Source organism: Amborella trichopoda, chromosome 1, assembly GCF_054954075.1.
Source record: "Amborella trichopoda isolate Santa Cruz 75 chromosome 1, AtrichopodaSantaCruz75HAP2 v2.0, whole genome shotgun sequence".
Taxonomy (NCBI): Eukaryota; Viridiplantae; Streptophyta; class Magnoliopsida; order Amborellales; family Amborellaceae; genus Amborella; species Amborella trichopoda.
This window is the reverse complement of record NC_142336.1, coordinates 2,955,100-3,026,147: the sequence shown is the minus strand read 5'-3', so window position 1 is coordinate 3,026,147 and position 71,048 is coordinate 2,955,100. Positions and strand designations below refer to the sequence as shown.

At 34.5% G+C, this 71,048-nt stretch overlaps 5 protein-coding genes and 1 pseudogene across 14 annotated transcripts; 4 read left to right on the top strand and 2 right to left on the bottom strand.

Moving 5' to 3' along the window:
* Window positions 1-973: 973 nt before the first annotated feature.
* LOC18427074 (KRR1 family protein) lies at window positions 974-7,569 on the bottom strand. Of its 4 annotated transcripts, none has more exons than XM_020662912.2 (3): window positions 7,326-7,569; window positions 6,650-6,724; window positions 974-3,082 (listed from the first exon to the last, which is right to left on the bottom strand). In XM_020662912.2, the coding sequence occupies exon 3, from the start codon at window positions 3,062-3,064 to the stop codon at window positions 1,166-1,168; it is 1,899 nt and encodes a 632-aa protein (XP_020518571.1). In that variant the 5' UTR covers window positions 3,065-3,082; window positions 6,650-6,724; window positions 7,326-7,569; the 3' UTR covers window positions 974-1,165. The 4 variants fall into 4 exon arrangements, with proteins under 4 accessions (XP_020518571.1, XP_020518572.1, XP_006836195.1 ...); XM_020662913.2 differs by having other exon boundaries at window positions 6,650-6,721; window positions 7,326-7,567; XM_006836132.4 differs by lacking the exon at window positions 6,650-6,724.
* Window positions 7,570-11,415: 3,846 nt separating this feature from the next.
* LOC18427073 (PLAC8 family protein) lies at window positions 11,416-22,876 on the top strand. 2 transcript variants are annotated; one of them, XM_088855170.1, is made up of 6 exons: window positions 11,416-11,451; window positions 12,736-12,829; window positions 13,169-13,266; window positions 14,205-14,431; window positions 21,024-21,225; window positions 22,298-22,876. In XM_088855170.1, the coding sequence occupies exons 4-6, from the start codon at window positions 14,319-14,321 to the stop codon at window positions 22,820-22,822; spliced, it is 840 nt and encodes a 279-aa protein (XP_088711296.1). In that variant the 5' UTR covers window positions 11,416-11,451; window positions 12,736-12,829; window positions 13,169-13,266; window positions 14,205-14,318; the 3' UTR covers window positions 22,823-22,876. The 2 variants fall into 2 exon arrangements, with proteins under 2 accessions (XP_088711296.1, XP_011620699.1); XM_011622397.3 differs by having other exon boundaries at window positions 13,092-13,266.
* Window positions 22,877-29,911: 7,035 nt separating this feature from the next.
* LOC18427070 (vacuolar lysine transporter YPQ1) lies at window positions 29,912-38,791 on the top strand. 4 transcript variants are annotated; one of them, XM_020662808.2, is made up of 12 exons: window positions 29,912-31,639; window positions 32,231-32,273; window positions 32,883-32,909; window positions 33,004-33,102; window positions 33,508-33,674; window positions 34,347-34,521; window positions 35,484-35,609; window positions 36,361-36,474; window positions 36,692-36,712; window positions 36,840-36,898; window positions 38,028-38,118; window positions 38,450-38,791. In XM_020662808.2, exons 1-12 carry the CDS (start codon window positions 31,404-31,406, stop codon window positions 38,528-38,530), a joined length of 1,239 nt encoding a protein of 412 aa, XP_020518467.2. In that variant the 5' UTR covers window positions 29,912-31,403; the 3' UTR covers window positions 38,531-38,791. The 4 variants fall into 4 exon arrangements, with proteins under 4 accessions (XP_020518467.2, XP_088711097.1, XP_088711236.1 ...); XM_088854971.1 differs by having other exon boundaries at window positions 29,913-31,639; window positions 33,004-33,129; XM_088855110.1 differs by lacking the exon at window positions 32,231-32,273 and having other exon boundaries at window positions 31,330-31,639.
* A 1,647-nt stretch (window positions 38,792-40,438) lies between these two features.
* On the top strand, window positions 40,439-51,945 carry LOC148783484 (vacuolar lysine transporter YPQ1-like; annotated as a pseudogene). Its single transcript, XR_016047202.1, has 13 exons — window positions 40,439-41,041; window positions 41,652-41,694; window positions 42,349-42,375; window positions 42,469-42,567; window positions 42,989-43,110; window positions 43,941-44,115; window positions 45,219-45,344; window positions 46,080-46,212; window positions 46,310-46,329; window positions 46,556-46,614; window positions 47,771-47,861; window positions 48,183-48,287; window positions 51,600-51,945. The product of XR_016047202.1 is annotated as a vacuolar lysine transporter YPQ1-like (transcript).
* Window positions 51,946-54,126: 2,181 nt separating this feature from the next.
* EMB1379 (embryo defective 1379) lies at window positions 54,127-58,888 on the bottom strand. Of its 2 annotated transcripts, none has more exons than XM_088854862.1 (6): window positions 58,692-58,888; window positions 57,925-58,121; window positions 56,113-56,193; window positions 55,189-55,503; window positions 54,933-55,010; window positions 54,127-54,639 (listed from the first exon to the last, which is right to left on the bottom strand). In XM_088854862.1, exons 1-6 carry the CDS (start codon window positions 58,804-58,806, stop codon window positions 54,418-54,420), a joined length of 1,008 nt encoding a protein of 335 aa, XP_088710988.1. In that variant the 5' UTR covers window positions 58,807-58,888; the 3' UTR covers window positions 54,127-54,417. The 2 variants fall into 2 exon arrangements, with proteins under 2 accessions (XP_088710988.1, XP_006836189.1); XM_006836126.4 differs by having other exon boundaries at window positions 55,276-55,503.
* Window positions 58,889-63,428: 4,540 nt separating this feature from the next.
* On the top strand, window positions 63,429-69,858 carry LOC18427067 (DUF309 domain protein). The gene is made up of 3 exons (XM_011622441.3): window positions 63,429-64,276; window positions 68,225-68,372; window positions 69,473-69,858. The coding sequence occupies exons 1-3, from the start codon at window positions 63,662-63,664 to the stop codon at window positions 69,700-69,702; spliced, it is 993 nt and encodes a 330-aa protein (XP_011620743.1). The 5' UTR covers window positions 63,429-63,661; the 3' UTR covers window positions 69,703-69,858.
* The last annotated feature ends 1,190 nt before the right edge of the window (window positions 69,859-71,048 follow it).

Genomic DNA, 71,048 nt, shown 5'->3' with positions numbered 1-71,048 from the left:
AGAGAGAATTGAATGTGTGTGAAGAAGAAAATAGTTAGGAGCAAAGAGAGAGAAGATTCAAGGGTGAGCATTCTTTATGTGTTTTGATGCCTTTCTGCTAGCCAAAAAGCAAAGAAATCAAATGGGATAATCAATCCTATAATCTACGAGTTTCCTAATCCTGATTGTAATCCTAAAATTACTCTTACAATGTTATGAAACATAGGACAAATTCAGTGAATGTACAAATCTTAAACAGAAGTATCTCAAATCCAAGGGGTATCACCAAATTGAAAAACAAGAAAGTCATTTAATGCCTGGTGATGACGGACAAACAAACATCCTAAGATAATTAGTATATGAATGCTGGCAGTAATCTGCTAGACAAATTGGTTCTATGACCAGCATATGGTATATGATGCTTCATTGCTTCCTGTGACAAGCAACATACACTCTTTTTAAATAAGTATCTATTAGGTAAATTGTGAGAAACCTGCTCATACAAATCCGTAAAACAATGCCCATTATAACCTGTTACAATGATTATAGACTAGTGTATAGACACAGATGCCAGGATATCCTTTTTTTCTTTTTGTGATAATGAACTTCTGAAATAAATGTAATCTCCCAGAACAGAGCGTCTCAATATGTTATCACGTCGGATACTAAAAAGAAGACCTGTCACAGGCAGCTGTACCCTATCTTTTCGGAGATCTGTGACAAAGTTAGAAATTTAAGGGTGTCTTTCTCCCATTCGGGAGAGAGACTAATGTGTAAGCTGATGTGCTGGCAGTGGAACGCGTGTTTTAAACCAGCAGTAACAAAGAATTTGTTGTAAAGAAGGGTCGTCAGTAGGTGGTGCAATTAGTGTCTGGTGTTTATAGACTTTGCTTTCTTTCTGAATAGAGAGGGTATAATCACGTGCAAATCAATTTTTCCATTAATGAGATATTGTTAGCTAACCCAAATAAAAGCAATTTTACAACACAACCCATGGCCCTGAAGACATGAATTTCTTATTTCAATCTTCGCCAGCTACTAAGAGAATTTCTTAGGATCTATAGGCATGAATAACAGGAACCATAAGAAAATGACAATTGCCAAGTTAAAGGACAATGAAATAAAATCAGCAAAAGATACCACTTCAAAGAATTAACAGTAAGTCAATTACACACTGGTTTTGGTATCATTGATTTCTTGGCTTTTTAGTTTTTGGGTTGGTCTTGGCATACAGCTGGAACCTTGAATGGGGAACTTTAAGTTCGGCATGTTTCCTTCGTTTCCTGCTTCGCTTAGACATAGAACCATCTCCACCAGATTCCGCATTTACACCAGATGGAGCTCCCTTCTCCCCGTGCTCCTTTGATTTATGCTTCTTCTGGGACTTTGGAGCATCCAAGTTCTCACCTCTGAGAACCATTTTTATTCTCATTTTTTGACTTAACCTCTTACGCTTGGAAACCTTCCATTCTTCTGTCCTATAAGGTGCAAGCTTCTTTAAAGAGACATACTGATTCAATTCTTTGTCATCAGTCATTAGAACCTCTCCAGCCTTCAGACCATAGTTATTAGCAGGAACTGATCTATACTTGAACCGTGTCTTTAGATCTCCTATTGTATCTTCATAATCCAGCTTAAAGTACTCCTCCAAGTCCTTATCTATGGAAACTTTCTCTGATAGTTTGGCTTTCTTCTTTTTTCGTTTTTTACCACTACCCTCTTCAACATCCTCATCAATGTCACTCAATTCTCCAGCAGTGCCTTCTACATCTTCATGAACACCATTTTTCTTCATGTTTAGGATTCTCCCTCTAGTTGCCAAGAACCCTTCTCCAGGTTGCAATGAATCCCAATCCTTTGGAAGGCCAAGCAATTCATCTTCTTTGTAGAAATCTGGCTTTTCTATGTCAACGTCATCGTCACTTTGGAAATCAGGATCAGCATCCTCTTCCTCATAATAGTCTTCATTGAAAATGTGCTTCATTTGTTTCTCATGCTCTTCAGGATCAAACTCACCCTCGAGATACCTCTCATTAAACGAGTATTTCCCATCCTCTTTTATGCCGGCAATGTCTCGTATCCTTGTTAGCCTATCCATTATCTCTTTCTTCTTCACATTCTTCAAATGCTTCAGCTCCTCTTTCCTCTCAAACTCCGCTAAAGCCATTCTCTCCTCTTTGCTCTTTCTTTGCAACTTTCTAGCATTTGATTTCTTCCTCACTGAGCCTTCAAAATAACGGCCATGACCCAATACTTGATCTCCTGCACCTTCCTCAAACCTAAAATTGTACTCTGATTCATACCTGTCTTGTTCATCCAATTCCTCTTCATCTTCAGAGATCCCAAAAAGTTCTTCATGGGAAGATTTGTTCTCCTTGTTCTTATCAACCCAGCCATTGTTCAAAAGATAATTCTTCAAAAACATCTCATTCTCATCCAAATCATCATCTTCTCCAAAATACTCATCTAATTTTCTAGCAATTTTGGCTTCCTCTTGCTCTAACTCTTCTTGTTGAGTGTCTTCCTTACTCCTCTTCTTCTCCTTGAAAAAACCCACATCTTCATCTTCATCATCTGAAACCCCCTTTGCAGCATGAAGAAATTCCTTTCTGAGCTCTTCTTGCTCTTCAACATAGCTTTTTGGGGCCAATCTTGCAGGCTTTTCCTGATCAAATTCAGGCCCGTTTTCAAGTAATTGCCGGGCCACAACATCTTTTAGATACAATGCCTTCTTTTTTGGTGATCTTCTTTTTTGGCCATCTACATCACTATCCTCGTCTGAATTGAAGAATTTAACATCCTTCTGATATATCAACGGGTCATTATTTTTAACTCGAACCAAGGCTTCATAAATCTCAGCATCTTTCTCAATGGGAACAATCCCGTCTTCATCTTCATCTTCATCTTCTGATGAGCTTTCTTCTGAATCACCAACGAACCCTTTCTTCTTCAACTCCTCTAACCTTTGCAAATCCTCGCGTCTCTTATTATGAGTAAATCTCCGAGCAAACTCTTCATTCACTTCTATTTTGGATATGTCCTCGATATCATCCCCATCAGAATCATCAAATAAATTTTTACCCATTCTATTGGATTACACTTTCTGTACAAACACACAAAGCCTAATGTCATGATGGAGAATAAACCAGGAAATGCAAATAAACAGGCTATAGTTTTAATATTATCTAAAACATGGTAGATGCCCACCACAATAAAGAAAGGAAGGAAAAAAGGGTGAGAAGAAACAAATGGAACTGAACCAGTGGACCAAAACTCGGCAAGTCAAACTCGTACTTGCCCAATTTAACACAGCAAGCTGCAGAATAAGGAACCAAAACCATTTGAAGTTCCCAATCTTTTATTAATTAATTTCTTTAGTACTCAACCGAGTCTCTGACAAACTCAGCCAGTCTCTGACAGACTCGGCTGAGTCCGATTTTCCAGGCTTGGCCTCGAATCCCTAGTGAGTCTCAAGCGTGGCCTCCTTTTAAAGGACTGAATCAAATATCATACTGGATCATCTAAAACAAATATTAGAAGACAGGAAACAATAGTGATAAAATAACAGAGGGGTTTGAACTGATTTCAGTTGGTTCCTGGTTTCCCAGTGATTCAGACAAAAAAAAAAAACAGAAACAAAAATCCAAAAAACCAAGAGAGAGAGAGAGAGAGAGGCAAGCTTCTAATTTGGGGATAAACAAAAGCAAAAACCGCAGACGCCATAGTGATGAATTATGAATTAAAAACATTAAGGAGACAACAAGATGATTTGGGAACTTTCATATTTTTCAATTTTTAACTTTTCTAAAATATTCAAGGAATAAGATTTAAATCTTTTAATAATACGTCTTTCATATATTTCTTCATCTTCTTTAATCTTCTATCACCTACTTCAATTTTTTTTACAGTTTCTTTACTTTTTTTTCTCCTTGACCTTTTAATATTTAGGGGGTGTAAACTCTGCCCAGTTCGAGTGAGTTACCCACCTCAGCCAAGGGCGAAGTACCTTGGCCAAGGCAAGCTTTAAAACCTTGAATATATGTGACACAATTTACTCTTTAGATCGAGAGATATCAATTCAAGCAGGTATAGATGAATAATGCTACATCTAAATTTGCTATAAATTAAGAACCAAAGTGGCTCAGTATCTAAAAATCGAAACATCAAGAAAGAGAGAAAGTACGAAAACCAATTCGATAAGTGAGGTTTCTGCAAATTACTGATAATTACCTTGAATTCAATGGATTATTACGGTAATAGTTAGATTCCGTAAACTCACAGGGCCCTCTGAAAATATCAGTTTTCTGAAAATCCAGAAATATAAATTCCTCAAAAGACCCATCAAAAAAATAGAATAAAGCAAACAAATTCCAATAAAAACAACTAGAAATTGACCACAACAAGATATTAAATATCAAAGAGAGCACAAATACTAAAATTTCTTAAGCGTTCCAATAAAAAAATTGAAGAAAAAAATGGGTGACCCCAAAGTAATTCAATTAAAGTTACAGAAATAAGTATTGGAAAAGTTGGGAACACCAGAATGCAAATCCGAAGAGAAAAAGAATGCAGAAGAAAACCCATCTCACATTAAAGAAACTCTATAATAATCAAAATCGAACAATTATAATCAACTGAAAATAAACCCTAAAAAAATACAATCAGAAAGTATGGGCTCAACTGCTATCAAATAAATAAGCCATGGTAAACAACAAAAATTTAACCTAACATTCCTCTACTGATAAGGAGAAAGGTGGAGGGGAGTTGTTAGAATAGAGAGAGAGAGAGACAGAGAAAGAGCGTGCTCCTTGTCTGTCTTCCGCGAAGCGGGATGATGGAGAGAGAGGGGCGGGGGTAACCGGAGAAACGAAGGGACATGAAATAGAGAGAGAGAAAGAGAGAGTTGATGTGATATTGAGAGAGACACAGACCTGCGTTTATGGTTCTAGTGAGAAACCACGAGCTCGGTTCAACAAAAAATAGTGAAGGGAAGGAGAGTGGGATCTCCTACGGTGGTGTTTGTTAACTTTCGCTACAGTCTCCCTAGGAATCACCCCTGCTGCTAACTTTCCTAGATTCTGGGATGCAGGTGAAAATTGGTAGGGTGAAAGCTGCAAACCCTATTTGATAAAACTGTAGTGTTGATAATTTCACCTATTTGACAATGGGAAAGCTGGAAACTGCTTGTAATAATGCTAATTATGTATTTCATTGATATAATGTGCGAAATTCACTTTTTTAATAACATTTGGTAATTAAATAAGGTTCCTTCCATTCATCCAATATAATACTAAACATGTAAATAGATTCAAATAATACTTTTGTGCCTGGAGATTTCATAAAAGTGTGCACCCCCTCTGATGCTACCAATATTTACATAGATAAGAAACAAATTTGATTTTCTTAATAGCAAAATTTCATTCAATGCACAGGCAGCCTTCAAGAGAAAACATATGCCAGTTATTTAAGAAATAGATATTTAAAAGTTTCAAAGCTAATCAAAATTTTAGTATACTATTAACAATATATTATTAGTTTCATACGGTTACTCGTAATTAATTATCAAAAGCTTGTACATCTACTTGTGAAAATGGCTTCTTCAACACATATTTATAGGATATTAAAAGAGGACATGATATTACGAAATAAAAATAAAATTATATGAATATAGCATTTGGAGCCTACACCATTCCTAAATACTATGTTGGCTTACTCAAAAAAAAAAATTTACTCACTCAAAAATAATAATATGTTGGCTCCCTTACCCATGAACAAAGAAAGAATACTAACAAACTCATTCTTCATAAATTGATGCAGTATAAGCTTGTCAACCCATGGCATTGTTGTGACATACCATTGATTTATAACATGGCCAAATGACATAATTCAAATAACTCTAGCCATAATATCAAATACACTCAAAGCTTCTAAGCTCTCATGGATCTAATGAACATAAGTGAAGCAACGACCATATGCTGCGACCTGGATGAACTCTAGGCAAACAATGGGCTTTCAAGTTGATTTGAAGCAAGCTATCTAGCAATTTCAGCCATTCAAACCCAACTTCAAGCAAAATAATGATCCAGATTTCATAAAAGATATCAAAGGACAGTATGGATACATCCAAGTAGTGATGAGCATACAACAATGCAATACAGGAACATTCTCTAAACGTTTTTGGAGAGGGAGATTGTTCACAGTGAGAAAGAGATCCTCCATTAGTGAGCAAGAAGAGAAGCCGACAGAATGCCTCCTTTGCCTCTTAACGTTTTCTCTCTTTTCTCTTTTTTCTTTTTTTTTTCTTTGACAACCTTACAAAGAGAAAAGCAACCTCTAAGCTATCAATTTCAAATTCGCGAATCAACCATAGTCTTTCTAAACTCCAACATTCTTCTCTTCAATAATCGATTTAAAAGGTCCTGAATTTCTGTCTAACCTTTCCCTACAACAACGGTTCTCTTCAATTGTCAAAGTAAACAAGTCATTGAATTTCTCTCTCTACTGCAACAAAATCACACATCAATCTACAATCAACTAAGTCCTGGAGAGAAAAAACATATTACTATTGATAAGCACAGTCTTTCTCACTGTAACCAACTCTTCAATCAATCTAAAACACCCATAAAATCAAAATTCATCCCAATTCTTTATCTCTATGAAAAGTTCAGACCTTTACTCTCTGTAATTGCTCTTTTTGCAGACTTTGCCCTTGCTTAGCTTTTTTTCTCTCAATCTCTCACTGCTGCTGCAAATGAAGAAAAGGTTTGAGAGAGAACTGGAAATAGGAAAGCTGTTAAGAGTAGGTGAAGGTAGGTAAGGTAGACACAGAGAGAGGATGGAAGAAAAAGGACAGAGGAGAGAGAAAGGGAAAGCATATTTTCATCCACTCCAATTTTAAGAATAAACTTCAATCCATTCCATTATGAATCAAGGTAATAAATCAGATTATACAGAAACGCTCTCAGCTTTGTTACCGAACATCACCAAAAACCACCAAATAAACAAAGAAAATCCAATACACAATAATAAAAAAAAAAAACTTTATGGAGGGACAGTAGCAAGCGATGGAAATTCCACACTGTAGACTGAAATTTCGTGGCTCCCATTTCAAACCACGAAATAAATAACTAATGTAGCTCTCTAGAATCAGTAAACTAGAATCACCAATACAAAATTATATGAATCGAGGTTGCTGATTTTTTACATGCATTTGGGGCATCAAATGCTACGAATCAATAAAATAAATCAGATTATCTTGTCCACTTGTGTATGAAAATAAATGAAGCAATAAACCAGAAAACAGAAAAAAGTCCAGGAGATTTACAAAATAAAAAAATATAACTCACTGATTGAGAAGTTGGTGCTCTTGCTCGCTAGGGTTTGCTCTTGCTCGCACAGGTTCCTCTAGCTCTTGTTCGCAGAGGGTGAGAGAGAACGGACGGAAGGGAGGCTCGAAGAAGGGGGAGATTCCGGAGAGGGGAAAGAAGAGTGCCTCGCTAGGGTTTTTTACGGGGTGAAAACTCCCGCACCCACGAGAGGAACAATAAAAACCGGGAAATGGGTGTTCCGACTTTCACCCTTCCTACCCAGTTAACAAACGCCATCTTATTTGATTTCTCGCAGTGTTTAAAATTTTGGATCGGTGCGGTGAACGACTCATTCTCGGTTCCGAATTGAACCGGCATTGAAATGCAATAAAAAATCTAAAAAATTATGAAATTACTCATAATGTAATTTAATAAGTTTTATAATTACAATAAATATATATGGTCTTGGAATAGTTTTAAATATGCAAATTTAAAAAATAAAATATGTATCTTGAGCCGAGACTCTAAACAATCAAATTAGAGCCCACGTCAAAAATTTCACTATAAGATGTTGTTTTGATGCCCAATTATCTTCAAATTTATCATCTCAACATCAAGATACATGGGCATGAGAAAAAATAGATTTCAAGTTTTAGAAATAGTGTGTCTCGTAATGTATTTTTTGATCGTCAATTTACAATATTTTTAAGTTTTTATGGATTTGCTCAATCTGTATTATTTTTTAAACTTTAAATTTTACAATTAAAAATAAAAATATATTTCAAGGCTATCATAAATATTTCCAATCTTGACATCACATTTCTTTACACGATTTGAATGTACATTTTACTTTGATTGTTTAGAGCCTCAGCTCTATAGAAATTGCACCCAACTTTAAATGGTTCACTTTTTATATAAAATAGTATTTTAAAACCCCAATGATTTTCGATTCGGGTTACCAATCTAAATGTGAAATCGGTCGGGACACAAACCGGTTCCAAAATGGTTTGGGTCTAGGCCCAATTCCCCTCTAAAACCCCCTTTTCTATTTTTAGTTTTGTTTTTATTTTAGCATATCTAATTTGTCATTGGTCCTCCCATAAATCCCCACCCTGTAAACCTTTATTTATATTTATATTTTATTTTATTTACTTGTTATTTTTATTAGATGATCAATCCAAACAAATCGATAATGATTCGGACCGCCGATCCAAATCGGTTTGGGGGTGGACGATTAGGCATTTTGATGAATTTCTCTAAAAAATGCAAGTGAAAACTTTTAATTTTGGTTATTTAAAAATTTAGACAAATGTTTAAAAATCTCAAATTACTCTAGGAATAATACTATTGATGAAAGAGAAATGACCTTATGAGACCCTCCCACACCTATGTGTGTAGGACCCCAAATGATCACCATTAAATTTGACACATATCTCTATAAAAGTTATCACATGGGTGTAGGACTTAACTTTTATAGAGATCCATGCCAAATTTAATAGTGATATTTTGGGGTCCTACACATATAGGTGTGGGAGGGTGTCATAGGATCATTACTCTTTATGAAAATATCGATTGCTCTTGCGTGAGCATATTGCGTATTTCTTCCCTCTGGATGAAACTTGTATTAGAAATTTTTTTGGACCCAAAATTTGATGATATAAATATTATGACCTAATAACCAACTTTAAAGATAAATAAATAAATACAATTTGCTATGGGAAAATTTAGCATCCCAATAATAAAACAATAACCACTCAAGGGAGATATGATCTAGTCAATCTAGAACTTAAAATCCATTTATTTTAATGAAAATAATAATTTGAGATAGACCTTGATCCTGTGTACCATCAGATGATACTAGGAGTGTGGTGTATCAAGTCTAGTTGAGGTACTTGGAGTGGGGTGTATCAAGTCTAGTTGAGATAATCTTCTAACAAGTCCAGTTGATATAATCTTCTAGCACTTTATTTTTATGTTAGTTTGTGTATCTTGTTCCTTACTGAGTGTGTAATTTTTTGTTATTGAATTATAGGAGTTTTATTTAATGGCAACAAGTGAAAACTTTTTTCTTTGTTCATCTTTGTTTATTTTAAGTTTTTTTTTTGTATTTATTTGGATATATGTAAGTATTTTAGCCGGTAAAATAGATAAAAATCATAAACCGTTTATACTGTGTCAATTCACCATGTCAAACTTTCATTAGTGTCAGAGATTGGGTTTCGTGCTGCTATTAGTTAGTTTTTTTTTTTTTTTTTTGTTATTTGAGTCATTTTATTTATTCACGATAATAACATATTGCTGCACCAAGTTTATTGTCGAGATTTTGAAAACCGAAATGTTTGATGACATGAATTATACCTCATGGCAGCGCAAACTAGGCTATGTGTTATATGAGGAGGGTTTGTATAATGTCCTCACAAAGGCTCTTAAGTTTTATTGTCGACATTTTGAAGACCACAAGGTTTGATTATACGAACTATACACCTCATGGAAGCGCAAGCTAGGTTATGTGCTTCGGAGGGTGTATATAATGTCCTCACAAAGGCTCCTCCATCTCAGGCTAGAGGAGATGTATCTCATGCTACGAGCCTATGATGGATGCATATGCCGAGTGCAGCGTAATAGTATGCTCACAAGACAAATCTTGCTCATGACTACGAGGTCTGATCACGTGCTGACACTTGGATGACACTGAAACACGTGTTAATATTTGTAAAAATGGATACGACACATTCCTTTACTTGTCTAATAGTATAACTATTTATTGGAACATGTTTCATTGTTATAATAAATCATATATTTGTCTAGAAGCATGATTGCACATGAAGAATATTTTATTTTGAAAATATAAAATATTTAGAATAAAATAATATATTAATTTACACCGCCCAATTTTGAAACTCCATTTTTCAAATTTGAAAATATTTAGAATAAAATAATATATTTTGTTATTTTTATTTTTAAAATATAAAATTTGTAACCCATCTTCACTTTTTAAACAAGAACAATTGATTGTGTGTTTACATAAGTCAAATTTGAAGCGCCTAATTCATTAAAGTAAAATTAAAAAAATTGTCTATATTTACGATGAAATTTGTCTGTATACACATAAGTCAATTTTGAAAATACCTGTCAATTTTTAAATAAAAAAGTTAAAATAAAACGAAACTTTGTTTTTTATTTGGAATTAATAATCAGAGTAGTAGTTTGTAGCTTTTTCATATTGTTACGAACTTATGATACAACCTGCAATTGGACTTAACAAAATACTTTATGAATAAAATTCAGATTTACAAAATAACAAATTTTAATTTATTAATTAACTTATTTTTCTGTTATACTTTACTATTGTTATAACATATAAATTGTAGTATATCAAGTAAATATAATAATTAGTGTAAAAAAGTGATGACTTTAAATTTTTTTTAAACCCGTCTCACGCTCGGCTAAAAGAGGTGAGTTGTATTAGGTAAGCAGTAAATATAAAATTTTATTAATTTTTTGATGTATATTGAATCTATATTAAATATAGGGACTTGTGATTTACAGTGCGGTTTATATAGACCCGAGGCTGTAACGATCAAATTAGAGCACACCTTCAAATAGTATCGAGAAATGTGGTTTTAATATCGAAAATATTTGTGATAGCTTTAAAATATATTATCATCTATAATTATAAATTTTAAATTTTTAAAAATAGTGTAGATTGAACAGATATATAAAAACTTGAAAATATTAAAAATTTACAATAAAAAAATTCATTACAAGATACACTATTTTCAAAACTTGAAATCTATTTTTTTACCTTGTTAATGCATCGTGATGTGGAGATGATCAATTTGAAGATATTTGAGCATCAAAACAATCTCTTCTAGTGAAATTTTTGAGGTGGGCTTTTATTGTTTAGAGCCTCGACTCTATATAAATTTTTCCTATGATTTAACGGGCCATATTTCACTTATATGGGCCTCAGTCCATGTTACCCGCCAAATAGCTTGCATTCAGACGAGCTCATGACATTTTTCGGCCTCTAATAAATTCGCGCCATAAATTTCAGACAACTGACACGTGGCAGGCATTAGGAGCCCATGGAGGACTATAAATAGTTTCGGATTGCAAGTATTTTTTCAGCTGGCATGTTTTTAGCCCAGGAAAACCAGAGACGGTATGTGTTTACATCCATTTTTTCCAGCCATTTTTTCTGTCGTTTATTTTATTTTTTTGGATTATTGTTTAATTTTTAGTTTATATTTATTTTTTATGAGGTTTCTATTCGGTATAAGTGGAATCTAGTGACTTCTTTCTGTGTTTGTTTACGTGGGGGTTTTTATGCAAATTAGGGTTAGGGTTTACTGTAATGGGAGTGGTTTCAGTCGAATAATACACAAACATATGGAATTAAACCTTTCGTTTTTGGTTAACTGAGGTAAAATTTTCAGAATTAAGAGAAGTGGGTGACGCTGGTTTTAAGAAATCGTCGGAGCATTACTGGTTTTGACCGTTTCAGCTGTAATGTTGAGATTATTGTGTCTTGTTTAAGAACTCATTTGTTGTGTCTTGTTTAAGAACTCATTTGATAATGGGATTTGTCTCCTCTTTGCTACTGTGGAGTTGAGGTACACCCCATTGTTGCACTTATGGAAGCTTTATGTTATTCTATTTCTGGGTGAGAAGTTACGGAAACAGCAAATGTTGGTCTGTTATTTAAGGGAATGCAAGAAACATTCACTGTAGGGTAAGTAAACTGGTGAATGGAAAATTGGCAAGCCAGATTCAGACTCGCCAAGTCACTCGACTACCGAGTCAGGTACTGAAGCCATGACTGGTGGAGCCTCGCCGTTTCCCAATATTTTATTATTATTACTTTTAGGACTCAGCCCAGTCTTTGCAGACTCGTCGGAGTCTGAGTTTCCTAACTCGGGCTTGTGACCCTGGCGAGTCCTGATCCAAGTCCTTGTTTTAAACCACTGAAGGAAACATGTAGCGAACGACAATGTGAAGAAATTTTCACATGAACTTGAAATTGTGGAGTTTTATTATTAGGGGTGATGTCCATCAGTCCATGGCATAGGAAGTCATTAAGTGTGTGTTTTTATGGAAGCCGTGGTTGGTTTCTCCATAAGATTTAAGGAAGCTATACAAACTTGATGAATGAGTGTCTAAGGAAACCCTAATTCTTGGTGGATACACTTAAGGTATCTGTGTGGCATGATAGGAGCTCGTTTAAGTAAATGGTAGGTTTTCAGTAATGAACTTACGGAAGAATCTAGCCAAAAAAGAGAAAAAAAGCCCATCCTTTAGTGATGTTTATTCAAGTGAAAATCCTTAATGCTGTGCAATAGGCCCAGGGAATCTCATGCGCTTGCTAAATGCCAGTTTAAAAGAAAAATATGCTAAAATCCAGTGAAATTTTGTTTTTTCAGTTGTGCATTCAATGTATTTTTTGTAGGCAATCTAATTGAAGCAAAATTCAGCAAGAGAAGGAAGAAGAGTGATCCTGTCAAGTTGTTTTGACTTGTTAGAGCCATCTTGCTTCAAAGCAGGTAATTGGTAGTTGATTCCCATTTCAATCAATTGAATCTGAGTGCTTTTGTTGTTTATTTGATTTTGATAGACTACAAACTTAATGTAAGCCTGCGTTTAGGTTTCCTTGCATAAGTTTGCATCTGAAGAAAACTTTGGGCAGTTTAAAACAAAACCATGGCTTGAATTTCAACTTGTTTCTATGAGACAAAGAACTAAGGGTTTTTTTATTTTTATTTTTATTTTTTATTTTTTTTATTATTTATTTATATATATCTCCAGAGAAGTATGAAAGAGCAAGAAAGTTATGTTCCACCACAATACATTCCTCTGCAACAATCTGATCTTGATGATGGCAGTGTTCGAGGAGATGAAACTGTTTCTTCTAAGTTGCACGAGCCAAACACAACACAATGGTCATCAGGAATCTGTGCATGCTGTGATGATATACAGAGTTGTATGTTGGTTTTTAATTCTTATGGTTTATTTCAATAGATAGAATACAATTTATGTCTGTTTGCATATTCATCTTCCATTTTTTCATGTATCCTTCATGATATAAAGTCCTGCTTGTCTTGCTATAGATAGTGATCCAGCTTACCAAAAAAACGATAGTAGGATCGGAAAACAGATTATCAAGAGGAGTTTCTATGATCTCTTTTAAAAAATTATTATGCTAATTTTGTTATTATGTTCCATTCTAAAAAAAAAAAAATGAAATGAAAAAAAAATCTCATGCTATTTGTATGAAGTTGATGCCTCTTCCAAGCCTCTACGGATCCAAATTTCTGAGCAAGTGCACACCATTTTCTATCACTGTAATTTTTTATTTATTTTTTAGTAGGTGATGTGGGTATCTGAATATTGATAGACGACCAAAATGCGAACTTGGTCAAGACAATTGAAGTGTCATAAAACTTAGTACTTTCACTGATTGTTCAGATATTGCGTCCTGGATTTAATATTTTGCATCAAACTTTTTAGTGCCACTAGAAGTAGATGGAGATGCTTAAATCTCATTTGAGGATCAATTATATGTTTGTTTGAGAAAAACTTGTCCCCATGAAGACAAGTCTTAAATGGCAATAGCTTCCAACATTATAAAACTTTGTTGTTTTACATCTTGTAGCATTGATATTTTCATATATTTCGCATTTAGGTTACACATCATTGAAAATGAGACTCGTGAGTTGAGTTTCTCATTGTTGTCAAATAGTTTTTGCTTGAGGGTACTGAATTATTTCTATGACATGGCAGGTTATATGAAAGGTTCTTGCATACATTAAGTATTCATTTCTGTCATTTATGCTGTTTCAATACCGATCAATACCCAGTTTGAAACCAAATTTCTTGCATAATTTATATCTCTGATTTATCTCGCACTTGCCACTGCAGGTTGTATGGGTTTCATGTGTCCATGTTACGTGTTTGGAAAGAATGCAGAATTTTTGGGCTCTGGAAGCTGGATAGGGCCATGCATGATCCATTTTGTAATGTGGGGTCTTTTCAATGGGCTTTGTTGTTTGCTCACTGAAGGTCTCTATTTGGGATTTCCACTTTCCCCAGCCTCTTTTTACACTTATAGCTATCGAAAAGCCATTCGGGAAAAATATAATCTACCGGTACGTTATTGAATAGTGTTTCTCATCTAATATGAGGTGTTTGCCTATGTAGTATCACTAGAAAATGCCTATGTAATGATTCAGCATTCACCAATTGAGAGAAAGAAAAGAATACACATGATTTGCATGCTGAACTATGTGTCGGTCCACACTCAAAGATGGATTGCAGAGATAAACTGTTTATTGGTGATGATGGATGTTTTGCATTTTTATTTTATATATGAATAAGTTAACTTGGGACCTTGGTAGGGATGGAACTTTATATGTCAGAATGTGGAACCCTGCCACCCTGACCACCCAGGCTAGATGCCATTTGTAATGTTATACAGTTCATTTCGATGCTGCCTTGAGAACTGGTGGTGGACTCCCCTCTGCGTATCATTTATTGTACACATCATGTTATGCTCTAGTGTGGCAGGTCATATTGTTTGTAGCACTTGGGAGCGTACCCTTCCCGAACCCCGGTTCAAATCTCGACAATGGAAATTTGGATGCTTCTTTTTGCTCTGGCTCTACTCACTGGCAACTTAATTTCATGAGACTGAGGCAACTTAATTTCATGAGACTGATCCCCATCATGTCTAGGCTGTAGCTTCAAGAATGACTCTTTCTTGCTCTTTCATGGCTATGTCTGTATCTTATACTTATGTTATTTATGTTATTGGTCGTGGTGGTAATTTCGAGTTTATTGCAAAGCAATCCTGGCAAAGTATAATCTTATTAGTACCATATTGAACTTCTTTACTATTTTATGGTTCCTCATCCATCATTGAGTGCTGATGGGATGTTGGAGGTACTTATGTAGGGCATTACCAATGTTCAATAAGGCGGAGGCAGTCACCTAGGCGGGCGCCCAGACCAAAAAAACAGGTTTTTTTTTATTTTTTTATTTTTTTATTTTTTTTTAAATTTAGATCCCCCCACCTTCCCCCATTTTGTGATATATAAAATTGTCTATTTTATTATTTAATAAGTAAGTTTTGTATGTAATATATTGTTAAGTTGCCAGAAGCACAGATCAAACCTAAACATCTACAACTTTAGATTGTAAATGAAATAATTATAACTCAAAATGAGCATTATGTCATTTAAATTTCGCAAATCAAAAGTCACTCACAAGTCACAAAAGTTTCAAAATTCCTTAGCAAAAACTCATATGAACGCATATCTGACCAACAAAGGCCACAAACTACAAAAAGTCTTCTTCAACAGACAAATATGATAAACTCAATTATGAGCTTGAGTTTTATCTTCACTATGAACACGACGTTGTTGTCTAGCATGCAGTCCACCTGAATCTGATGAGTCATCCTCCTCCACATAAAAACCTTCTTCCCTTGTCTCCTCTGAGTCTACATCCTCCTCTTCCTTCAAGATCGTCATTCTTCTCCTCGTCTGAGCCTTCTTCTTCCCCTTCCCCTGTCCCTTTTCCTGGGCCACTTCCTTCCCCTTCCTTTGTGTTTGGGATCTTGTAGCTCTCACCGGGGTCGATGCGAAACCAGCCACCTCTTGCACTTGGGCATGTCAAGCTCTCTCCCTCGAATACATGCTCATCCTTGGCATTGGGCTTGACCAACCACTCGCTCGTTTGATCTAGATCTTCCACAATTATGGGGTCTTCAATTTGAAAGCGCTCTTGATGGCGATCCTTCAGCCTTTGATTGTACTGAACAAAAACAAGGTCATTCAGTCTCTTCTGCTCGAGTCTATTTCTCTTCTTCATATGTATCTGTTTCATAGCATACCATTTCCATATTACAATTTTTTACTTTAAAAAATAGTATCAATAAAATTATTGTCGTAAATTGATAGGAGATGAGGCTAAGGTAAATAGAATATTCCGCATCTTGAAGGTGCTGAAGTTCGCTCACAGTCGGATGATGTACAAGTCAAGTTCAATACCCTTTGCGCCATCTTTTACAAGTTGGGGGCACTTTGTGCATGGTTGGCCCACCAAGAGGCTATATTACATTTAACAATAAAAAATAAGTAGCGAACATATATATGTAAATTTAAAATTTAAATAATTGAAATGACAAATACATCTTCAACTTACATGGATATATCTTTGTCCTTTGCCTGACAGCGATGTCCGACCCAAGTGTCCCCATTGAATAACAATAGAAGTCAAGTTCTATGGACACTTTGTCTTGGACATCTACATCGGGGTGGAGCCTCACCTTGCACTTGTTGAATGCGATCATGATATAATCTTTTCTCTCAATCTCAGGATCAAAATAGAAATAAGTAGGGTTAAGAAAATACCTTGCTAAGTGTAGCGGTATCTCCAACTGCAGATCCCACTTGCTATCAATAATTTTCAAGATGGGGCCATTTCTTTTGTCATCTGGATTCAAGTTATGCTTGATCTCTTCTCGAGCAACCTCCATTGCTTTGAAAATATGCCCCATTGCCGGTTCCCTTTCGCTATCAACAAGGCGAAGCACTTTCATAAATGGCTCAAAAATATGAAGGTAAAACTTAACCCCACTCCAAAACCTAGTTGACATGATAATGTCATAGACTTTTTTCCCCTTGGCCTCCTTAGACCACTTGCTTCCTTTCCATTCGTCAAATACAAACATGGTTCGCTGCTTGTCCTTCAATTCATTCAAAGAATGTAGAGACAAGAATGAGGTGGCAAACCTGGTGACCCCCGGCCTTACCAAGTCAGTCCCACCTGTAAATTCCCTCATCATCGCCAAAACATGGATGTGGCTATAAATGAAAACAATAATGACTTAGCTTTTTCAAGTATCTCATGCACCGATTTCCTTGGAACCAATATTTTCAAGCATGAGATCTATACAGTGAGTCGCGCAAGGAGTCCAAAAAATGTTCGGCTTCGAGGTTTCCAACATTCTAGCAGCTGCCATATTGGCCTTATCCATATATGTGACAACCTGCACAACATAATCCGCCCCTACCTCTTCAATACACTGATTCACAACACCATATATGAAGGGTGCATCATGAATCTTGTTGGATGCATCAATGAACTTTAAAAAGACCATTCCCATGGGGCAATTAACTATTAAGTTCATGACACTCCTAGACCTCCTATCGGTCCACATATCTGTCATAATAGTCACCCCAAATCTGCCCCAAGGATCCTTGTGTGGATCAGTTTGTCTACTTGAAGCTGAGGAAGACATTTCACCTCCAACTTTTATCTGTCAATTACCAACTTAAAACTTAACACCTAAGCCTGAAAAACACCTAAGCCTGAAAAATAGACAAAAAAACAAGGTCAAACTTGAAAAAATTAGAAATGGTTATCTAAAAAATTGCAATGATATCTAAAAAATTACAAATAGGATGTAACATTCACCCTTTAATATATTGCTTTCTTATTAAGCCAACAAATAAATAGGTAAAACATACACATCAAAATTCCAATGATATAACACAAAGTCAGAAAAGAATATCACACATGCAATTATTTAATAAGCTATAAACATTAACAAAATATTAAACTAATGAATAAAATAATTATGCTTTATGAATCATACATCAAGAAAACACATTGCACATACAATTATTTAATAAGCAATTATTAAACTAACTAATAAAATAATAATCCAAGATTCCAAATAGAGGATAACATGTCAAATATCTATCACAAAGCATCAAAGAAAAAATACAAATAGGAAAAAATAACATCATTAGACATTAAGGGAAAAAAATACAAAACCTAATGAAAACTATTGAAATATACCATCTTTCTTGAAGTGGACTCTATTTCGGGCCAAACCGAAATGTTTGGGATCCCAAATCTCCTCTTTTGCAACCCCTATAAGCCTCAAAAAGATTGGGATTGAATGACCCCCAAAACCCTTATCCCCTTTTTTAAGGAGGTAAAATATCCTTTTTTGCTCCCACCCGGAAAAACGTGTGAAATAGCTCCTTATGTGGAACCTGCAAAAGCGTGCGTGAGGTTAGGGCTCTTCTTATGAAGGGAGGTGATGATGACACTACTCGACTCTCAGCTGATGTTTGATTCGTATCACCTGAGAAATGAAAATTTTCCACCAAAGCCTTGCGGGTTAACTAGGCGAGCGCCTAGTTCCGCCTTATTGACTGCCTAATCGGCTGCCCGACCACCTAGGTGGCCGCCTAGTTTTGGTGCCTAATTAGTCCCGCCTTGAGAACGCCTAGGCGATCAGATGGCTGACTTTTTGAACATTGGGCATTACTTCACTGGAATGTATACTATATGGTCCAATAGACTGTGGAAAAGCCATAGTCATCGCTGCCTATTGGAATGATGAATGGTTAAAGAGAGGAGGACCCACCAACAAAAGACGTGACCCCAATGGTGTGTCTCACTCTCCATCACTGTTCATGATTCATTGGACAGTGATGGCCAGGCATTGTGTCCTGATCTCCATCATTCTCCATGATTCATTGGATAGTAATGACCTGATGGAAGGCCGTTTTTCCATATTGCATTGGATTATAGTGTTACTTATGTAATGGCCTGGTTTTTGTGATTTATAATTGCTGAGTTATCTTTTTGGACTTGTCTAATCTGTATAGTTATTTGATCCAATTATAGACACATTTCACTTCGCCAAAGTCTTTGGCCTCAGGCTTCGAACTAAAACAAAAAAATTGCCATTTGATGATTTGAATATTGGCGGTAGTGCGAGTTATTTCAAGTGGAAGGATTGAAAAAGGCAAGGGGTAGGCCCAAAAGGTCGTGGTTAGAAGTACTCCAAAAAGATATGGGGACTTATAGCCTCACTGAGGGTATGGCCTTTAATAGAGCAGAATGGTGGACCAGGATTCGTGTAGCCGACTCCAATTAGTTGGATAAAGGCTATAATGATGTGTATGTGTATGTGTATGTGTATGTGTGTGTGTGTGTGTGCGTATGCGTGTGCGTGTGTGTGTGTGCGTGTGTGTGTGTACGTATGTATATGTATATGTATGTATGTATGCGAATGAAAAACACTTTAAAACACCTATAAGCATATCTCTATAGTACTTCACTCATGGCGCATCACCTTAAATTTTGGGGTATTTGGTCATTTTTATTAATTTTATTATTTCTTTATAGTTTTTAGGTGTGCCTTACTGAGGTGTTTACGCCTTCAAAATTTGAGCCATGAACAAAGTACTGTAGAAATTCAGTCATGCGTTTTGAAGTGTTTTCCTATGTGAGTGTGTGTATTGAATTTTTAATTATTTTAGAAAAACCTAGGTCTTCACCTTAACTGATTTATGCACTACAAGAAAACTGGCAACACAAAATGCAGAATGTTATGGACATCTAGAATATTCCCCAACTAGTCCATTCACCTACAAATGTAGGGTTCTTGTTTGCACATGTTGCGGTAGTTGCTTACCTTATGCAAGGGAACATGAAATAATACTGCGTTTACCTCACTAAACTTGTTTTTGGGAAAAATGAAAAACACTGGTAACTTTGTTGTCTCATTCAGCACTTAAGCTGACCTCTATTTTGTTGCCTTCTGAATTCCTTTTACCTTAGGTTCTTGCTTCTTAACCTAACTAGCTGAGAGGTTTGGATCCTCTTTTAGTTCTAGGCTTACAGAATTTTAAGGTCCTGTAATCTCATATTGCATCAGATTTATAAAACCTAGACTTGGTCTAGGTGTATCTCCAGGCTCCAAGTAGGGTATGGTTGAAACCTTGTAGGTTGTAAATATCTGATGATATATCATAGATTTCAGAGCTAAGGGATCTCAAGATCTGAGAGCATAAGCAGGATTTCTCATGGAAGTAAATTTTCCTTTTCTTTGGGGCCAAATTAGTTTTGTTGTTCATTAAAAATAGTTGCCAAGTTGAAAGCTTGATGAGTTTTGGATGTTTCTTTTGAGCCACGCTAGCATTCACTTTGATATCAATCAACCATTTGTCGAGTGAAATAGCAGAACATGTGTCACCCTGATTAGTGAATTTTTTATTTATTTTTAAATATACGATAGAGAAATGATAACTTGAGATGTCTCAACTAGGTACTTCTCAAGTAAGGTTGTTAATTAACACTCTAGCCATTGACCAACATGGTTCATTGGCACGAATCCCTCATTGTATTATATTATTTTCAGAATGAAGGGAATCATCAGATTATATGTTTATTTGTTTTGTTATGTTCTGCGACATTTGAGGAAAATTTTCATTCTAGGAAAGGAACCCTTAAACCTTGAGGTGAAATTTTCCTTCAGTTCTATTTTCGTCCATGCCGTTACTTTTTATACCCTCCCCAAACACCCAATTGAGTGAATGCATATATTTATGTGTTTGTGCATTTTTCCTAATGTTGTTTATATGCCTTTTTGTCATTGAAGTTGGTGTGTTCTAAATCTCCATACTGTAGATAGAAAAAATAAAATGATCCAATAGGGTATGCAATTTGGCACTCTAGGGACACCCACCATGTTCACAATGATGGATGGTGGGGATTGACTGTACCTGGGTTAGGCTCCAGTGGGTCGGAACAGTTAATCTCTGCTAGTTATCATCAGGAATATTGTGCATGCACTTTGGAATACCACACGGCATACTCCATGGGATTATGGTACGCTCCATTTGTCAGGGGACTTACATTTCATGTTGGTCTCAGGAAGCGCCATGCAATGACACTACAACACATGTATTCTGCCAACTTTGTGCCATTTGTCAAGAGTACCGAGAAATTCGGGAAAGGTCGGAAGGCTTCAGTCTATCTGACCTCAATCTCACTACTGTCTCTGCTCCGCCTGTTCAGAAAATGGAATCAGACACACAAAACTAATATCAATACAAATGTGGGTCCCGAGACCAATGTAAGCTTCACACTATCTTGTCTTCAATCTTGTGTGTTTTTGCTAATCATCTGGGTTTTATTGTGATTGTTTTTGCTGAGGTTTTCTGCTGGCAATATGTTTAATGAGCCAAAGCAACTATTATATTTGGGGCTCGCCAGGATGCTGAGGTGGCAACGCACATTTTGGCATTGTTGGCATGGTGTTTTGGGTGTCATCCAAAATGTGCTTCGTCGGCATCTTTGGATGCTGCATTAAAACACCGTTTAGGTGTGAGTGCACACCTAAATTGCTGCTTTGTTAGTGACAAAAAAAATCAAATAAAGAAAAGCAGTGCTTTTTGATGAAACTCAAAATGGAAAGTGATACAAACAAGTGCGGCAGAAAAACAAGCGATTAATTGTTGAAATTGACTGAATTTTGAACCAGTTTATGGTCAAAATTCGACTTGATTTGGAGTATTTTCTAAAATGGCGAAATTTCAGGCAGTTTTCCAAATTTTTGGGTAACTTACTTTGCCTAACACAACTGTTGTTTCAAATCCTGGTCCATATTGATTTTTTTCTAAATTTGGGACTGTTCTCTGAAATAACAGAAAATTTCTCCATTCTTTCTTGGAGAATGACAGCCTGAAAATCCTCTTTTGAACTGTAACAAATTTAATAAAGTTGGGCAGGTGTAGAAGGTCAGGTTGACCCCAAATTGACGGTTTTGGGGCCTGACATTGACCTAGACCCAACCTGCCAGATGAGGTCAACCCCAAACGTGACCGGGATAGGTCCAAGCTGGACTTGGTTGGTTTCAGTTCTGTTGGAGCTAGACCTGACTTGCTGGGTCCACTTCTGGAGTCCTGACCCAGACGCTTGTCGGGTTGACTCAGCTGGTTGTTTTGCAGCCCTACTTTTTTAAAATGAACTTAACACCCAAAAATGCTATTTGATTGGCCCATTGGGCCTGTTTTTTCCCATCTTTTCAAACTTCCCTATAAAAAGTCCCATCTGGTTGGATTGGCAGTCAAAACCATATAAAAGGGAGATTTGCCTTTTTTGGTTCAATGAGCAATCAGATTTTGATGACATTCGTGTTAACTCAGGTGTACCATCACCAGTGGTGTATGCATATTGTACATAAAACAGTTTACCGTCCATTCCCAAACGACAGATGGTGGAGATCAGGTTTTGCAGGGCTATCAGAACATACACCTGGGAATGTTACATTCGATCTCGAACACTTGTCATCAGGAAAAGATGGGGATGCTTCTCTGGTATTCCATGATGCCATGATTCATTGTTATATGGTATACATATTCGAAATCAAAGGAAGAGCACACTGGTATGACCTCCTTGCAAATCTTTCACAATGGTCTTGGCACTGGCCAAAACCATTTCAAAATAAAATGTTTTCTGAGTTTCAGTTAGGACATTGTGTAGCAGTTACTGAAATGATCCCTCAGATTCTCTCAAAGCTTGCTTGTCTCCCTCGTGTAGACTGTTCAGTCCAGGCCGTTCATCTGAATGACCTGCTAATCATGAAACATTTATTGACCAGGTTGGAATCTTTAGCTCTCGTACCGATTCCGGCTGGTTCTATAAACCCCATCTTGGATTTTTATCAGTAGTGGTTTTGCTTTGAACATTTTTAAGGGGAAAATCTACATTGCTTTCTAAAGAAATGATTAACATAAACATAATTGTGGGAAGTTTAGGAAAGATAAATATGAGAGATAATCTATGAGAGAATTCAATACTCTTTGCTTAGACAGTGATTTTTGTCAAATTTTTATTTTAATAAATTTTGTTATGGCAGTTGATTATGGTTTAATGGTGAGAATTCCTTTGTCAACAGTATTCTGTTTGGGGGACCCCCGAGCTAAAAGTAAACCTAAACCTCACATGAAATTTTGTAGAAATTCCCTCAAAATATAATACGCATGTAGTGTTACAATATAGTTCCCAACTACCATCATCATCATCACCAGAGCTTTATCTTTAGTATCTTAGGATATTGTGCCCAACCAAATCCCTTGAAATTAAATTGGAATTGTACATTATGAGACTATTTACTCTTGTTATAAAGATGTCACAATTACTTCCAGTTATTAGATTTCAAATTGGACAGTTTGGGTTGTGTTATAAAGTTGAGTTTATTTTATTTTATTTTTTTGAACTTTGAGTCGAGTCAATGATATTTTTTTAACAAGCCGATTTAAATCTAACAGCTACCTTTTTATACTAAAAGTAAATGGTATTACAAAATTGCCACCTTTTTATACTAAAAGTAAATGGTATTACAAAAGTATATAGAAGTACTTTTCCAATTAAATCTAACAGCACGGTTTTAATTACCCTGTAGTGACTCGAAGATTCCCTAGTTAAACAAGCTACATTTAGGTGTGTTTGTATTTTTGAAAGATATCTTATGAAAAATTGAATCTTTTTAAATCTTCTAGAAAGTTAATGTTTTATTACGAAATGTTTAAATAAGTTATAGGTATTGTGTTTGATAACATATACATATTAACCATATAAATATATAACGTAATATAATTTACAATATAATATAAGATATTTATATATTATATAATCTAATAAATATATAATATATATCGTATAATATAAAATAGTTTTATATTATGTATATAATATTTATTTGAGTAATGATCTTATGAGACTCTTTTGCACCTATTGATATTATATATAATAAAATATATAATATAATATAAGATATTTATATATTATATATAAGAGTAATAATCTTATAAGACCCTCCTACACCTATGTGTCACATATGGGTGTGGGAGGGTCTCATAAGATCATTACTCTATATATAATATAATAATATAAATGTTATATATAATAGAATAAATATAAATTATATTTATATAAAATATAATGATCCTAGAAACACAAAGTTTTTGAGGTGGTTGAATGTCATATAATAATGTTCCTAGAAACACAGTTTTCAATATTTTGTTCGAGCATGGCTAATAGTCAAAAGCTCTTAAAAAAGGGTATGGTTTGCATAAGGTGTAAACCTCAAGTAATTACTGGACATCTTCGATCTTTGCTGAGAGATGTAATTTTGATGTTGAAAATTTTTCAATGACATGAAAATCTATTTTGGTCTCTAATTATGAGATTTAACGCTTGAAAAATGTGGTGAATTGAGTAGATTTATAAACTGAAAATTTTGAAAATAGATTATCCAAATAATACAGTTCATGATGTACTATTTTTAAGGCGTAGAAATCTTTTTGTATCCGTATCCGTATAACTTGAGGGTGAGATGGTCTATTCGAGGATTTTCTAATATGGAAAAGCTTTTATTGATCTATTCTTGGAATGCAACTTAATTTGGCGGTCAAACTTTTCCCAAAAACAAGGGCAATATGCGTTCCATCTATTGTCAGGGTTAGTGTCTCAAAAACCAGTCGGCCGGGTGAACCACGGCTCTAGATATCCGGTCAACGAATGAATCCGATTCTTCTGTGTGTGAACCAGTCCATAACAATTAAGAAAGAAGTGATAAAAAATAAAAATAAGAAAAATGATAAAAAAAATATAGGTGGGAAGAAGATGAGTCATCCAATTTGGATTATATGGTTCTTGACAGATTTATCCGGTTCCTTAATGGAACGAGTCCATCCAAGTGGGTTTGATACCCAGAGGAACTGGGTCATAGGGTCTGATTCCTAGTTCGGACCAGCACTTTTTTTAACACCAGTTGGGGTGATTTGATCCTCTACATCGTAAATGAGACCGTCTTCACATGATGGAAATTGAAACCGGGGTTCTAAAAAATGCCTAGCCACAAATCTGAATCGCCTGTGTGATCCGGATCTATGGACCCAATCATGGGTGGGTGATCCGGGTCTATAGACCCTGGAATCGTTCAACTCCTATTTATTTTTATTTATTTTTTTATTTTTTTTGCATGATTTGCACCAATGTGGATATCCAATTAATAGAACTAAGTGCATGGGAATGTGGCTTATGCTGAATCTTAGCTTCTCTATTTGATGAATTTGATGTTAGTTTTAATAAAGAAAAATAAAATAATTAGATAAATAAAATCGAAATCGATACACAACTTACTTGGATATGTTCTTAGATCACACGAGTGACTTAAAGTTTCATACCACAACTTATATACCAAATCATCTTGTGACATGTTACCTTGAGAGTTTTCTAGGTAAATTTTTTTTTTTTCCATATCTATTTTTCTATCATTTTCTCTCTTTCTATTCGAGGGGTTAACTTCTTTTTATAGAGAACCATATTTTGTACCTCTCACATTCATAGTCATAAGAGTTGAAATCTAAGTATAACTTTTGTCTTAATTTCTCTAAGTGCAATCAATTAGGATTCATAAGTTGTCACTAAACTGTTATTCGCAATGAGCTAAATTTGTCATTAGTGCACTAATGATTCTCATAATAGGAAGTCATCCAAGCATTCCTACAACTTATAAAAGATATGTAAAAATTAAATAATTTTGTATATTTATAATATAAAAATAATAATTTTTACAAAGAATCTAAACACATCACTAGGTTTTCCATCCAGTGCAACATCTTATAAAATCTTCAAAATTGATTATAGTTTATGGCATTGTTTCATGTCAACCACATATAATTTCACATATATTATACAATATGACTTTTGTACCATTATTAAAAAATAAATTTTTTGAATAAAAAGGCTTGATATGCCATATTTCCAATATTTGAGACATTAAGAGGGTGAAAGAGCAAAACATGTGATGAACAAGCAAAAGTTATTTTTGGCTCAAAAGAAAACAAACACGGACCAATTTTTTTTTTTTAAAAAAAAGAAAAAGAAAAAACAGGGACCCCATACCTAGTTTATTGGAGCTCACACACCAAAACCCCATCGTGATGAAACTTAAAAAAAAAATTTGAAAGGGATGAATGTAAAAGTCATAAAACCCGTATCCTCCCTCATGCAAAGATCCTGCATTCTGAAATCCAAACAGGTCAATGATTCCACCAATAAATAAACTTATCCTCTGATCCTTTCCTGTTTTGAATGCCTCAGGTTAACCACTCCCCACTTTTCCAGTTTAGGGCCTGTGAGTTTGAGCAAAATGGATTCAGGGGTAGCAACAGATCAGGTCGGGATCCGGACCCGAAAAAATAGTAATTGACCCAACTTGACCCGAATTCATTGAACCCGGACTTAGATATGAAAATATAGTATGGGACCCAAACTCAAACTCGGACCCAATCAGACCAAACTCAAAATTAAAATATCTATGTATTTAACTACATTTAAATCTATTTTATATATTGGGACCTGAAAAATATTACTAATTTTTTTGACCCATACCTGGACCTAGATCTAATTACGCCTTGGGTCCCAGGTCCATTGCCACCCCTAGATGAACCTTCCCAATAAAAGCAAAAAGCCATAGACACCCATTCTTCTATCATTTAATGAGGAATTATTTGAGAGGAAAAAAATAGTAATTTTTGTGATTACAATAGCATATGGTCAGAAAAAGCTGGACCGTCCAATCCTCATGGACATTCATAGTTGTAAGGATTTTAGTAAGGCTCACATGGTGCACAAGTGCTCTTCAACATATCATCCTATAAGGAAATAGTACTTTGATTTTATCTTTATTTCCCGCATGGAACTTTGAATGTGTGAGTACCACACTTAAAACGCACTTAGAAACATAAAAAAAATTCAGAAAAAAAAAATGACATTCAAAAGTATTTTGGTTAATTTACTTTTTATTAATTATTTGCTTCATTTTTTGAAGCAGTTAAAAATTCAAACTAAATGGATATTATTGGACAAGTTTTTATGACTTAGCCAACCTACCTATTGGTACGAGGCCTCCCCCAAAATCCATTTTAGAATTGGATTTTGGATTCAAAATTACAATCTATACCATAAGAAACATGAATATAAAAAAATCAATTTTAAAAATAAAAAATGATATATATATATATATATATATATATATATATATATATATATATATATATATATATATATATATATATATATATATATATTAGAGCGTTGATATATCCATCTGGATGTTAGGTGCGTCAGGGAACATGCATACAACGTTGTATCCCTCAACGCACATTACTCTTTTCTGCAAAATTTATAAAAACCCTATTTAATATTATATATATTTATAACTATTTCAAACTCATAGTCATAATCATGTATATGTACTTTGAAATAAAATCCAACAATACAAGAAAAATATTAAATAGGTCACATAAGTTATTTAAAAAAAAACAGATCGATGACCCAAATCAAGCATCACAAAAACTTGTTTGAATCAGTGAATCAACGATCTAGATCACTTTTTTACTGTACAGATTAAATAAGGCAAATAAACATGTGCAAAAATAATGAACTAGCAAAAATACCTATATGAATTGGTGAGTTGGTATTTTTACTGTAGCAAACTGCTGGTTTTCTTCTAGACCTAGATGATTTTTTATATATCGATGGAATCGACACGAAATGGTCGATTCCTGATCCAATCGAGCACGAAATGGTCGATTCCCGATCGAATCGAGCGATTATATGTTGATCTTATTTAAATCATTGGTTCATATGAAATAAGTATTTTGATAAAATTATCTTTTCATATTTAAAATTATTAATACTGATTTTCTGTCATTTCAAATGCCATAGATGCTTTTCTATTTCAAATGACATTTTGTTTCCTGGATTAAAGTGGGACCCACTAACCCATAGGCAAAATGAATTTGCTGATGTGGAATATTGTCATTGGCCAGAGACACGGTGCTTCGATGGCTCCACACGCGGCATTCATATTGCCACTTGTTGCATTCTCCCCCCCTTCTCATATGTCTTCCGGTTAGGAACTAAAAATTAATGGCAATATGGTCCATGCCCCTGCAAACTTTTATAATACGCTCATGCCCTTTTTTTTTTTTTTAAAGTTTTATGAGATTTTTTCCGGGGATTTCTAACCCTACATTTTGTACGTAACTGCAAAAATTCTAATTATATAATTTGAATGGATTGCTGATATAGCATTTAGTCATAGTGTCATAAGCTATTCTTTGAGCATTTAATATTGAACAAATATCTTAGAATATTTAAACTTTAATTATGTTTTACAGATTATTTTGTTGATTAAATTTTGTAGAGTCAAGTTCTCATACATTATTATTTAATGGAAATAAGAAAATAACAATTTTCATAATAAAATAGTCAAAATCCTACCTAATTTATAGTGGTATGTTAGTCATTTTATCATTATAAATGTTTTTAATTGTTTTTGTTAGGTGCACTCTTGTGAGAAAAATGGATGTCCCAAATTTTATTAGATTTAAAAAATAAAAAAATAAAATTGTATTATGCTGACATTGTGACTAAAGCTATCACACGCATCCTTTTATACCATAGAGCTTAGAATAGGAGCCACATATATTTTATATTTGAGTGATTCTACATAAAATTTTCCCTACTATCTTTTTAGCACAAAGATACAAGCACACCAAGCCGTTACATCGTATAACGGGGTAGCTGTGGGGTATCACTTTCGTAGTAAAAAATATTATTTTAAACTTTGATCATGATCAATGATACATTTAGCTATCATGTACCAAAAAGCAAGTTCTATAGTCCAATTCAATTTCCAATATTTTCATGGGTAAATCAGTAAAAGGGTCAAATTATTTTAAAAAAAACCAAGAAAGGGCTCAAAAGATTGTATTGTCCCAATACAAGTGCAAAGTTTGTTCATTTAAAAAGGGTTGTTTTTCTTAAATAAATCATTGTTTAAGGTTGAGAACCCTGAATAATTTGGGCTATTTGGATAATTAATCTCACTCATAACTAAATGACAAAATGTCCTCCATTGCTCAAATTTGGAAACATAGAACTAGAAAATGACAAAAAATTATAGGGCTTTGTATTTCTAATCATATTCAATCGGTGTTATTTTAGGCTATTTGGGAGTTATATTTTTGTAACTCTGAACAACGATGAGTATTTTTGTAATTTAGCTCGAGTTACTCAAGTTGGCGAAATCGGGCAATTTATGATAATGCGTTTGTTTCTCTAGTATTCCATATCCTTGGAGAAAGGTAACCTAGAAATTTTGAAAAAAAATTGTTGCAAGTTTTTTTTTTAAGTAAATAATATTTTGTTGAAGTGCCTTTTATGAAAAGATGGTGTTTCTATGAGTCAGCCGACTCATATGTACACATGAGCCCCCTCTAAAATTCACCTTAAAGATGGATTTTCGATCCAAATTTTAGAGATTCATCATCTAAGCCCATAAATATAAAAAAATAAACTACTGAAATTTGAAATGTGCTTTTTTGGGATATTTTTAGCACCATCCATACTTGATTTGACCCATGCATTTTACACAATTTCCATCTTGCATAAGTCAGCGGGCTCTTGCACCTGCTGACCCATGGAACAATTTTCCTTTATGACCCACGGAACAATTTATGAGATGATATATAAAAGTTTAAACCTTGGGTGATAAATGGAGTACTTTGAACCCTTAATGATTTGTTGAGATAATTTAAATTTTTAAGTCATATTTTTTAAAATTTAATTATAAACAAAACTTAACAAAAAAAATATTTTCGATAAGGGATTTTCTACAAAGAGACCACTTATTTTTTTGTACATGAAAGCCACAATCATTTCTGTCCGTTAAATTTGAAAATAGGTAGACACAAAGTTCCAAAAAAAACAATCAAAAGAAATGGCATCTTTATAAACAATCTCTTTTGATAAATATCGTTCTTATATTGAAAATTATTACTTTACATTAACTTAATCTCTTCTCCTTAATTAATGAATTTACTTATGGAATAATATTATACGTAAAGAACGTGCTTCTCGCCTGTGCTTTTCAGATAAATTCAAGGAAAATAAATCTCTCTTTTGAAGATGCAATGAAAGAAGTATCTAATTTGACATTTATTTGAACCTTCATTTTGAAGCAACAAACGAGAAACAAGATGTCAAAAGTAAGATACATGTTTTAAAGCAAATTATATAGTAAATTAAAGCAAATCATAGAGCAAATTAATTCTCCCTTTGAACTTAGCCCACTGCTCATAATATTGTTTTTTTTGTCATCATTTATCACCATCAAAATAAGGTGATATTTTATAAAAAAATTTAAAACAGTGATTTAAAAATCGATAGGCCAACTTTGAATCACAATTTCAATTCGAGGAACCCCAAAATCATCCCGAACTTTTGACATCGAATGAATCGGATGGGCAAATGGACTCGAGTGAGTTGGGCCCAATTTCAAATTTTGAAACACTGCAATATTTGAAAGTTAAAAAAAGTTTCAAATTTCCAACTATTAAGTACTAAGCATTCTGTAAAAAAAAAAAAAAGGTTCATCATCATCATCAAAACCTTTTTTTAACTATTTGAGGTTGGTTATACGAATTTTAGTCCGTCATTCTATTCTATCAAGAACAATGCTCTCAGTAAGTTAAAAAAAGAGATCTTGGTATAAAATGAAAATATTGAGTTTATTTTTAAAATTTGGAAATAAATAGTAATTTCATTTTAAATATGCTTGTTTATAAATTACAAGTCTTATTTGGACCTCATTACTAAGACGTAAATGTATGGAACATATAATACGCATCCAAACCTTTAGTTGTGTACAGGGTATATTGGAATTCTCAGGTTTAGTAGGGATATAGAAAATCAATAAACCCGTCACGAAAGCCGTTAGACGAATCCTCTGGTTTTTTATTTTTTTATTTGTTCTTCTTTTTTGAGCTGTACATTCTACTAAATTTTCAATAAAATCCTTATTCGCAATCGAATTTGCAGAATGGTCCTTGAAACCCTAGAATTATTTGAAGAAGTTGCAGTTCAATAAGTGTTCCAGCTCATTCAGCACGAACTCCGCGTTCTTAAAACCTAAACCCCTCCCTCTCTCTCATTCTATTTAGTTTTTCTTCATGGGTTTTTGATATTTACCTTGGTGTTTTTCTACATATGTCTGGATCATTTTCTGGGTAATTTATACTATTATTGTGTTACTTTTATAGCTCTCTCTCTCTAACAGGAAAGTTCATGGGTCATCTCTGTACGTTTCAGAGTTAAAATATAAAGCATTCAAAACACTCGTTTAAATTTTTCAGTGAAGAGTTTTTTCTTTTTTGTCTTTCTGGGCCTTACGCCATGGAATTGATTAATGAGTCTTTGCCTGCTTGCCCTATAAACAAGCATTGTTGGGAATGGGCCAGAGTGTATATGAAGTATTGTATCTGTGATGTGAAGGATTGGTTATCTTTAATACTAGGCTTGATCAGTGTCATTAGCTGGGGAGTTGCAGAGATCCCTCAAATAATCTCAAATTATAAGGAAAAGACCTCTGAAAGTCTCTCAATGGCTTTTCTATTGACATGGGTTCTTGGGTAAGTTCTATTTCCTCTCATTCAACCATTCATAATATGCATTAGTGTAATTTCTCTGGTTTCTTCTTCTGTGTTTGTATAATTTGGTTTTCTTGGTCACCATGTCTTTGCCTTTTTATATAATTTTTTTCATATTTATTCATTGGCGTTAAATTCTCTCTGCTGCATATGTATCTATTCTTGGTCACCATGTCTTTGCTTTTTTATACCATGTTTTTCATATTTCTTCATTGGCGTTAGACTCTTTCTGCTGCATATGTACCTCTAATTGCTAATTGCTCTTTGAGTTTAATGCTAGTTTTCTTTTTTTCCCTTTGTATTGGTATTTTGTTTTCTCTGTACTGTCGATGTTATCCTGTGTTCTTGATAGTATTGCACTCTCAAACTACTATCTCATTTTTCAGAGTTCCCTTGTATTTTTTTATACTCTTTAGGCATATATCCAAATATAACTGTAGCATTAGAAGAGGACTTCATTTAAACTCGAATTGAAGTCTAATTGGTTATTTACTTTGCATCATTCATTGTACTGAACTTGCTTCATGGGTTACAGTTATGCACCATCTCATTGCTTTGGTTTATTTTTTGCAGAGATTTCTTTAACCTTTTTGGTTGCTTGCTGGAGCCAGCTACTGTAAGTTTCTCTAGCTATTAATTATGCTTTTCATAGTGTTTGCCTCCCAATTTTATTTAAAGTGTATATTATAATGAGAGAGATATACAGTATAATACGATAGACTATAAAACGACCATAGTTCATCAGATTATTGATGTCCGAGGAAATGGACTGAGAGTGGAGTCTATCCTATGTTGGTGTCCTCACATCTTCCTCATTGCCATCAAATGTTTCAATGGACAATGGTGTTACAATGGAGTATGGACTTTTGTAGACCATTGGATTGTAATGTTAGTTTAACTGCTGAATTTGTCCATAAGATGTATTTATGCTCTTCTTTTTATCTAAAGTTTCTGCTAAATTACTTCTGGCATGCTTAGTTTGGTCAAGGGTCTTCCACTTGTGCAGAATCTCATAAAGGAAGTGGTTGGAATCCAATTCATTCTGTATTCCTTGTCATTTTGTTTTATGCACTGGAAAGATTGGAGATGTGATATATTAATCCAAAAGTTGTCCTAGAATAACTTTGTTTTCCCCAAAATAACATTTATGTTTTGCAAGTTTCTTTCCTGATTTAAATTATAGGGTGTTGCAGAGTAACTTAGTGCTTATGTTCTACTTTTGCAGTTACCAACACAATTTTATACGGCTGTGGTAAGAATTTAACCTCAAGAAGTTCTCTTAAAACTTTTGAAATCTAATTCTTTATCTATGATTCTGATTTGCCTCGTGGTTCCTTTACTTGCAGTTGTATGCTGTAACTACATTGATTCTTACATTGCAATCGATTTACTATTGTCACATCTATCCTCGAGTCAAAGCAAGCGGACCTTACCTTTCTCCAAACGTATGCTTCTCGATGCTAGACCAATTTGTAATTTTATAGACATTATGCAGTTTATACCCTCTCAAATATTTTATCAATGATATTCACTTTTATTTTAAAAAATATAGGAGCAACAAAAGATCTCTCTCTCTCTCTCTCTCTCTCTCTCTCTCTCTCTCTCTCTCACACACACACACACACACACACACACACACATATTAGCACTGTCCTCTAATGTCAAGGAGTTCAACCATATTGGCTCATTTTACTAGACTTGCATTTAAGAACCAATATGCCAATTGATTGTTCCTCTCTTCTGATACTTGAATTGCTTCCCTAGTTATTGGTTAATTTATTCATAAACTGTTTTATTTAAAGTGTTTTTGGATAGTTGATTATTTTGGTCTCTATTGGTACTTTATGCAGAAGAGTAAAAGAGATGCCACTAGTGAGAAGAAAACAAAGAGAGAGTACATTCAAACCTATGACTCGAGACCTTCAATGGATGACCACTATGTTTCGACCTCCCCCATTCCTGTGGCAGATACTGTACTTCCACGTTTCAGCTCCACTGGAAGAGACTTATACTTCACGTAATGCAACTATGATTTTACAAGCGACTATAATTGTCCAAAAACCAGTAGATTTTGAATAATTTTATGGGAAACAGGTTGCATATCAGTAGTTTTCTTATCCCTCTAAAATGCATTTGTTTAATGCTGCAATTTGCTTTACTTTTTACATACAACTTTAGCCCTGACGATGATGGTTTCATTTATGGGAAAGAGCCTCTAAAATGCATTTGTTTAATGCTGCAATTTGTTTTACTTTTTACATGCAACTTTAGCCTTGAAGATGATGTTTTCATTTAAATTAACAGATTGGTCTTTTTCTTATTTTATCCACAAACATCTCCATCACTGTAACTTCTCTTTAAAATGTGATCATAAACTTCAATCAAGAAGACGTTCTATTTGTGTTGTAAATTGCCCGTGCCATTTTAATAATTTGATTATTTGACAGCCTGTATAAGTAGTTTTCCCTCTACAAAATTATTGTGTAAACTCATTTTTTATTGGGTAACTGTATTTACACTGCAACTTAGTCCAAAAAATGATCTTTCTACTGGGTTATTGTCAAACTCTTATTTCTCTAAGTAGCTTATATTGATCTGTTTATCTTAACACCATCTTCTAAATTAAGTAATTGTGAATCTTAGTCCCGTTTGAGGGGGAATAAATGCATCATAGATATTGCTTTTCCAGGTCTGCAAGATCTCTAGCCAGTAGCGCCACACCTACAGCTGGGTCTTATTTAGCTCATTCAAGGGCGAGTCCAATTACCCTTCTTCAGCAACATTCAGTTGAGGAGCCTTTGCTTGGAGCCTTCGTTTCAACCCAATCTGCCCCACCATTGAACACAAAAAATATGCTCTGCTCTGTAAGTCAGGCATCTGCCCTTTTGGACAATCGCAACATTAATCAGATGATCTCTCTCTCTTTGCATGTCTGCCATTACGTTCATGTGCACTGTAATTTTCTCTATCTTTTTTTTATATCTCCTATACTTTATGGGAATAACTTTATGCCTAAACATAAGGGTAATGATCCTATGAATCCTGTATGAGAATGTGTAAAACCCTGATGTCCACCATTGATGTCCTCCGACCGAAAGTGGAGATATTCCGTAACTTGCCATAAGCCCACATTGGTGGAGATCAGGGTAACTTTTTCCTGTAGGTTCAGGTGCCATAGGATCATTTTGCTTATTGTAGAAGATAGAACTTTGAACTTTGCCAGGAATAAGAATAGAACAAAAGGAAATGCATGTTTTAGCACTTGTTTACTTCATGCACGGATGTACACTAGTTCCTCAACCATGCAAAATAAAAACTGATGGTTGTTCTAGTTTTTTTTTTTTTTCTGTGTGTGTTTGTGGGGGTTAGGGGGTGGGAGTGTGCGTAGATATTGGTCGTTGCTCCACTCACAAGTCCTTAAAAAAAATATGATGAACTTTTGAGCAGAGGAACGACGACCACCAAATGTCCGTTGTTGAGATGTTGGACCTGTTTATATATGTAAACAGTTACTATATTAATATTCCGACCCTAGGAAAAATTCAGGTTTTGAAAACCTTAATTCAGGAATATAAAGGAAAGTTACATTTTACGTTACTGTTTTTCTTTTTTTCCTTGAAGTTCCCAATTTTTTTTTTTTGTTCATCTATAATATATCCTGATATTTTCATTGGAAAAGTCAAAATTTGAGAGCCTACTAAAGTAATTTCATTGCTTTGGGATTTCAAGGTCTGTTTTGTCAGTTAGAAGTTACATAAATTTGAATTATTGAAAAAAAAAATACAGAATTGGGGTTTTAATCTATGCCTTTGGTGCATTTTTCCAGTTCTCTGCAATCATTCTCTTTCTCGGAAGTTTCAATCTCCACCGTTCAGCTAATAGCCAGTATAATGAAGCGATGCATGAGACCTCTCAGGGAGTTGTCATACAATTGGGGAGAAAGCTTTTACAGGTAAATAACTTCCGTTTTCTCTGCTTTTACAGGTACAACAAAGTTTGTTTTACAGCTAAATATCATCTTCATTACTAAAAGATCATTTTCAGTACTAAAAGATCATTTTGATGGAAGCTTTTATCCTTCATTGTTTATCTGAATATTTCAAAAATATATATTCCTTTGTCTGTGTATATATACACATGTGGGCTTAAATATTCTGTTAACAGAACACTTGCAATGTTTTCGTGCCTTTGTGTATTGTTTTCTTGTATGTAGTCTCAATAAGTTCCACGGTGATAAACACGTCACTGGGGCTGTCACATTGACGGAGCTCCAAGTTTAAAAGAAAAACTTTCTAACTTCATGACACAGACCAAGCTGTCAGATTTTACATCTAACAACTAAGGATAATAGTGACCTCCTTGTATCAACGATAAGTCTTTATTTTATTCAGCTGTAACCTAATGACCACTTGCTAACAAAGACTACTACCATACATAACAAGCTTGTGTTCATACTTTATGTGAGTGACAAGTTGGTTAATTTGTTCCCTCCCTCTCTCTCTCCCCATTTTCTCTTTATGGTTAGGTTTTCATATTTTAATCATTTTTCTATACTGTTAAAAGTTGACCCGCTCTTGATGCTTTCAGGTTCGGATTCTTGTCTTCTATTTTTTCTTGCTTCACATTAATTGCCATGGCAATGAGCCTATTGCACATACTTATTGCTTTTTAACAAAATTCTCCTTCGTTTGGTTTGTTCCCAGAATGTGGGGGAGTCGTCATCATTGGGAGAAGGGCACAGTATGGTTGGGAATTTCATGGGTTGGGCCATGACAGCTATATACATGGGAGGGCGCCTTCCTCAGATTTGCCTTAATGTGAGCTCAAGCAATTACTATAAAACTTTTTTTTTTTTCCCCCTCTCAGTGTGTGTGTGTGTAAAAACCATGCTTGAGAGATTTTGTTCTCTTTTAAGATTCTTTGTGAATAGTTTTTGGATAATTACTTTCTTGCTCTTGTTGATTAGAAACCGTTTGAACTTTGTATATGACTGATCATTTCCCAACTTACTGTTCTTTTATGTACCCCTTGCAGATGAAAAGGGGAAGTGTCGAGGTAATTCTCTCTCAATAACTCGTTTATTTTAAAAACTTAGTATTTTAGTAGCTTTTGGAATATTTTCATTGAAGTGACCATTATGGGCAAAAGGTGTATGTAGTAATGTTGATTATGTTTCTTGCAGGGATTAAACCCTCTAATGTTCATCTTTGCTTTGATTGGAAATTCAACATATGTGGGCAGGTAAATCATGGGTTATGGTCTTAGAAAAATGGGACCCGAGAGGATCCGAGCTTCTTTCATTTTCTTTTTCTTTCTTTTGCAAGTCTAGTGGAAATCCAGTCTCCTTGAGTTATTCCATTGGAAAGTATCAATAAAATGGTCAAACCACTTCAAAATATCCAAGGTGAGGTATATACATGGTGCACACTTATACTGGACAAGTAAGGTGCACCTTTAAATTTTTGCCTGAAGATGTAGTTTTGATTTTGGAAACCTTATGATAGCATGAAAATCTTTGTTCAACTCTAATTATGAAATTTAGTGCAGATTGCGCTGATCTATAAACACTTGAAAATCTTGGTCAAGTTACAAGATTTACTATTTTTAAGACATTCTTTTCATACATCTCAAGGTTCGAGATGATCAATCGAGAGGTTTTCCAACTTAAGAAAACTCTTTTGTAGTACATTTTAAGGTGCACCTTACTGCTAACCTTATACGTCGACTAATTTGCCAACAACATGTTTACTTTTTAATATGTACCTCCTCAATTATTTTGTTTGAAAATGCTCGAAATGCCCCCATGTTCGGGGTTTAGAATCCTAAACAAGTTGGGCATTTTTGCAATTTGGTCACTTAAATTACTTGAGCCACATGACTTAAATATATTCCGTATTCTAGGATTCAGACCTGCATTATGATTATTTTTATTAAGAGATCTTGTTCCGGGTTTGGAAACCGGAACAAGTAGGATAGATATAGATACCTTTTTATTCTTGGTTCTAAAGCAAAACAAGATTCTTTTGTTAAGACATGTTCCAGGTTTGGAGAGCAAAACAATCAATGGAATTTAGATCATTCGGTTCGATCAAGTGGTCAAATTATAAAAATGTTGTCACTTATTCTGGGTTCCAAACCTTAGAAAGGCAATTTGGGCATTTTCTAACAAAAATATTTGAGGTACCTAGTGAAAAGGTTTTTTGAAAGTAGCTTTGTCGGTAAATTAGTTGATTTTCTCACCTTATCATTTTTAAATTATTTGATTTAATCACCTGATTGCTTTTTTTGAGATGGTTTGACTATTTTTTTGATATTTTCCCATATTTCATTTGTGCATACTTAACTTTCAATAATTGTTCTTGTGTTGCAGTATCCTTGTGCGCAGCATAGAGTGGAGTAAAATACATCCAAATTTGCCATGGCTAGTGGATGCAGGAGCTTGTGTTCTCTTAGATTCCTTTGTATCCTTTTGTTTTCAGAATTTTTAGATTAGCAATATTTTTTATCAAATCTAAATGTTTTTTATCCATTTACATAGGAACACATTTAATGTTTGTCACAAAATTACCACTGCTGAAGAAGATGGGACGAGGCAATTTGACAAAAAAAAAGAAAAAAGAAAAAAACACGCACACGTGCACATGCACGCGCGCATACATTCATACGCCGTGTGATACTTCAACATTCTTCTGGAAGATTACTCTTTCCATTCTTTTTTTGTTCCTTTTAAACCTTAGGTGAAAAAACGAAAATGGTTGTGAAATGATTCAAATTCTTTAACCACCATGGTAGATATTACTTCAATTCTGCTACTTCAGAAGTCGAAAAGAGGACAAGGAAGGTGATAGCAATGAAGATTATGTTGTAAATTAAGGATCTTTCTTCAAAAATTTTAAGGTAGTAAGATTAATTCATCTTTGTCCTTTTTAAATTTCATATTTTCTCTGGTCCATTTACCTCGTGTACAAGGAGGTCACAACTCTTCCTACTCCTTAGATGTCAAATTGGATGACTTGGGGCGAGTCACGAAGTACAAATATTTTTTTTTGTGAAACTTTGTGTCTAATTAATGACACTCTTTCAACTACTCATTTTGAAATTTAAGGGAAGAGAATGATTGTGACTTTTACAAAAGGTAAAATGTGTGGTTTGTATAAGGTTGCAACCTTAAATAATCCAATTAAGGCACACGTTTAAATTTTATCATTAATGTAATTCTGATATCAAAAATTTTTAGGATGGATTGAGAATCTATTTTCGTCTCTGATAATAAAATTTTGAACTCTAAAATTTTTCAAATCAAGTATATCTATAAACACATGAAAATCTTGAAAATGGATTGTTTAGATAATGTGTTGTAAGATACACTATTTTGCAGACTCAAAATCTTTTTTCTTCTTTTTTATTTTCATATATCAAGATGATCAATTAGAGGATTTTCTAACATCCAAACAATCTTTTATGGCGGCTTTTTAAGGTGCATCTTTAATTCTACATTTTAAGGTTTCAACCTTTATATAAACTTTTTCAAAAGGTAAGTGGTCTATCTATGGATAATCCCTATTATCAAAAGGGTTATATACAATGAGACCGTTAACCTTTCATTTTCAAAAATTACAAATACCCGAAGGCATTAGAGATAAAATCTAACAATAGCATCTTGACACTTCTCTACACAATTTAAGAAAAATTTTCTCATACAATTTTACATTTACTTTTGATGGCAAGGGGTAATGATGAAAAGAACTTGCCTCTTGCCTGTGCTTTTCAAATAAATTCAAGGAAAATAAATATCTCTTTTGAAGATGCAATGAAAGGAGTATTTGATTTGACATCTACTTGAACCATCATTTTGAAGCAACAAACGAGAAACAAGATGTCAAAAGTAAGATACATGTTTTAAAGCAGATTATGGAGTAAATTAAAGCAAATCATAGAGTAAATTAATTCTCCCTTTGAACTTAACCCACTGCTCGTAATATTGTTTTTTTTTCATCATTTATGACCATCAAAATAAGGTGATATTTTTTAATTAAAAAAATTTAAAACGGTGATTTAAAAATCGATAGGCCAACTCTAAATCACAATTTCAATTCGAGGAACCCCAAAATCATCCCGAACTTTGACAACGAATGAATCAGATGGGCAAATGGACCCGAGTGAGTTGGGCCCAATTTTTAATTTTGAAACACTGCAATATTTGAAAGTTGAACAAGTTTTCTTATTTCCAACTATTAAGTACTAAGCATTATGTGAAAAAAAAAAAAAAAAAAGTTCCTAATCATCATCATCAAGGCCTTTTTGTCAACTATTTGAGGTTGGTTATACGAATTCTAGTCCGTCATCCTGTTCTATCAGCTATACGAATTCTAGTCCGTCATCCTGTTATATCAAGTGCAATACTTTCAGTAAGTTAAAAAAAGAGATCTTCATATAAAATGAAAATATTGAGTTAATTTTTAAAATTTGGAAATAAATAATAACTTCTTGTTAAATACGCTTGTTTATAAATTGCAAGTCTCATTTCGACCTCATTACATGGACGTAAATGTATGGAACATAGTATACGCGTCCAAACCTTTAGTTGTGTACAGGGTATATTGGAATTCTCAAATTTAGTAGGAATGTAGAAAATCAATAAACCCGCCACAAAGGCCGTTAAACGAATCCTCTGGTCTTGAATTTTCATCTTTTTATTTTTTTATTTGTTCTTCTTTTTTGCGCTGTACATTCCACTAAATTTTCAATAAAATCCTTATTTTCAATTGAATTTACAGGGTGGAGGTTTCAAAATGGTCCTTGAAACCGTAGAATTATTTGAAGAAGTTGCTGTTCAATAACTGTTCCAGCTCATTCAGCACAAACTCCGCGTTCGTAAAACCTAAACCCCTCCCTCTCTCTCATTCTATTTAGTTTATCTTTCTGGGTTTTTGGTATTTATCTTGGTGTTTTTCTACATATGTCTGGATCATTTTCTGGGTAATTTATACTATTATTGTGTTACGTTTATAGCTCTCTCTCTCTAACAGGAAAGTTCATGGGTCTTCTCTATACGTTCCAGAGTTACCATAAAATATAAAGCATTCAAAAACACTGGCTTAATTTTTTCAGTTAAGAGTTTTTTTTTTGTCTTTCTGGGCATTTCGCCATGGAAATTATTAATGAGTCTTTGCCGGCTTGTCCTATAAACAAGCATTGTTGGGAATGGGCCAGAGTTTATATGAAGTATTGTATCTGTGATGTGAAGGATTGGTTATCTTTAATACTAGGCTTGATCAGTGTTATTAGCTGGGGAGTTGCAGAGATCCCTCAAATAATCTCAAATTATAAGGAAAAGACCTCTGAAAGTCTCTCAATGGCTTTTCTATTGACATGGGTTCTTGGGTAAGTTCTACTTCCTCTCATTCAACCATTCATAGTATGCATTAGTGTAATTTCTCTGGTTTCGTCTTCTGTGTTTGTATAATTTGGTTTTCTTTGTCACCATGTCTTTGCCTTTTTATATAATTTTTTTCATATTTCTTCATTGGCGTTAAATTCTCTCTGCTGCATATGTACCTATTCCCTGTCACCATGTCTTTGCTTTTTTATACCATGTTTTTCATATTTCTTCATTGGTGTTAGACTCTTTCTGCTGCATATGTACCTCTAATTGCTAATTGCTTTTTGAGTTTATTGCTAGTTTTCTTTTTTTTCTTTGTATTGGTATTTTGTTTTCTCTGTACTGTCTGTGTTATCCTGTGTTCCTGATAGTATTGCACTCTCAAACTACTATCTCATTTCTCAGAGTTCCCCTTGTATTTGTTTATACTCTTTAGGCATATATCCAAATATGTTATCTCCATTTGTCAATAACTGTAGCATTAGAAGAGGACTTCATTTGAACTCGAATTGAAGTCTAATTGGCTATTTACTTTGCATCGTTCATTGTACTGAACTTGCTTCATGGGTTACAGTTATGCACCATCTCATTGCTTTGGTTTCTCTTTTGGAGAGATTTCTTTAACCTTTTTGGTTGTTTGCTGGAGCCAGCTACTGTAAGTTTCTCTTGCTATTAATTATGCTTTTCATAGTGTTTGCCTCCCAATTTTATTTGAAGTGTATATTATAATGAGAGAGATGTACAGTATAATACGATAGACTATAAAACGACCATAGTCCATCGGATTATTGATGTCTGAGGAAATGGACTGAGAGTGGAGTCTATCCTATGTTGGTGTCCTCACATCTTCCTCATTGCCATCAAATGTTTCAATGGACAATGGTGTTACAATGGAGTATGGACTTTTGTAGACCATTGGAGTTAATGTTTCTCCAAAAAAAAAGACTTTTGTTGACCATTGGATTGTAATGTTAGTTTAACTGCTGAATTTGTCCATAAGATGTATTTATGCTCTTCTTTTTATCTAAAGTTTCTGCTAAATTGCTTCTGGCATGCTTAGTTCGGTCAAGGGTCTTCCACTTGTGCAGAATCTCATAAAGGAAGTGGTCGGAATCCAAATTCATTCTGTATTCCTTGTCATTTTGTTTTATGCACTGGAAAGATTGGAGATGTGATATATTAATCCAAAAGTTGTCCTAGAATTTCTTTGTTTTCCCCAAAATAAAATTTATGTTTTGCAAGTTTCTTTCCTGATTTAAATTATTGGGTGTTGTAGAGTAACTTATGTGCTTATGTTCTACTTTTGCAGTTACCAGCACAATTTTATACGGCTGTGGTGAGCATGTAACCTCAAGAAGTTCTCTTAAAACTTTGAAGTCTAATTCTTTATCTATGATTCTGATTTTCCTCGTGGTTCCTTTACTTGCAGTTGTATGCTGTAATTACATTGATCCTTACATTGCAAGCGATTTACTTTGGTCACATCTATCCTCAAGTCAAAGCAAGTGGAGCTTAGCTTTCTCCAAAGGTATGCTTCTCGATGCTAGACCAATTTGTAATTTTATAGACATTATGCAGTTTATAGCCTCTCAAATATTCTATCAATGATATATACTTTTATTTTAAAAAATATAGGAGCAACAAAAGGTCTCTCTCTCTCTCTCTCTCTCTCTCTCTCTCTCTCTCTCTCTCTCTCTCTCTCTCACACACACACACACACACACACACACACACACACATACTAGCATTAGCCTCTAATGTCAAGGAGTTCAACGATATTGGCTCATTTTACTAGACTTGCATTTAAGAACCAATATGCCAATTGATTGTTCCTCTCTTCTGATACTTGAATTGCTTCCCTAGTTATTGGTTAATTTTTTCATAAACTGTTTTATTTAAAGTGTTTTTGGATAGTTGATTATTTTGGTCACTATTGGTACTTTATGCAGAAGAGTAAAAGAGATGCCACTAGTGAGAAGAAAACAAAGAGAGGGTACATTCAAACCAATGACTCGAGACCCCAATGGATGACCACTATGTTTCCACCTCCCCCATTCCTGTGGCAGATAATGTACTTCCATGTTTCAGCTCCACTGGAAGAGACTTATACTTCACGCAATGCAACAATGATTTTACAAGCCACTATAATTGTCCAAAAACCAGTAGATTTTGAATAATTTTATGGGAAACAGGTTGCATATGAGTAGTTTTCTTGTCCCTCTAAAATGCATTTGTTTAATGCAGCAATTTGCTTTACTTTTTACATGCAACTTTAGCCCTGACGATGATGTTTTCATTTAAATAAACAGATTGGTCTTTTTCTTGTTTTGTCGACAAACATCTCCATCACTGTAACTTTTCTTTAAAATGTTGTCATAAACTGCAATTATGGGAAACAGGTTGCATATCAGTAGTTTTCATATCCCTCTAAAATGCATTTGTTTAATGCTGCAATTTGTTTTACTTTTTACATGCAACTTTAGCCCTGCAGATGATGTTTTCATTTAAATTAACAGATTGGTCTATTTCTTATTTTGTCCATAAATGTCTCCATCACTGTAACTTCTCTTTAAAATGTGATCATAAACTTCAATTAAGAAGACGTTCTATTTGAGTTGTAAATTGCTTGTGCCATTTTAATTATTTGATTATTTGACATCCTGTATAAATAGTTTTCCCTCTACAAAATTATTGTCTAAACTCATTTTTTATTGGGTAACTGTATTTACACTGCAACTTAGTCCAAAAAATCATCTTTCTACCGGGTTATTGTCAAACTCTTATTTCTCCAAGTAGCTTTTATGGACCTGTTTATCTTAACACCATCTTCTAAATTAAGTAATTGTGAATCTTAGTCCCTTTTGAGGGGGAATAAATGCATCATAGATATTGCTTTTCCAGGTTTGCCAGATCTCTAGCAAGTATCGCCACACCTACTGCTGGGTCTTATTTAGCTCATTCAAGGGCGAGTCCAATTACCCTTCTCCAGCAGCATTCAGTTGAGGAGCCTTTGCTTGGAGCCTTCGTTTCAACCCAATCTGCCCCACCATTGAACACAAAAAATATGCTCTACTCTGTAAGTCAGGCATCTCCCCTTTTGGACAATAGCAACATTAATCAGATGATCTCTCTCTCTCTCTCTCTCTCTCTCTCTCTCTCTTACTCTCTCTCTCTCTCTCTCTCTCTCTCTTACTCTCTCTCTCTCTCTCTAACTAACTCTCTCTCTCTCTCTTACTTTCTCTCTCTCTCTCTCTCTCTCTCTCTCTCTCTCTCTCTCTCTGCATGTGTGCCATTACGCTCACGTGCACTGTAATTTTCTCTTTCTTATTTTTCTATCTCCTATACTTTATGGGAATGACTTTATGCCTAAACATAAGGGTAATGATCCTATGAATCCTGTATGAGAATGTGTAAAACCCTGATGTCCACCATTGACGTCCTCCGACCGAAAGTGGAGATATTCCGTAACTTGCCATAGGCCCACATTGGTGGAGATCAGGGTAGCTCGTTCCTGTAGGTTCAGGTGCCATAGGATCATTTTGCTTACTGTAGAAGATAGAACTTTGAACTTTGCCAGGAATAAGAATAGAAGAAAAGGAAATGCATGTTTTAGCACTTGTTTACTTCATGCACGGATGTACACAAGTTCTTCAACCATGCAAAATAAAAACTGATGGTTGTTCTAGTTTTTTTTTTTTGTGTGCGTGTGTTTGTGGGGGTTAGGGGGTGGGAGTGTGCGTAGATATTGGTCGTTCCTCCACTCACAAGTTTTAAAAAAAATATGATGAACTTTTGAGTAGAGGAACGACGACCACCAAATGTCCATTGTTGAGATGTTAGATCTGTTTATATATGCAAACAGTTACTATATTAATATTCTGACCCTAGGACAAATTCAGGTTTTGAAAACCTTAATTCAGGAATATAAAGGAAAGTTACATTTTACGTTATTGTTTTTCTTTTTTTCCTTGAAGTTCCCAATTTTTTTTTTTTTGTTCATCTATAATATATCCTGATATTTTCCTTGGAAAAGTCAAAATTTGAGAGCCTACTAAAGTAATTTCATTGCTTTGGATTTCAAGGTCTGTTTAGGTTAGTTAGAAGTTACATAAATTTGAATTATTCCCAAAAAAATACAGAATTGGGGTTTTAATCTATGCCTTTGGTGCATATTTCCAGTTCTCTGCAATCATTCTCTTTCTCGGAAGTTTCAATCTCCACCGTTCAGCTAATAGCCAGTGTAACGAAGCGATACATGAGACCTCTCAGGGAGTTGTCATACAATTGGGGAGAAAGCTTTTACAGGTAAATAACTTCCGTTTTCTCTGCTTTTACAGGTACAACAAAGTTTGTTTTACAGCTAAATATCATCTTCATTACTAAAAAATCATTTTCAGTACTAAAAGATCATTTTGATGGAAGCTTTTATCCTTCATTGTTTATCTCAATATTTCACAAATATGTTCCTTTGTTTGTGTATATATACACATGTAGGCTTAATAATTCTGTTAACAGAACACTTGCAATGTTTTCGTACCTTTGTGTATTGTTTTCTTGTATGTAGTCTCAATAAGTTCCACGGTGATAAACACGTCACTGGGGTTGTCACACTGACGAAGCTCCAAGTTTAAAAGAAAAACTTTCGAACTTCATGACACAGACTAAGCTGTCAGATTTCACATCTAACAACTAAGGATAATAGTGACCTCCTTGTACCAAAGATAAGTCTTTATTTTATTGAGCTGTAACTTAATGACCACTTGCTAACAAAGACTACTACTATATTCATACTTTATGTGAGTGACAAGTTGGTTAATTTGTTCTCTCCCTCTCTCTCTCCCCATTTCTCTTTATGGTTAGGTTTTCGTATTTTTAATCATTTTTCTATACTGTTAAAAGTTGACCCGCTTTTGATGCTTTCAGGTTCAGATTTCTTGTCTTCGATTTTTTCTTGCTTCACATTAATTGCCATAGCAATGAGCCTATTGCACATACTTATTGCTTTTTAACAAACTTCTCCTTCGTTTGGTTTGTTCCCAGAATTTGGGGGAGTCGTCATCATTGGGAGAAGGGCACAGTTTGGTTGGGAATTTCATGGGTTGGGCCATGGCAGCTATATACATGGGAGGGCGCCTTCGTCAGATTTGCCTTAATGTGAGCTCAAGCAATTACTGTAAAACTTCTTTTTTTTTCCCCCTCTCAGTGTGTGTGTAAAAACCATGCTTGAGAGATTTTGTTCTCTTTTAAGATTCTTTGTGAATAATTTTTAGATAATTACTTTCTTGCTCTTGTTGATTAGAAACCGTTTGAACTTTGTCTATGATTGATCATTTCCCAACTTACGGTTCTTTTATGTACCCCTTACAGATGAAATAGGGAAGTGTCGAGGTAAATCTCTCTCAATAACTCGTTTATTTTTAAAACTTAGTATTTTAGTAGTTTTTGGAAATATTTTCATCGAAGTAACCATTATGGGCAAAAGGTCTATATAGTAATGTTGATTATGTTTCTTGCAGGAATTAAACCCTCTAATGTTCATCTTTGCATTGATTGGAAATTCAACATATGTGGGCAGGTAAATCATGGGTTATGGTCTTAGAAAAATGGGACCCGAAAGGATCCGAGCTTCTTTCATTTTCTTTTTCTTTCTTTTGCAAGTCTAGTGGAAATCCAGTCTCCTTGAGTTATTCCATTGGAAAGTATCAATAAAATGGTCAAACCACTTCAAAATATCCAGGGTGAGGTATATACATGGTGCACACTTATACTGTACAAGTAAGGTGCACCTTTAAATTTTTGCCTGAAGATGTAGTTTTGATTTTGGAAACCTTATGATAGCTTGAAAATCTATGTTCAAGTCTAATTATGAAATTTAATATTTCAAAAATAGTGCAGATTGCGCTGATCTATAAACACTTGAAAATCTTGAAAATAGATGGTCCAGTTACAAGATTTACTATTTTTAAGACATTCTTTTCATACATCTCGAGGTTCAAGATGATCAATCGAGAGGTTTTCCAACTTAAGAAAACTCCTTTGTAGTACATTTTAAGGTGCACCTTACTGCTAACCTTATAAGTTCGACTAATTTGCCAACAACATGTTTACTTTTTAATATGTACCTCCTCAATTATTTTTTTAGAAAATGCTTGAAATGCCCCATGTTCGGGGTTTAGAATCCTAAACAAGTGGGGCATTTTTGTAATTTGGTCACTTAAATTACTTGAGCCACATGACTTTAATATATTCTTTATTCTAAGATTCAGACCTCCATTATGATTATTTTTATTAAAAGATCTTGTTCCGGGTTTGGAAACCGGAATAAGTAGGGGTAGATATAGATACCTTTTTATTCTTGGTTCCAAAGCAAAACAAGATTCTTTTGTTAAGACATGTTCCGGGTTTGGAGAGCAAAACAATCAATCGGATTTAAATCGTTCGGTTCGATCAAGTGGTCAAAAATTATAAAAAAGTTGTCAATTATTCAGGGTTCCAAACCTTAGAAAGGCAATTTGGGCATTTTCTAACAAAAATATTTGAGGTACCTAGTGAAATGGTGTTTTGAAAGTAGCTTTGTCGGTAAATTAGTTGATTTTCTCACCTTATCATTTTTAAATTATTTGATTTAATCACCTGATTGCTTTTTTTGAGATGGTTTGAGTATTTTAGTGATATTTTCTCATATTTCATTTGTGCATGCTGAACTTTAAATAATTGTTCTTGTGTTGCAGTATCCTTGTGTGCAGCATAGAGTGGAGTAAAATACATCCAAATTTGCCATGGCTAGTGGATGCAGGAGCTTGTGTTCTCTTAGATTCCTTTGTATCCTTTTGTTTTCAGAATTTTTAGATTAGCAATATTTTTTATCACATCTAAATGTTTTTTATCCATTTACATAGGAACACATTTAATGTTTGTCACAAAATTATCACTGCTGAAAGAAGATGGGACAAGGCAATTTGACAAAAAAAAGAAAAAAACAAGCACACGTGCACATGCACGCACGCATACATTCATACGCTATGATACTTCAACATTCTTCTGGAAGAATACTCTTTCCATTCTTTTTTGTCCCTTTTAAACCTAAGGTGGAAAAAAAAAAATGGTTGTGAAAGGATTCAAATTCTTTAACCACCATGATAGATATTACTTCAATTCTGCTACTTCAGTTGTCGAAAAGAGGACAGGGAAGGTGATAGCAATTAAGATTATGTTGCAAATTAAGGATCTTTCATCAAAAATTTTAAGGTAGTAAGATTAATTCATATTTGTCCTTTTTTAATTTCATCATTTCTCTTGTCCATTTACCTTGTGTACAAGGAGGTCACAACTCTTTCCACTCTTTAGATGTCAAATTGGATGACTTGGGGCGAGTCACGAAGTACAAATATTTTTTTTTGTGAAACTTTGTGTCTAATTAATGACATTCTTTCAACTACTCATTTTGAAATCTAAAGGAAGAGATTGATTGTGACTTGTACAAAAGGTAAAGGGTGTGGTTTGCATAAGGTTGCAACCTTAAATAATCCAATTAAGGCACACCTCTAAATTTCATCATTAATGTAATTCTGATATCAAAAATTTTTAGGATGGATTGAGAATCTATTTTCATCTCTAATAATAAAATTTTGAATTCTAAAATGTTTCAAATCAAGTATATCTATAAACACGTGAAAATCTTTAAAATTGATGGTCTAGATAATGTGTTGCAAGATACATTATTTCGCAAACTCAAAATCTTTTTTATTTTTTATTTTCATATATCAAGATGATCAATTAGAGGATTTTCTAACATCCAAACAATTTTTTATGGCGGCTTTTTAAGGTGCATCTTTAATTCTACATTTTAAGGGTTCAACTTTTATATAAACATTTTCAAAAGGTAAATGGTCTATCAATGGATAATCCCTATTATCAAAAGGGTTATATACAATGAGACCGTTACTTTTCATTTTCAAAAATTACAAATACCCCAAGCCATTAGAGATAAAATCTAGCAATAGCATGTTGACATTTCTCTACACAATTTGAGAATAATTTTCTCATGCAATTTTACATTTGATGGCAAGGGATAATGTCACACCCTAAGAATTTACAATACTATTATTCTTGAGATGTGACGGACAAAACATATATATATCTATTGATAGGACAAATTTACAGTGGCGAGGTCTTACATAGTAAATAAAGAAAGCTAGCACAACAACAGTATCTTCCAAGGTTGATCTTGACTAGCACTCAAAATGAATCCGTAGTTATCCTGAAAAAAATGTTTACCATAGTTTGATGAGTTTGGCTACTCAGTAAGTGATCATCATAATCCTAAAAATAATCATGATTGAAAGATATCAATATCTTTCAAAGTGAGATCTATTAACAGAAATGCATCAACAGTTTCACTTTCAATAAATGCATAATTAAGTATAATCCGAGTAATTGAAATGCTTATAACATTTTTAACGGCAGTACATATTTCAAAGGATTTCACAAAATACCCTACTGGCGTTCCAAGTAGGTCACCTATATACCCCATCAGCGTCCTGATGGGTCCACTTAATCCCTATCGGCGTCCCAGATAGGTCCACTTAATCCCTGCAGGTCCACTTATACCTCACCGACGTACCGAATGAGTCCACTTAATCCCTACCGGCGTCCCAGATAGGTCCACTTATACCTCACCGGCGAACCGGATGAGTCCACTTGCATACTTAAATTATTTCTAAATCTCTTTAAACATTCGAAAGTAGCAATATCATGTACTCAACATATCACTGAAACCATTAATATGGATTTCACTTAAACCATTAATAACAGTCACTCTCTATAATATTTCAAAAATAACCAATCAAATATTTTGGGCTCAAATTTAGAAAGGTAACAGTTTGTAAAGGCATTCTAACATAATTGTCAATTTAATATGTATAGAAAAAAAAAAACTCTTATAAAAATTCAAGAATACGGAATTATCACAATTTATGGAATATCAATTCACAAATAAACATTTCACAACAATACTATAATCAATTGCAAAAATGTCAATTTTTAGATAATAAAGCAGTCATTTGCACATGAATTTTACAATGTCTAAATATTCAAAACAGTAGAAAGAAATATCACAATTTTACTAAAAGCAGAAATATCACATTTATTTCTAACAATAGACAAGAAAAATAATTAAATTTATTTTTCTAATTTACAGCATTCAAAATTTCTAACATAGATAAAATATCACAATTTTTATTAAAAAGATTATTTTTCAAGATAATGAGGTCACATGTGCATAAAATTTATCGCGCCTAAAATTCATGATAATAAGCAGAAATAATTATTTCATTTTATTTTTAAAAAGAATGGATTATTTTTCGAGACAATGAGGTCACTTACACACAAAACTGATAAAATAAAGATCCTAGACGGAAATATCACTATTTATTAAAAATAGACTATTTTTCAGAAAGACGATGTCACTTACCCATAATTATTTGAGAGGGAGCTTCCGATAAAAAAATTCGGTTCGAGAGAGAAGTTCACTGTGTTTCGACCAGAGAGAGAGATCTTAAAATTTTGTTTTAGGGTGGGAGTGCTCACATCCCCTATTTAAATTCTTATAACGTATTATTATATTGTTTTATTACGCTTTACCTCATACCTGAGGTGTCGCGTTAAAAGCAGACTTTTATCGTACGAAAACTACGTCCGCTAAAGGACGTTGCCAGCTGCAAGCAGCAGGAGGCAAAAGCAGGCAAAAGAAAAAAGTAAAGGCAAAAGGTAAATCTTTTGAAAATAGTGATGGTCCTCAAGGATCATCATATTCAAACAGAACATCACCTATTTAAAAGCATATTTTCTCCTTTTTTTTTTTTTTTTTGAAATTTTAGGATTGTTACAGATAATGATGATTGTCAAGAGTTATACTCAATCCATGATTTGAATTTGATAGCTAGGGATAATTGTGACCTTTAAATACCAAAGATCGAGGATCATATTCGATACGATCTATTATATTCTTAATCCGTGGACAAGTAGTTGTCTTATTAGGAGTATGATATTTGCATTAATTGCACAAGAACATCTCTCTCTCTAGCATGGAAATGTATAAGTATGAATAAGTATAGGAAAATTGTTTCATGCGGGTTGGATCGCATTTCTACAAATGTTGTCTAGAAAGTGTAAAGCATCCATCTTAAAGATGAATGCAAGTAGGTGTTCCATCTGAAAACAATGGAAACTAATGGTCCAAATGTTTTCTTACTAGAATTATTACTTTTAGTTTTTGAAATTTGTTTATTTTTTCATATTCATGATCTCCTTGCTAGAGATTACATATCCTTAAAAATTAAGTACAAAAATCCATCGCAAAAATAGATTTTTTAAGAGATTTCTATATATGCAGGCTGGACCGAATAGAAATCAGGTCCATAGGTATATAGCCGACTCTAATTAATTGGGAAAAAGCTTTGATTATAATGAGACAATAATAGTTGCATTAACTAGAGAACGTCCCTCTCTTTAGGGTGGAATATATAAGCATTGACAAAAGTATATGTATGGATGGTGCAGGTTGCTTTGCTTTTGCACTGAATCGATGGTGCAGGTTCCTTCGCTTTTGCATTGAATCGAGGCGGCAATCCAATTGTGGTAGAGAGAAGAATTTTGAGAATTTCCAGCTTTTTTTTGGTTGATTTCTGCCATAATGTGGTATGATGATGGAGAATATGTTGATTACTTCTGTCCCGGCCCAATAAGATTTTCTGGTTTTGTTGCTTAATAATGTTTTGCAGTGTGTACAACCGAGTTAGAATCGGTTCGGATATTCATTGTTTACATGGTTAGGTTTAGTTGGTAGTATACGCAGAACTTGCTGTGATCTTCTAGAAAACTAATTGAGAGAGTAAGCTTATGAGAAGTTGCCTCCCTCTCTTCCTCTCTCTTTAGGGCTGAGAATTGACTCGGTTTAAATCCAAAACTTGAAATTTGGACTCTATTTGGATCCGGGTATAGATCTAGGGATCCGACAGGTCAATTTCATATTCAAAATTTGGATCTGAATAGTAATTAAATTGGATCTAAATACAAGCAGATTCGATTCTGGTCTGACCTAGTTAAAATACTATATTTTATTGTATAGATATGTAAATATGTTTGTTTATTTTTATTTTTATTTTGTTAGATATTATTTTATGTTATTTTATAGATATAAAATAATTTTTTAGATTTGATCAGATTCAAATCTTGATCTTGATCCCATATGTACTTTTTTTTTCCGAAATTAAATATTAGTGGATCCGAACCCAATCCTACCCAGCTCTCTCCCTCTATGTGGGTGCTGGAATTTTATGCAAAATTTGTTCGACCCCAAATTCATCAAGGCATGTTGTTTTAGACTTCATGGTAGTGCAAATACACGTGGATATGAGAAGAGGGTATTGTGAGCATTTGCTTTAGTGCAGGAGGATCTACTGGTTTGGACTCCTATCCCCATGACACACGACAAATTTTCATTAAATAAAAAAGTTTATGTAGTTTTTCTTATCATTTAGGTGATCGTTGCCTTCAAAACAGATTATCGATTAATACACCACTATTTATTAAAGGTTGCAGTTGGGTGCATCCGTAGGTGTAGATGTGAGGTGCACCTTCAAATTTTATCATGCTATATAATTTTGATGTTAAATATTTTTAGGATTATTTCAAAATCTATTTTTATATCTAATTATAAAATTTAAAATTTTAAAAATGGTTAAAATCAAATAGATCTATAAACATATGAAAATCTTGAAAATAGTCGGTATAGATAGCATATTGTAAAATGCACTATTTTTGAGACTTAAAAACTTTTTATTTTTCATAATCATACATCTTGAATGATCAATCAAAGGGTTTTTCAACAATAAAACAACTTTTTCTGATGGATTTTTGAGATGTATCTGTACCTCTACATTATAAAGTTGCATCTTTACATAAACTTTTTCCTTCATAAAAATCCCATGGAAATTTTGCCAAGCTCATTTTGTTTGGTGTAGCTGAGGATAGGAGATGTGATTAAACAGCCCACGTATTATTTGTCAATTATCACATTAATTTTTTTTGCTTATGGCTATTCCTTCTTTTTTAAAAAAAAGTTTATATACAAAGTTTGCAACCTTAAAATGTAGAACTAAAATGCACCTCAAAAATCCATCATAAAAAGTTGTTTCGATGTTAGAAAACTCTCTAATTGATCATCTAAATATCTAGATATTTGACAATGAAAGGAAAAAAAGATGGTGAATCCTAAAAATGTGTTGCAACACATTATCTAGACTGTCCATTTTCAAGATTTAAGTATTTATAAATCTACTTGATTTGAACCTTTTTTAGAGCTTAAAATTTTATAATTAAAGATAAAAATAGATTTTCAACCCACTCTTAAAAATTTTTTACACAAAAATTATATTTATGATAAAATTTGGAGGTGTTCGAGGTTGCAACCTTTCACAAACCACACTCTTCCTTTTAAATCGGGTAATTATTATTTTAAGTTACATTGTCGAAGTTCTATCCAAATAATTTTTTTATCTTAGTGTGATACAAAAGTGGATACAACTCTGAATTTCATGTCAAGATAAAGTTATGAAATAATGTACTTTGAGCTATCTGATAAAAGATCATTTCAGACCTTCAGATACTTAAACTTATGAAAAAATAGCCGAAACCAACAGTTGAGAACGGTCAGGTTTTATGCGTGTGGGACCACATGCAAAAGTACTCCATATTCATTTCCAAACCCTCTCATCATTCATTGTCTAACCCCCTTAACTCTCTCTGTCTAACTGCAGATTATGCAACGGATGCTCTTCAGTTCCCATCATCAGTCATCCTGAAAAGTAGGACAACACAAACACCACCAACCTAACCTAACCAGTTAATTCTAAACAAAGATGAGCAATTTCCGATCTAGGTCACCGATTCAAAGGAAAAAAATCCATCCATTAATCTCTCACCATCTAGAAACCCCCCTTATCATTTTTTTCCTTCTTTCTTTAAACTTATCCAATGTTTTATGTGGTCCCCACCTAAATCCCCATCACATAAACCTCTATTTTAATTTTTATTTTGTTTTATATATTTCTTAAAAACCTTTGGATCACTTATTCAAATGATTTGAGAACAATCTGGATCACCATTCCAGCTGATCCATACCAGTACTGGGAGTGGACGATTCGGTCCACTGATCTTTTTAAAGATTGCTAAATACATTAGTCCCTCGCAAATAAGCATGCCGGTAAAAACTGAACCGATTCTTTGCAAATCTCCGTAATAACAGGCATCATAGGTCAAATCTTACTGGCCCAAACCACAAAGCTTAGAGAGAGAGGTGGAGTGGGGGGTCACTGGTTCACCTAAGGTGTTGAGAACTTCGGGTCACCCTCCGGGTGACGGGCTGAGAGAGCTGAGATGGGCCTGCTTCAAAGTTGTTGACTGATTCGGCTTTGCAGGTCCTAAGCTTCTTTCTTGATGATCGTGGAGGATCAACATGTCCAATTTCTTCTCCTACTTCCTCATCCCTTGTTTCCACAACCGGCCATGCAGTTTCACAGCTCGGGCAAACCATAGCTGCCTGGAAATTTTTAAGAAGAAAACACTTGAAAGGCGTATCATGAGAGAGAGCAAAAATTGTAAAGGACATGCTTTAAAATCCGCTGTCAGAGAGAGAGAGAGTAGGGCAAATGGATAACCACTAACAAATGTGACAAATGCCCATGTGATACTTTTATCGTATCCATGGAAAAAGGAAAGCGCAATAAAAAGGAAAAGGAAAAAGGAAAAACCACAGATTTGGTAAAACAAAATGAATAAGACCTAAGAAAACATGAAGGGAAAATAAAGACATTGATAGAGTCGGATGCAAACCTTTTTTGTTGAGAATTTCTTCCTTAAGCAGTAATCATGGATCCGGACACTGCAGCGTCCATTAGGGCATGATTCTGCCTGTTCATTTAAAGAAATTTACACGGCTAAGACATCAATTACGGATAAGCATGTGTGTGTTAAGAAAGAGAGGAAAAAGAAACAAATAGCTCATGGGAAAAAGGCAGAACCAGTGAAAATAATGAAAGTGGTTGGAGAAAAAATAATCAATTTCTCAATGGGTATCCAAATTACTTACAATTGAAATGTAGATATCGAAAAAGCTAAAAAGGCATAATGCTAGGGACCCTTTCAAAAATAAATGTCTATTCAAGTTAAGGAGGACCTTGATCCCAGCTTCATTGCAGACATCACAGGATGGAATGCTCATGTTCCTAAACCAGCTTCTTAGATCAAGAAAGGAACGGACACCAAGGCCAATCCTCCTATCCCCAGTGAAACAGAGCCATTGGTTCTGCACAAGATCATCGAGAGTTTTCTCTTTCTGAGACATGGTGAATTGTTTAAATGCGGCAGGCACTTGAGAGTCGCTACTCCGAGAGTCCTGTCCGATCTGCATCCAAACCCGCACCGAAACAAGATAGCCAAATAGTCAATCTCTCTCTCTCTCTCTCTCTCTCTCTCTCTCTCTCTCTCTCTCTCTCTCTCTCTCTCTCTCTCTCTCTCTCTCTCTCTCTCTCTCTCTAAAAATCACACAAACACTCTTTGGAAGAAAGAGACACGTACAACACACACGACATCTCTCTCAAAATCACACAAACAGTCTCCGAATAACACAAACACAGACACAGACACAGACACAACAAACAACATCCATGTCAAACACGATAGCAAATATCCTTTTACTCTCAGTGCAAATGAAGTTGGTGGATTTTCTTAAATTAGCTACCTGCCCATGGAACAGACTAACTAATTTTTTAAAATCCAGATGGTTCAGCCATTTATGCTTTCCATATTTTAATCCAGTCGATTCAGCCATTTATTTGTTTTTCAACTTTAGGATGATTTCCTTCATCACAGGAAAGATAAATTATGCAACACAAGGACAGAATCCTAACCAGTGTTATAAAGCATAATCACTTTCTTTTAACGGCATAAACTTATGCATACTTTTGGTAATTCTTTTAATGGCATAAACATTAGCAAATCTGAGGCTACAAACCTGGTCTTCGAGACGGATATTTAAAGCGTCAATGTTGGATATACTCCCCTGGCCCGAAGCATCTTGTACAATAGCTTCTATCTGAGATCAACATATAAACCAACAGAATTTGAATACATTATAAACAACACATCCTTGACCAAATAGAAATTTTTTTTGACATTTTCATAGCTTTAATAACATACAATAACTGACTTCAAAATCTACTATGCTGCAATCTGTGAGAGAACGAGAGGGAGAGACAGAGAGAGTGTGAGTGTGTGTGCGCATGTGTGTGTATGTCTGAGAGAGAGAGAGAGAGAGAGAGAGAGAGAGAGAGAATGCTGTAATATGTGGCAAGTGTCAAAGGGGTGCTTTCTTGCCCTGCCTATGACTACATGTTCTGTACATATACAACTGTTGTAAAGACGGTTGAGAAAGGAAGGATAGATTATTTAAGGGCCCATCCTCAATTTAAATCTACGATAACGTCAGAACTCTCGGAGGCGCTAATTCTGGCAAGAAATTTCGAGTTAACAAGATCCTAAAACTCAAAGCCCGCCAGATTTGCAGTGAGAGGAGCAGAAGTCTTAATTTTAGCAAGGAGGCAACCAAATTTAGTAGCAATAACCAACAACCACCAACTTTTGCCAAGAAACAACTCTTATTCCTAATTACCTTTGGCCTAACAGAGAGCCATTACCTCAAAAGAACATGGACCATGGTTTCCTCTCACAAATCAAAGGATCTTTTTTGTGCCTAGTGAGGTTCACCAGAATATAGTCATGCAAGGTGCTAATCATCTCCATCCAAGGAGGTGTCCACACTCTAATCATCTCCATCAAAGGAAGTGTCCACACAAGTAGGTGTTACAAATCCGGCTTCTGCACCTTCAGTTCACCATAAAGAACCTACACAGAGGTTGCTTGCAAGTCCCCACAAAAAAAAAAAAGTTTCAAAAATCTATTGGCAAAACCATGCTTCCCCAACCACGGACCAAAATCAAAATCCAGAAGTATCTCAACCACATATGTTTCTCACATTTTCTCACAGACAATAACAAATATGTCCGACCAAAAAGAATCATGTTGAACCTTAAACCGCCATCTCCATAATTTAAGTAGGCTCACATTCATGACAAACATTAGTCTACAGAATCTTTTTTTAAAATGGTTAACTGTTAAGTCTACAGAATCATCCTAGAAGAATTGAAGTTTCCTTTCAAAATGCACTGCAAGCAAGAAAAAGAATAAATAACAAAAAAAAGGTAAAACTATAACAAGTAATGAAATGATTATTGCAAACTACATAAAAGCACAACATCATTTTTATTTAAATATGTCAGCTGTAGGAATCAAACTTGACACGTAGGCTAGAAAAACTACGTAGAATAATGGAATAAAACCATAGCGTTGAATACAGTGGGATGATTGTTGATCGTCCCTTCATTCAGAAGTTTCTCATCATCAAACTCAGGCTTAACAACTGACTTCCTAAAAGGGTCCATTATTAAGCTAGAAAAGAAAGTTCAAGAGCTTTAAGCTCTTAAGGCTTTAAGGAAGATGCAAAGGCAGAGAAGGCTTTGATGAAAGAAACATAGCCACAAGACCATTTCATGGACCAGAATCAAAGAATACAAAATTTAAAACGAATCAAGAAAAACTTGTGATTTCGAAACTTGCATCACGTAGATCCACAACAAAAGTCTAGTAGAAATTCAGGAAGCTTGACCACAATAAAAGATAATCAAAATTCTGTTTTAAGATGCCCGCAATTGAATAATCAATTGGAATAGAAAAATGCAGTGCATATAGGGAGGGTAATGAGACATACAATAGCCTTAAAGTACACAATCTGTGGATTGGAAAACTTGGTTCCAAATTTTGCTTGTTCATCAGCTACACTATTAACTACGCCATAATAAACATCACCATCATACTGATTTCGGCATGCACGTAGCTCGAATTGCACATAGGACAGCTGCTTGTTTATTTTAAGTAGGTATTCGTTAAATTTCCCCTGATTACCACCTACAAAAACATCAAGTGCACAAAGAATCATAACATGGTCAAAATAGATACTACTTCCAAAAAGATGGCAACAAAAAAGTAAAGTCAATTTGCTGTAAGAAATACAAGGCATTGCATCACAAAAGTTAAGTACGGTAAAAAAAAAAAACTGTGATACAGGCCCCAGCAAAATCCAGTGTAAGATATAAAGTTTTAGAATTACTGATCCTGAACTGACCCCCAAAATTACACAAGATATCGTAAAATCACATTATCAAGCCCCGATATTATGAGAAAATGCATTAACTAAAACATCAGATACAAGGAAAGACTGCATGAAATTGACTTAAATAAAGGGTCTAGCCAAGGTATCAAAATATGAAAGTTTTTATAGAAACCCTAATTAAACCCCTGATTCTAGACTAAAACATGGGCCTGCATCCTATAATTACACATAGAAACGTCCAATACCATATGTCAAAATGTGAAAGTGCTGAGAAACAAAACCTACTCCATGGAATCATAGAGTAATATTTCGCAAACACTCCTTGCAAATCAATGTCAAACGGAATTAGGATAAATGAAACTAACCAGCAGGCTTTCCAGTAAGGTCAGTAAACATCAAATGAAAGTCTTTTTCTTTCAAAGGTCCCCGCGATAGCAGAGCTTGGATCAATGTGTGGTGCTTGTGGTTTAATTCCGCCATTTTCAAATAGTAAAATCAGAAAAACACCATGGATAAACCCTAGTTCCCAGCTTAGTTTGAAGCTCTGGAACAGAGAACACAACTAGGGTTGAATTGAGACAGGTTCCATGCAGAAACCATAACTTAAAGCTCCATCAATAAGAACAAAACCGGGGTTTGAATTAAGAGAGAAACGACGCCTAAACCCTAGTTAGAACTTTGAAGCCCCGCCAATGGAAATATATATGAAGTTGCAGAGGTAAAACAGACGAAAATCAGACCGGAAAGTGGTGGGAAACTATCAGAAGCCGCCGGGAATTGATCGGAAGATGGCCCGGAATTAGCGCAATAAGATGGCGACTGGTATGGGAATTTCGAAACTAGGATTCGATTTGGGCGCGCAAAAATGAATTATTAGCGCTTCTTGGCTTTATATAGACAAGGAAATGACTAAAATGTCCTCGTTCTTTTTGTTCCGTTGGACTGAAATAGCGCTGGTTTGAGGTTTGCTTGGACGGCTGAGATCTGATGGTTTAGGTGTTGAAAGTGCGGCGTGAGATGTGAACCGTTTATTTGGTTGGTATTCTAGAAAATAAAGAAGCGTGTTGCAGCCGCACACTAATATTTGTTTATAGATGTTTAAGTGTTTGTGATCGTTTGAAAATTTTATTTTATCCCTAGCTATAAAATTTAAAAAAAAAAATTTGTTTCATGAGCAAGGGTACGCGTATCTACATTTGTTGATTTTTTTTCTTTTAAGTAGACATCACTTCAATAGTATAAGATAGCAATCTTATATAACTCAAATAAAAAAGAAAAGTGCTATATGTGTCAGCCGATGCATGCGATCGCTTGACCATCCAACATTGAGAAAAGGGCACTTAAAATATGCAGTGCATAAAATATATATATAATGTTAATTTGACAATGAAAAGTTTATTTATTTTTTCATATTTAAGATTAATGTTCTACATCATAAATATTTTAAAATTTTAGAGGGGGATGCACATGTGCATATGATCCCCATCCTCAATATATATATATATTTCTTCAAATTTTGAGTGCACATTATTTACTTTCGTTTTATTTATTTGCCCAAAACTCTCTCCTTCACAGACTTATTATGCCTATGATAGTTTCAAGTGGGTCTAGCAGACATCCAACTAGATGCTTCAAGTTTTACGGGCCCATTAAATCCATTTTGGGGCATCATGGATTTAATAGGCTTAATAGGTCCGTGATGATCCTTCAGGGGCCTAAATAAAACAAAAGGAAAACTTCTTATAGAATCCTCATTTATCGTATTATTTCACGGTAGATCCTCTTTCCGTTTTTTTTCAAGTCGTATAAAAAAAATCCTAAAGATTTCACAGTATCCCCTAATCTCTTATCTCCCTCTTTTTATCCACGTTTGATCATAAAATTAGCCCAAACAAATATTTTTATATCATTTCAATCTAAAAACTTTTTTAATGGGTATGAAAGAAAAAAGAGTGTTAAAAACGTTTTTGAGATTAAATGATATAAAAATATTTGTTGGGGCTAATTTTTATGGTAAAAAATCAATAAAAGATGGAGATACGATATTAAGGGTACAATGAAAAGGATTTCCTTATGTCGCTTGAAATAAAAATAAAAATAGGGTCTACCCTGAAATAATATGATGAATTAGGGTTATATACAAAAATTTCCCAAAACAAATGGTTCAACTTCAACCCCTAGGTTGAAAGCCAAGAGGCCCTAAAATTTCTATAGCTCTTATTTGGGCCTCTTTAACTAAAATTTGTTCGGTTCATGTGGCATTTAAAAGACTTATGAGTGCTTGTAAACTGAAATAATAGAGTGGAACATGAACTCAGTAGGAGTGTAGTCCCTCGTAGGGTATACTAAGCAAACGATGTTTGTAAATACTAGAATGTGCTTGACGATTTAGACCAATCGGTTGAGAAAAACCCATGTTACCTGAGCATAAAGAACAAATCGATAAGAGTTCTAATATGTTAGCCCTTGATGAGGTCGGAAAATATGCCTGGATGAGTGAGCCGATGGACTGTGTAACCCTTGTATGTGATGGTGGCCTACAGAGACGGGAGCCAAAACCTCATCCATGTACCATCACACGACATGCATATCAATAGATTGTTTGAAAAAGTTAGAAATCTACCTTTTAGGGTGAAGTGTATGCATATGCGAGAGATACCCCTATGCACCATAAGAGCTATGGTCGTATCAAGTCTAGGTGATTGATTCGTCTCTAAGGGAAGACCTGAAATCCACAGACTGAGGTTGCGATCTCTTGGCTCATCGGTCAGACTTTAGTGACCTGCTAATGAGCCCTTGCTTGGACTGTGGGTCATGAGAAACATAAGGTCCGTCTGAGAAAGCAACTGTGGTCTGTAGTCCACAGTTGAAGGTGAAGTATCCCATGAATTACTAAACTAAATGGATCATTTTCCCATCAAATTAATTTAATTGTGTTTGTTTTATGGTGAAATTTATTTTAATATTATTATTTGAATTTTTATAGATCCCTGGGTATTTTATTTATAATTTTTTTATTTATAAATTTAAAGATATTTTATTTTACAATTGTTTAAATATTCAAATAATATTCTAATTAAATATATAAAAATATCATGGGGGCCCATTGTGCACATGGGCCCGTCGTATTTTTAGAAGGTGGGACCCATGAGTGCCTCCCTTGGGTGGCACGCCCCACCCTTGTTCTCTTTCCTATTTTTTTGGTGATATGACATGTGAGCAGTTGGCAGATATTAACTAAATATTGACTCGATATATCTTTCAAATATTTTGTGAAAAGATTTAGTAGACAAGTGTTATTTTTATGGTATGCACAACATTTTGATTAGAATTAATTTATTTAATTTCCATTAATGATAAAATAGTTTCGAAAAAGGGGATAATGGTTCATACACCTTTCCATAACGTTGATCGCTCGTTTATGGATTTGATGAATAAGATATTTCACCCTACAAGTCACCCTTGATCGATGGTCTATGTTCAATATCACAAGAAGAGGCAAGCCAAATAAAACCCTAAGAAATCCTAATCTTATTCAAAGCCTGTAAAAAGGGTCTCTACACCTTATCTTTCTATTTCTATATTTTTATTTATCTCTATCATGTTTGATATCTCTCTCCCACAATATGAAAGAACCTAAGGGTTTAGGTTAAAGAGTTATTCTCTCTCCTATCTCTTAAATATGGATTTATGGCGAAGGGTTTTAGGGTTTAGCAAAAAGAGAATCCATCTCTCTCAAACTATGTTTCTAAGAGAATTCGCCTAGGGTTTGAATTTGTGATGAAAAGGGTTCATGTTCCATTAGTGTGGCTTGGCCGAAATTTCTTTTCCTGGTTCGAGATTGAAGCTAGATCGTTGATCCCGCCCCATCGAATTGTGGTGACTCGGTGTGAGGTGTAATAAGTCTGGTTGAAGTAATCTCCGGCACTCTTCCTTTTGTTTATTGCAATATTGTCTTTTATTCTCACGGATAATACATAATTGTTTCAATGACATCGAGCTATTAAGATATTGGTTTTATTATTATGTTGATTTTTTAAAAAATTTATCTTATTATAATAAAAACCATATGTAAGTGATCTTTTGCCGAAAGAAAGAGGTGAAGAAAAAAAAAATGTATTCCCCAATAAAAGATCACATACGTTTCAAAAAGCCCAAAACCTTTTGTTTTTGGATAATTCAATCATATGAACAAAAATTGAGATGATATATTCCAGTCAAGCCCAGGCTCAATTACTCGAAAACCCAACTTGTTTTGCCTAGTAGATAACCATTGATTATTGTTTTCTATTTTTCAATTTGGAATATGTACTTGTTTACTGATGTTTGCCTCACATTTGTTACCTTATCATTTAGCAGGTGTCCCTAAAAGGGATGTAAACCTCTTCCTCAAGGAATACGATGTTTTATGTGATTCACAAACCTATCACGATGAACAGGTTTGTGATGCCCTGAGTACTCATAGTGGTTATTAAGATCATTATGGATCTATTAGGTTAATGATGGGGTATCATAGATCTAAGTATATAAAACCTCAAGCACCTGCCAAGGTATTTATTGGAGGGGCTATTAGGAACTTCGTAGGTCATGATTATAGGTATTGAAAAAAAGAGTAACCATCATATGAGACCTTCCTACACCTATGTGTGTAGGATTCCAAATAATCACCATTAAATTTGACACAGATCTCTAAAAAAGTTATCACATGGGTGGGACTTAACTTTTATAAAAATATGTGCCAAATTTTATGGTGATCCTTTGAGGTCCTACACATATGGGTGTGGGAGGGTCTCACATGGTCATTTTTCTAAAATGATATTTTTCATAATGTTTTTTTTTTCATCACAGCTCATTTTTTTTTCTCATGAATTCGAAAGTTTAAGACAAAGTCACCAATATGTGCACATGGTTTCTTTTGTAGCCTTATAACGGCGAAGGATGCAGTTTCTATAAGCCTAGGCTTTATAAAAAACAAAGCCCCACCTCAAAATCATGTTTGAAGAATACATCCGACAGATGACTCTAAAACATAGTTTCATGACTGATTATAAATTTTGTAGCTCAAAAAACGATATAAATCATGTGAATCTACAAATGAATCTACGAATAATTGACAATGGACGATCTAACATATACTATTTTAGAGCTTGAAATCCAATACTTGTTTTTACAAATCTTATGTGCCCTAATCATAATTTTAATGTAAATATTGAAACGAGGCTTTACTTATTTTCCATACAGCCCCGGCCTTATTTTGACGAGTTTCATAAAGGAATTGGCTGCTCGCTGCGCTACTCCGAATCTCTCTCCTCCTTTAACCCTCGTTTTCTCTCTCATGGCCTCCAGAAACCTTCCCGCCCGAACTCTCTCTCTAAATCCTTGTTCAAACCCTACTTTTCTCGCTCTCAATGGTGCCACAAGCCCCAATTCTGTCTCTCGCACTTACACAAATTGTTTAATCTCAAAATTTATCCGCCTGAACTTTCTATCAAGCCATCGGTTTCTCTATCTAAATAATAAAAATGACCATGGATTTCTCTCTCTAAAGCTCTGTGCAAAGCCCCTCTATGCAATTTGTGGAGCTAAATTTACCCTCCACTGTCACTCGTCTCTTCCAAACCCCAATATTCTCTATCTAGTGAGTTGGAATTTTTCAAATCAAAAGTTCCTGAAATGCAAGAATTCGTCATTTATCCCGATAATTCTCAGAGGATTTTACCGAAAATTACCAGGTCTGAGAACTCTGTATCGCCGCTGGGAAAGTGATGAATTATCTGATGACACGGATGATTTCAAATTCGATAGAGCTGTTTTATTGTTCAATAGCAGAGATTATTACCAATGCCATGACATTTTGGAAGCCATTTGGAACAGAGTAGAAGAACCCCAGAGAACAATTGTGCATGGGTTGTTGCAGTGCGCTGTAGGGTTGTATCATCTAGCTAACCAGGTATCTCTCTCCCTCTCTCTTATGTGATTATTCTGATATATTGTTTCATATAACCTCTATCTTAAAATCTTTCTTATGTGATTATTCTAATATTTTGTTTCATATAACCTCTATCTTAGAATCGCACTGGTCAATAATCTCGACCACCATGATTCCTCAATCTGAAAAAAAATGGAATTTAAATTCTTACAATGGATTATCTTAAAAGAATTAAAATGAACGGTCAAAAAAGTGTGCAAAAGCAAAGTTAAAACCAGTGTTTGTAAAATGATATAAAACGGGCCTTTTCAACCATTCGCAAGTCCCAGGCGGAAAATAAAAAAGATATAAAAAAACATATACTAAAATATGAAAAGGAATGATTAAAACAAAGCAAATTCAAATAAAGTTGAAAATCAATGAAAAAGGGGATTTTAACAAATGGATTTGTGCCCAGGGATATTTTAAAAAATTTATGAAAAAAATGAGAAAATATAAAAGTGAGTATTAATGACCAAAACAATTTTTAATATTTATTATATTGTAAAGAATATTAAAAAATGCACTACAAATCAAATTCCTGATTTTTTAGAATTTATGTATTTTTTTTTTTTTAAATACGAGTTGATCAGTAAAACCACCCAAAACCGGAACCGGATCTAACCGTGGAGTTAGCGATTAGATCGCCCGGTTTTTCCAACAGTGGTTAAAACTAATCTATCTGAGGTTTAAAGGAGGGCAGCACAATCCACCTAGGCGTGCTAAAGCTAAGAGTTTATGGCACTCTTGATTTCATATTTAATGACACCCTCTCTTCCCATACCAACCCAATTATCCATCGTTGTACCGCTTATTTGATGTTCAATTAAAAGTTAATTTTTCTGTTGATGAAAAGTCAGTCCTGTAGAAATTGAAATGGGGTTAAGGGGGGTGTAAAATTTGGGAACCAATCTCCAAAAATTCAGATGGTCTGCAATGGTGTTAGGAAAACTTAGTTTGGAATGGGGTTAAGGGTAGTATCCGCTTTCTAATACCTCACTTTGGGTTTGGAGATTTTGTGTATAAGAAACACTGATGTTTATACTACAATCACTGTTACAAAATTCGGCCGCCCAGCCACCTGGGTGGCCCGGGGGCCAAAATTCCTAGGCCCATCTTAGGGGAGTTTCATAGGCGTCTTGTGTTGAGGCACCCACCTAGGTGCGTCTCTTGGGTGGGCTTCCTAGGCATCTTGTGTTGAGGCACCCGCCTAGGGGCCCAAGGCGCTCGTCTTAAGGTGCACCTAGGTGGCGACTTGATGCACCCTGGCTAAGGGCAAAAATAGGCCCTCGGCCAGGGGCATTTCTGGCATTTTCCCCTTTGAAAACCTATGTGTGTTTTAGAGAGTGAAAAACTCTTATAAATCTAAGATTCTAGATTTTTATCAAGATTGAATTTTTTTTTGAAATTTTCGATTTCTTGCAAAATCAAAAGATATACTTCTTGATACTTGGAGTGGCCGCATAAGAGGACTTTTGGCAACCAAAGATCACCGGTTTGGGTATATATTAATTTAATTTAGAAAAGTTTGATGCATTACAATATTTGAATTAGGGTCCGGTATTTTCTTTTTGTATAATGTGTTACACTTTGAAATTTCTTTTTTGTTTTTTCTTTTGTGATATTTTTACATGTTTGTAGTTGACATATTTTGTGAATATTTACATGTTTTTTATTTTGGGCCTATATCTAATTCATTTTAAAAAGCTTAGTGCATTGCAAATTTGAAGTAGGGTTTGATATTTTTCTTGTATATAGTGTTATGATTTGATATTCTTTTATTTTTTGTTTTACTTTTGTGATATTTTTACATGTTTATAGTTGGAATATTTTGTATTTTTTACCAGTTTGGGCCTTATTTTGTGAATAGTTCCAATTAAATTGATGTTTTGTGAATATTTTGATTGGAAAACCAAATCTTAGGGATATTATGTTATGTGATATTATTGATTTTTTTTTTTTTTTAGATTGATATCATGTGATTTTTTTTAGATTGGAAAACCAAATATTATGTGATTTTTTGTATTTGATTTGGTTTCCACATAATATGAAGGTCATTTTTTTATTGGTTTCCAGTTTCCACATATTTTTTGTGGTCTTTTCTAGTTTGTTTTGTTTACTTCATACTCTTCAATTAAAACTTGATTTTTTTTCTTTATTTATTTTAATACTTTCATTCTTGTGTATTTTTCAGGTTTATTGACTAGGTGATATTGCGTATTACTTGATTTTGTGATTTGTGATTTTGTGATATTGCGTATTACTTGATTTTGTGATTTTGTGAGTCGTGAGTCATGACAATGTCTTGAAGTGGATCAAGTAGGCAAAGTGATCCGGGTTGAAAGTACGGATCTTGTCCAATCCTGTTGACAACAATAAGGTGGAGCGTAAGTTTTGCATGAAATCATATAATGCCGGTATCAATAATATATTAAAGAAATATTTAACCGACACTAGAGGGAATGTGTCCCCATGCACGCAAGTACCAGCTGAGGTTAAGAGTGAGACGTAAGATCACTTGGACTGGGTTAAAAACAAGAAAGCGGAGGTGAGGAGAAGACATGAAGAAATTGTTAGAAGTGTAGATATTTTTAGAGTTCAGGAAGAAGAAGAGGATATATACGCCGAGGTTGGATCTTCCCGTAGGCCAATGGGTGCCATGCATAAGAGGCCACGAAGAATGTTTTTAAAATTTTAATTGTCCATTCAACATTTATCTAATAGGTCCATACAAAATGAGGAACAGACTTGAGCAAAAAGCCAAAAGCGATTGAGTGACCTTGTCTTCGTTCAATGTGATCAAAAGATGCGGGAGTGCCATCAGGAGCTGGAGAGCAGTGAAAGGGAGGCTCTTGAAGTTGAGATAGATGAAGCTAGTGGCTAGTTGAAGTTGGGGATGATGAGGTGTTCTCTAGAGAGGACTTGACTTGGGGTCAGGTTTGTGAGGCTGCTGGGACACCATTGAGCCTTGTGTGGACCACTTGATTTCAATATCAAAGCCAAAGGAAGAGGAAGGGGAAGGCAAAGGTGGAGGAGAAGAAGTTGACGAGATTGAGAGAGATGGATGAAGAGTTTGAAGCACATTCAGATGAGACAAGGGATGATGTTGAATATGCTGAGGGGGATGAATCTGATGATGATCGCATGGCATGGATCCTGATGATGACATGGAATTGTCATTGAATTGAGTAGTGCATCACATACGGGCAATGGACATCATGCTTCCAGTCTTTGACTTTTGATGGTCACTTTGTCAGTTTATGTAATATGTACTTTTGAGTTTTGTTGTATTTGCAAACTGCCAATTTGAATTTTTTTTTTACGTGAATGTGATGAATGAGATGTTATGATTATTTAATTTTTTTATTCAGGGGTTTTGGGCCCAAACGCTGCCCTAAGAACTCCCTAGGGGCCTAAACCCCTGCCCTAAGAACTCCCTGGGGGCCTAAACCAATTCACAGTGGTCAGGCCCCGAGGCCCCCAAAACACCTAGGCTGGTGCCTCTTAGTTTTTGAACATTGTCTACAAGAGTATTAGTTATATTTGTACATGGCATTCATCTATCTGTTCAAATAAGGGACTCACACCCACCAGATTCAACTTTGTTCATGTTTCGTATCTTCTTCCTGTCCCCTCCATCCAATGTTATAAAATGCTTACATGTCTAATTCTTGCCCCATCTACATTTACGTATGATACTTCTTTTGTACGCTCTACATTTTCCTGTGCTGCAATCCTTTCATCCCTTCTACAGTTCATTTTTAAATGCTTTCTTGAACTTGCTGTGCTATTCAGAGAATTATGAATGTCAAACACGTTTTCATGATTTTGCTCTCGTTGGTTTTATTTCTACGACATTTGTGAATTCACAGTAGAATTTCGTTACATAATAATGTATGTGAAATTTGATATTGATTTTAGTAATTGTAGAACCATCGAGGAGCAATGATGGAGTTGGGAGAAGGCCGATGTAAGCTCCGAAAGATGAACTTCAGGAGTGGACCCTTCCAACAATTTGAGAAAGAAATTTCAGCAGTCTTAGACTTCATCTACGAGACACAATTAGAATTAGCTGCCTGTAAGTTGAAGGCCATCCAGCTTCTCTTCTGTGTTTAATGACTAGGTTGAGCCCATTCAGTTCTGGACTTGGCCTGGATCGACTTGGACTGAGTCCAGAGCCATCCTTTTTCTTGCATATTGCTTGCCATGAATTAATGATGCATTGTATCAGAGTCCCCATATTATTTGTTATCTTATATCTAATCTCCTTTTTCATTTGAGTTTATTGCTTTGTTATTCTATTCTGTCAGTAGCACTATACCTTTTATACACAGTAATTTACAGATGGTGTATGATATGCACCAAGGACCAGTTCAAGCTTTGTAGAAGCATACTCAATCAGATAATATCAAAGTTGATATGTTTTGTTTCAACTGTTTACTATTGAATCTCCAGAATGTAATATCAATCTATCAGTCAATAGAACTCAAGTTCGTTGGGGTTTATAGGAGGGAGTGTCACATTCTACAGGCAAACCATATCGATCTGATGCACATGCAAAGAAAATGTGGATCATTGATAGTTCTCAGCCTCTCAACACATGATCGATATGTTAGGGATAATAATAAGTTGATAACTAGTTAAAAATCTTATCTTGCCTAGCCCATCACCCAAAACCAATAAGTCCAGGCCTACCAGTCAACCAAGCGAACTTTAGAACTACCATCTTGAAGTGCAACGTAAGGGATTTCACTGGAAAGGACACTCATTATGGAGCCCAATTTTTGAAGCACAGTCTAAGTTAACAAATGGATAAAAATCTCAACCTTGCTCCTTCCAAGTCTTGTGGATTGTGGTTATTAATGCAAGCCCAGTTGTTGATCTTCTCATTGATTTAAATTTTTTTTCTAGAGGAAGTTTACTGTGAACCAATGGTGTATGCTATATGATACACGAAAGGTCATCCATTGTTTTTTCCCTGTGACCACCCATCTGTTATTGGGAATGGATGGTGGAATTGCCCCCTGGTTTACCATATAATATGCACCATTTGTTTTACTCTTTTTTCCCCCCTTTTATAATGATTATGATTTCTTAGAAATCATGGATTGGATTACTTGATTGTTGAAACATGGCCGGTGAATTTGGACCATTAGATCTTGGCATTTCCCATTACAGGTACCGATGATCTCTGCTTGAGAATGGATGGTTCGGATCGTTCATACCAGCTTTTGGGTAGCTTTGGCGCCGGCCAGAAACTGTACGAGTTTGAACATGAGTCAGACAATGCTTGTTATATAAATTTTGAACCTGAAGGACTCTACAGCTCAGTTAAGACCACAAGAGTGAAGGTTCCACTTCTTCATGCAACTGAGGAACAGTTGAAAGCTTATGAATATGATTGTTAGGGTTTCAATTTTTCTTTGAAGTGATTTTAGTTATGATTGTTTTATTTGTTTATTTTTCCATGAATCAATGGGCATGTAAAATATTGTGTAATGCATCTACATATTCTTTTTTAGTGTTCATTATATGTAATAACATAAAGGCTGCGGTTTCTATAAGGTTGCAACCTTATACAATCCCATTAAGGTGCACCTCCAAATTTTAAAATGACATGTAAGTTTGTTGTAAATTTTTTTTCGTAGTATCTTAAAATCTATTTTCATATCTAATTGGAAAATTTTAAACTCCAAAAATGGTTAAAATCAAGGAGATCTATAAACATATGAAGATTTTGAAAATTGACGGTCTAGATAATGTGTGGCAAGATGCACTATTTTTGAGACTCAAATACTTTTTTTTTTATATATATTCATACATCTCGATGTCAAGATGATCAAGTGGAGGATTTTTCAACATTAAAACAACTTTTCCGATAGATTTTTGAGGGGCATCTGTAATTCTACATTTTAAGGTTGCAACCTTATATAAACTTCTCCCTAACATAAATCGTCTTGTAGCTCAGTTGGTTTGGGCGCTGGTCTTATGTGCCGGTATGAGCCGGAAGTCGTGAGCTCGAGCCTCAACGGAGCCATTTTCTTATATTTGTCATATTTAAATTTTGTCTAGCCAGAAACAAACACATAAAATATCCTTAAAAAATTGTCATATTTAAATTTTGTCTAGCCAAAAACAAACACATAAAATATCCTTTTTTTAAGGTTGATTGAAATATGAAAAACCCAGTAATAAAACCTATATGGATGGTTTTGATCTTCAGTAATTCTTTGAAGAAATAGGCATGGACGATGTCAATTTTATATTTGGATATTTTTGCTCCAATATCTAAATAAAAATTCTTAAATAAGTAGTTGTAATGGTAGTTGTATACTGGAAACAGTTTATATAAATTAAATTGTAGAAAAAAAGTATGTCTCAAAAGTCTAGGTTATTTTGATAGGAAAAACCCTCTAACTAATCATCTCGACCTCAAGATGTACACATGTAAAAAAAGATTTTAAAATAATAAAAATGGTACATTTCTCAAGATCTTCATGTAGTTGTAGATATGCGCGATTTGTACTGCTTTTTGAGTTTTAATTTCATAATTAGATGTAAAGTAGTTTTTTAGGTCATCATTAAAAAATTTGACACTAAAATCACATATGTTGATGAGCTTTGGACAACTACCTTAATTGAATTGTTTAAGGTTGACACTTTGTATAAACCATACCTTTATATATTTACAGGAAAGTATAAAAGAAGATTATTTATCTTGGGTACAAAGTAATCACATTAATCTAGACTATTG

Excerpts from the sequence above, each read along its gene's own strand:
- LOC18427074 (XM_020662912.2), bottom strand. The coding sequence starts at position 3,064 with ATGGGTAAAAATTTATTTGATGATTCTGATGGGGATGATATCGAGGAC.
- LOC18427073 (XM_088855170.1), top strand. The coding sequence starts at position 14,319 with ATGGGCTTTGTTGTTTGCTCACTGAAGGTCTCTATTTGGGATTTCCAC. Across the intron at positions 14,432-21,023 it reads GGGAAAAATATAATCTACCG|GAAGCGCCATGCAATGACAC; the intron begins GTACGTTATTGA and ends TGTTGGTCTCAG. Across the intron at positions 21,226-22,297 it reads ATGTGGGTCCCGAGACCAAT|GTGTACCATCACCAGTGGTG; the intron begins GTAAGCTTCACA and ends GTGTTAACTCAG.
- LOC18427070 (XM_088854971.1), top strand. The coding sequence starts at position 31,404 with ATGGAATTGATTAATGAGTCTTTGCCTGCTTGCCCTATAAACAAGCAT. Across the intron at positions 33,130-33,507 it reads TCTCGATGCTAGACCAATTT|AAGAGTAAAAGAGATGCCAC; the intron begins GTAATTTTATAG and ends TACTTTATGCAG. Across the intron at positions 35,610-36,360 it reads TGGGGAGAAAGCTTTTACAG|AATGTGGGGGAGTCGTCATC; the intron begins GTAAATAACTTC and ends GTTTGTTCCCAG.
- EMB1379 (XM_088854862.1), bottom strand. The coding sequence starts at position 58,806 with ATGGCGGAATTAAACCACAAGCACCACACATTGATCCAAGCTCTGCTA. Across the intron at positions 58,122-58,691 it reads CCTTACTGGAAAGCCTGCTG|GTGGTAATCAGGGGAAATTT; the intron begins GTTAGTTTCATT and ends ATGTTTTTGTAG. Across the intron at positions 55,504-56,112 it reads ATATCCGTCTCGAAGACCAG|ATCGGACAGGACTCTCGGAG; the intron begins GTTTGTAGCCTC and ends GTTTGGATGCAG.
- LOC18427067 (XM_011622441.3), top strand. The coding sequence starts at position 63,662 with ATGGCCTCCAGAAACCTTCCCGCCCGAACTCTCTCTCTAAATCCTTGT. Across the intron at positions 64,277-68,224 it reads TGTATCATCTAGCTAACCAG|AACCATCGAGGAGCAATGAT; the intron begins GTATCTCTCTCC and ends TAGTAATTGTAG. Across the intron at positions 68,373-69,472 it reads ACAATTAGAATTAGCTGCCT|GTACCGATGATCTCTGCTTG; the intron begins GTAAGTTGAAGG and ends TTCCCATTACAG.